This window comes from Ascaphus truei, unplaced genomic scaffold (genome assembly GCF_040206685.1).
Source record: "Ascaphus truei isolate aAscTru1 unplaced genomic scaffold, aAscTru1.hap1 HAP1_SCAFFOLD_622, whole genome shotgun sequence".
Classification (NCBI taxonomy): domain Eukaryota; kingdom Metazoa; phylum Chordata; class Amphibia; order Anura; family Ascaphidae; genus Ascaphus; species Ascaphus truei.
In genome coordinates, this window is record NW_027456955.1 from 120,434 (window position 1) to 192,183 (window position 71,750).

Genomic DNA, 71,750 nt, shown 5'->3' on the forward strand with positions numbered 1-71,750 from the left:
AGTAAATACACTAGGGCGAGTCACTAAGCAGTGAGTAAAGACACTGGGGCGAGTCACTAAGCAGTGAGTAAAGACACTGAGGCGAGTCACTAAGCAGTGAGTAAAGACACTGAGGCGAGTCACTAAGCAGTGAGTAAAGACACTGGGGCCGAGTCACTAAGCAGTGAGTAAAGACACTGGGGCCGAGTCACTAAGCAGTGAGTAAAGACACTGGGGCGAGTCACTAAGCAGTGAGTAAAGACACTGGGGCCGATTCACTGAGCAGTGAGTAAAGACACTGGGGAGAGTCACTAAGCAGTGAGTAAAGACACTGGGGAGAGTCACTAAGCAGTGAGTAAAGACACTAGGGCGAGTCACTAAGCAGTGAGTAAAGACACTGGGGCGAGTCACTAAACAGTGAGTAAAGACATTAGGGCGAGTCATTAAGCAGTGAGTAAAGACACTGGGGCTGATTCACTAAGCAGTGAGTAAAGACACTGGGGCGAGTCACTAAGCAGTGAGTAAAGACACTGGGGTGACACTAAGCAGTGAGTAAAGACATTAGGGCGAGTCACTAAGCAGTGAGTAAAGACACTGGGACCGAGTCACTAAGCAGTGAGTAAAGACACTGGGGCGAGTCACTAAGCAGTGAGTAAAGACACTGGGGTGAGTCACTAAGCAGTGAGTAAAGACACTGGGGCCGATTCACTAAGCAGTGAGTAAAGACACTGGGGTGAGTCACTAAGCAGTGAGTAAAGACATGGGGGCCGATTCACTAAGCAGTGATTAAAGACACTGGGGCCGAGTCACTAAGCAGTGAGTAAAGATACTGGGGCCAAGTCACTAAGCAGTGAGTAAAGACACTAGGGCGAGTCACTAAGCAGTGAGTAAAGACACTGGGGACGAGTCACTAAGCAGTGAGTAAAGACACTGGGGCGAGTCACTAAGCAGTGAGTAAAGACACTGAGGCGAGTCACTAAGCAGTGAGTAAAGACACTGAGGCGAGTCACTAAGCAGTGAGTAAAGACACTGGGGTCGAGTCACTAAGCAGTGAGTAAAGACACTGGGGTGAGTCACTAAGCAGTGAGTAAAGACACTGGGGCCCAGTCACTAAGCAGTGAGTAAAGACACTGGGGACGAGTCACTAAGCAGTGAGTAAAGACACTGGGGAGAGTCACTAAGCAGTGAGTAAAGACACTGGGTCGTGTCACTAAGCAGTGAGTAAAGACACTGGGGCGAGTCACTAAGCAGTGAGTAAAGACACAGAGGCGAGTCACTAAGCAGTGAGTAAAGACACTGAGGCGAGTCACTAAGCAGTGAGTAAAGACACTGGGGTCGAGTCACTAAGCAGTGAGTAAAGACACTGGGGTGAGTCACTAAGCAGTGAGTAAAGACACTGGGGCCCAGTCACTAAGCAGTGAGTAAAGACACTGGGGACGAGTCACTAAGCAGTGAGTAAAGACACTGGGGTGAGTCACTAAGCAGTGAGTAAAGACACTGGGGTGAGTCACTAAGCAGTGAGTAAAGACACTGGGGTGAGTCACTAAGCAGTGAGTAAAGACACTGGGGCCCAGTCACTAAGCAGTGAGTAAAGACACTGGGGACGAGTCACTAAGCAGTGAGTAAAGACACTGGGGAGAGTCACTAAGCAGTGCGTAAAGACACTGGGTCGTGTCACTAAGCAGTGAGTAAAGACACTGGGGCGAGTCACTAAGCAGTGAGTAAAGACACTGAGGCGAGTCACTAAGCAGTGAGTAAAGACACTGAGGCGAGTCACTAAGCAGTGAGTAAAGACACTGGGGTCGAGTCACTAAGCAGTGAGTAAAGACACTGGGGTGAGTCACTAAGCAGTGAGTAAAGACACTGGGGCCCAGTCACTAAGCAGTGAGTAAAGACACTGGGGACGAGTCACTAAGCAGTGAGTAAAGACACTGGGGTGAGTCACTAAGCAGTGAGTAAAGACACTGGGGTGAGTCACTAAGCAGTGAGTAAAGACACTGGGGCCGATTCACTAAGCAGTGAGTAAAGACACTGGGGTGAGTCACTAAGCAGTGAGTAAAGACACTGAGGCGAGTCACTAAGCAGTGAGTAAACACACGGGGCCGATTCACTAAGCAGTGAGTAAAGACACTGGGGGCGAGTCACTAAGCAATGAGTAAAGACACGGGGCCGATTCACTAAGCAGTGAGTAAAGACACTGGGGTGAGTCACTAAGCAGTGAGTAAAGATATGGGCCGATTCACAAAGCAGTGAGTAAAGACACTGAGGCGAGTCACTAAGCAGTGAGTAAAGACACTGGGGCCGAGTCACTAAGCAGTGCGTAAAGACACTGGGTCGAGTCACTAAGCAGTGAGTATAGACACTGGGGCGAGTTACTAAGCAGTGAGTAAAGACACTGGGGCCGATTCACTAAGCAGTGAGTAAAGACACTGGGGAGAGTCACTAAGCAGTGAGTAAAGACACTAGGGCGAGTCACTAAGCAGTGAGTAAAGACACTGGGGCTGATTCACTAAGCAGTGAGCAAAGACACTGGGGCGAGTCACTAAACAGTGAGTAAAGACATTAGGGCGAGTCACTAAGCAGTGAGTAAAGACACTGAGGCGAGTCACAAGCAGTGAGTAAATACACTGGGGCCAAGTCACTAAGCAGTGAGTAAAGATACGGGGCCGATTCACAAAGCAGTGAGTAAAGACACTGAGGCGAGTCACTAAGCAGTGAGTAAAGACACTGGGGCAGAGTCACTAAGCAGTGAGTAAAGATACGGTGGCCGATTCACTAAGCAGTGAGTAAAGACACTGGGGAGAGTCACTAAGCAGTGAGTAAAGACACTGGGGCTGAGTCACTAATCAGTGAGTAAAGACACTGGGGTGAGTCACTAACCAGTGAGTAAAGACACTGGGGAGAGTCACTAAGCAGTAAGTAAAGACACTGGGGCGAGTCACTAAGCAGTGAATAAAGACAATGGGGCTGATTCACTAAGCAGTGAGCACAGACACTGGGGCGAGTCACTAAACAGTGAGTAAATACATTAGGGCGAGTCACTAAGCAGTGAGTAAAGACACTGGGGCTGATTCACTAAGCAGTGAGTAAAGACACTGGGGCGAGTCACTAAGCAGTGAGTAAAGACACTGGGGCGAGTCACTAAGCAGTGAGTAAAGACTCTGGGGCGAGTCACTAAGCAGTGAATAAAGACACTGAGGCGAGTCACTAAGCAGTGAGTAAAGACACTGGGGCGAGTCACTAAGCAGTGAGTAAAGACACTGGGGCCGATTCACTAAGTGAGTACAGACACTGGGGCCGAGTCACTAAGCAGTGAGTAAAGACACTGGGGCCGAGTCACTAAGCAGTGAGTAAAGACACTGGGGCAAGTCACTAAGCAGTGAGTAAAGACACTGGGGCCGAGTCACTAAGCAGTAAGTAAAGACACTGGGGCAGAGTCACTAAGCAGTGAGTAAAGACACTGGGGCCGAGTCACTAAGCAGTGAGTAAAGACACTGGGGCCAAGTCACTAAGCAGTGAGTAAAGACACTAGGGCGAGTCACTAAGCAGTTAGTAAAGACACTGGGGCTGATTCACTAAGCAGTGAGTAAAGACACTGGGGTGAGTTACTAAGCAGTGAGTAAACACACTGGGGCGAGTTACTAAGCAGTGAGTAAAGACACTGGGGCCGAGTCACTAAGCAGTGAGTAAAGACACTGGGGCCGAGTCACTAAGCAGTGAGTAAAGACACTGGGGCCGAGTCACTAAGCAGTGAGTAAAGACACTGGATTGAGTCACTAAGCAGTGAGTAAAGACACTGGGGCGAGTTACTAAGCAGTGAGTAAAGACACTGGGGCCGAGTCACTAAGCAATGAGTAAAGACACTGGGGAGAGTCACTAAGCAGTGATTAAAGACACTGAGGCGAGTCACTAAGCAGTGAGTAAAGACACTGGGGCGAGTCACTAAGCAGTGAGTTAAGACACTGGGGCAGAGTCAATAAGCAGTGAGTAAAGACACTGGAGCCACGTCACTAAGCAGTGAGTAAAGACACTGGGGCCGAGTCACTAAGCAGTGAGTAAAAACACTGGGGAGAGTCACTAAGCAGTGAGTAAAAACACTGGGGAGAGTCACTAAGCAGTGCGCTTTTGCGCCGATTGGGAAATTTTTAATCCCACGATAAAAAATGAAGCCAGATGCGGGATTCACTAAGAAGTGAAGCGCGTTTGGGTAGGTGCGGGCAAAAACATGCCGATCGCGCATTGGTTTCAGCCTCGGGTACCCCCTACTTCATGAGATACAGGCCCCATTATGGGGTGCCAGTATCACCTGTGCTTTTAAAGCTTCCGCGTCACGTGACCGAGGGGATTTAAATCCTGCAGGGGGATACCGGCACCCCATAACAGGTGTAACTCGGGAAGCAGGAAATCAAAGCGGTTCAGCTCAGGAGACCCCCTGCTCCCGCACACTATTAATAAAGCAGCTTCATTACCTTACCTGCCGCTAAGGCAATGAAGGGGTTAAGGCCAAATAGCAGCTTTATTGGTGGCAATTACCCAAATAAACCTTGCAATATGTGCTACCCACCCATCCCCTGTGCCCCCAACAACACCTATATACACCCCTAACATACATTACATTTATTTTAAAAAAAAATGAAAGCATAGGAATGTTACCATAAACTGTTGAGGGCCTTCGGGTCGTCCCCGCGGGTGTCCGGGTCCCTTAAGTGGTTCCCCTGGGGGTCCCCGGTGGCCTGCGGTACCAATCCAGTAATGGGCAAAATTACTACTATCCGGATATGGATAATAGTGCATTTGTCCATTACAAATAAAACATTAAGATGCAGAAATAAAATAAATAAAACTTGCACTCACCTCTGCCAGGCTGCCACGATGAAGGCCGTCCTCATCCTCATCACCGTCCATGTCCTCCGTTGCCACAAACAATGCAGTACAATCAAAAACACAATCTAAGGTCCCCTAACCCCTTAATCACCTTAGCGGTTATTAACCGCTATAGTAATTAAGGGGTTAACCCACCCTCTCCCACTACCCACACAGGAGGCCTAACCACCCTCCCCAGGCAACTACCCCCATCCTTCACCCATTTAATGGTACAGTGGCTACATTATGCCCATATAATATGGGCATGATTTACCACTATAGCAAGAAATGGTGAAGGAATAAAAAAACAGACCCAAATAAAACAACATTACATTGCAAAATGAACCTATTACTAATGCCAATCAAACAATTTAATGGCACAGTGGGTACATCATGCCCATATAATATGGGCATGATTTAACACTATGCCAGTCAATGGTCAACCTAAAAAATAAACAATCACAAACAAGATCCAATGGATTCAAAACAATCTCAAACTAAAAACAAATAAAGAAGTAAACCAAACAAAATTACCACCAATCAATTAATCCAATCCAAAATAAAGACCAGAATAAACTATTAAAACGCCAAAACAAAACCATGAATAAATAAAATAAATATCTAAATAAACTGCATCATTCAAAATCAAAAGTCAAAAAATAATCCAACATTAAAAAGCAAACACCAATCAAAAGCCAGAAATGAACAATTTAAAACAGCAGCAAAAATTCCTGAACACTACATCAATATGCAATATAAATAGCATACAAATGTAAAAACAAAGAACCAATATACATTTAAAATATATAAAAGCAAGCATTTGCTAAAACAACCATTGCTTCTTACTGTATGTATGTATGTATGTATGTATGTATCTGTATCTTCTTCTTCTGTATCTTCATCTTCATCCTGAACGTCAAATATCACCGGGGACACCCACCGGCCTGTTTATTAATTGTGTGGTGAAAAAAAACGTAAAATACTCTATTTAATACAATTTGCTTCCTCGTCTCTTAGGTGATCTAGATTTGCTTTAATATAAAGACACAAAGCGCCCATGTACTGATCTCGCGGATATCTGCGTCAGGCAGCGCCCATGTTCTGATCTCGCGGATATCTGCGTCAGGCAGCGCCCATGTTCTGATCTCGCGGATATCTGCGTCAGGCAGCGCCCAGGTACTGATCTCGCGGATATCTGCGTCAGGCAGCGCCCATGCACTGATCTCGCGGATATCTGCGTCAGGCAGCGCCCATGTACTGATCTCACGGATATCTGCGTCAGGCAGCGCCCATGTACTGATCTCACGGATATCTGCGTCAGGCAGCGCCCATGTACTGATCTCACGGATATCTGCGTCAGGCAGCGCCCATGTACTGATCTCACGGATATCTGCGTCAGGCAGCGCCCATGTACTGATCTCACGGATATCTGCGTCAGGCAGCGCCCATGCACTGATCTCGCGGATATCTGCGTCAGGCAGCGCCCATGTACTGATCTCACGGATATCTGCGTCAGGCAGCGCCCATGCACTGATCTCGCGGATATCTGCGTCAGGCAGCGCCCATGCACTGATCTCGCGGATATCTGCGTCAGGCAGCGCCCATGTACTGATCTCACGGATATCTGCGTCAGGCAGCGCCCATGTACTGATCTCACGGATATCTGCGTCAGGCAGCGCCCATGCACTGATCTCACGGATATCTGCGTCAGGCAGCGCCCATGTACTGATCTCACGGATATCTGCGTCAGGCAGCGCCCATGCACTGATCTCGCTTGAGCCATTCTCATGGAGATCTGTGTCTGTCTGGGTCAGGGTGAGGGATTGATGGAGTGAGAGGGAGGAGTTAGGGGTGGGGTTATATTTGCATATTGGCGCAGGTCTGTGTATTAATGATTGTGCGGCGTGCGTTACATTTCTTGATGTTTTCTCCGTCAACTTAAAGGGGGCGCAATATCTTTAGTTTAGCTCCGCATGAGCCATATTGTACAACAGTACAAATACGCTTCATAAATATGCCGCATTTCCGACAGAAAGTGCGCCGCACACGGACCTTATGATACATTGAGCCGATAGCGGATTTGGAAACTGGAATTGAATTGTTAATAAATTGTTCCACGGATGTGTGAAAGTCTTTGGCCACGCTGGGATTCCATCACCCTCCGAGCTGGAGTCGGATATCTTCCAGGTGAGATCATAGGAAGACCAACTTGTAAAAACACGAGAGATCCTAACAAACCGCTGAGGCAGCAAAATCCACTTATTTCTGCACACTGAACGCATGTGTCACACACATGCTGCCGAAACATAACAAGGACTTCAACCAAAAACTCGCCCCCTGGATAACAGAATGGCGGCAGTGTGGTGAGAGTTCAGAGAATCAAGTTCACCGGAACTGTGTGATTATCTCCTAAACCCAACTACACACAGATTACCGAGGATCTGCACACAGATTACCGAGGATCTGCACACAGATTACCGAGGATCTACACACAGATTACCGAGGATCTGCACACAGATTACCGAGGATCTGCACAATGATTACCGAGGATCTGCACACTGATGTATGTGTATGCCGGTATTACCTCTCTGGGCGTGTATGTGTATACCGGTATTACCTCTCTGGCCGTGTATGTGTATATCGGTGTTACCTCTCTGGGCGTGTATGTGTATACCGGTATTACCTCTGGGCGTGTATGTGTATACCGGTATTACCTCTCTGGGCGTGTATGTGTATACCGGTATTACCTCTCTGGGCGTGTATGTGTATACCGGTATTACCTCTCTGGGCGTGTATGTGTATACCGTTATTACCTCTCTGGGCGTGTATGTGTATACCGGTATTACCTCTCTGGGCGTGTATGTGTATACCGTTATTACCTCTCTGGGCGTGTATGTGTATACCGGTATTACCTCTCTGGGCGTGTATGTGTATACTGGTATTACCTCTCTGGGCGTGTATGTGTATACCGGTATTACCTCTCTGGCCGTGTATGTGTATATCGGTATCACCTCTCTCGGCGTGTATGTGTATACCGTTATTACCTCTCTGGCCGTGTATGTGTATAACGGTGTTACCTCTCTGGGCGTGTATGTGTATACCGGTATTACCTCTCTGGGCGTGTATGTGTATACCGGTATTACCTCTCTGGGCGTGTATGTGTATATCGGTATTACCTCTCTGGGCGTGTATGTGTATACCGGTATTACCTCTCTGGGCGTGTATGTGTATACCGGTATTACCTCTCTGGGCGTGTATGTTGTGACAAACGGCTTACTCCGGGGCTCCGTCGTTTGTCCGGGACTGTTTAGAACACGGTCTTTTAGGGTAGGTTAAATGATGAGGCGTCACGTACTGTTCCTTTAAACAGGCTATGCCTGGTTTATTCAGTCCCAGGCACTGAGACTGCCACAGTGCATACAACAGAAAACAGATCAAAACAAAAGCTGCTCACCTGAGCGATAACTTAACTTAGATATCCCTGACTCAGGGTTGGAAGTGGCTTTTCCACTTCCAACATCAAAACACGGTACTTTTGCAGTCTTACACAAATGAACAGAAAGATTGAACCTGTTTGGGGAAGAGGCTTCTCCCCTCTGTAGTTCAGCAGCCTTCCAGCCTCCTGGCTCTTGTGGGGAGACCAGAGCAAACAGGAAATCAGTCTTTCATACCTGATTCCTAATTAGCATGACAGGTGACAGAAATCAGGCAGCAGACAAACTCTGGTCTGGATCTCTCATCCCTCAGTTCCAGCGCTTGCCAAACTGTGGGATGGAGTGTATGTATTATAAGGCTGCACTCCCAGGCCAAACAGGATAGAAACTGTCTAGTATCCTGGGAGCCCTATATACGGAATTTATTACCATCCCCTGGTTTCTGTCACATATCCTCCCCCCCAGCTCAGACCTCGAGGGATGAGCGACCATGGATATTAGGGAGTGCATCCTTGACAACCCGTCAGCATTGCCATGTTTGTGCCCTGACCTGTGTTCCACAGAAAATTTAAAGGGTTGTAGGCTTAGGAACCACCTGGTCACTCTAGCATTCTTTTCCCTGTTTTGACACATCCAGGTAAGGGGTGCATGATCTGTGACCAACCGGAATTTTCTCCCCAACAGGTAGTATTTGAGCGTCTCTACAGCCCACTTTATTGCGAGACACTCTTTCTCTACTATGGAGTAATTTTTCTCCTGGGGATTTAGTTTCCTACTTAAATAAAGGATGGGGTGCTCCTCACCTTGAGACTCCTGGGAGAGTACCGCCCCCAGCCCTACCTCAGATGCGTCGGTTTGGACTACGAACTCTTTGGAGAAGTCAGGTGTGACCAACACTGGTTGGGCACAGAGAGCTTCTTTCAGGCTTCTAAAGGCCTGTTCGGTTTCGGGGGACCACTTTACCATTAGCGGTCCTCTTGCTTTTGTGAGGTCAGTTAGTGGGGTTGCCTTAGTTGCAAAATTGGGAATAAACCTTCTATAGTACCCAATTAACCCCAAAAAGGTCCTTACTTGTTTTTTTGTAACTGGCCTTGGCCAATTTTGTATCGCCTCCACTTTGAGTGTTTGGGGTTTGAGTAAACCTCTGCCAATAGAATATCCCAGATACTTGGCCTCCTCCAGACCAATAGTGCATTTAGCGGGGTTAGCAGTTAGTCCAGCAGACCGGACTGCGTCAAGCACAGCTTGGACCTTTGGAAGGTGGGATTGCCAATCTTCACTATGGATTACCACATCATCCAGGTAGGCGGCAGCATACCGAGCATGTGGTTTTAAAATTTTATCCATCATTCTTTGGAATGTGGCGGGAGCTCCATGTAAGCCAAAAGGCAACACCTTATACTGAAAGAGGCCGTCTGGGGTTGAGAAGGCTGTCTTTTCTTTTGCCCTTTCTGTGAGGGGAACCTGCCAGTACCCTTTTGTTAGGTCTAGGGTTGTGAGATATCGGGCTTTGCCCAGTCTCTCTACAAGTTCATCTACCCTGGGCATAGGATAAGTATCAAATTTTGACACCGCGTTTAGTTTCCGGTAGTCATTACAAAACCTTGTTGTACCATCTGGCTTTGGGACTAAGACTATAGGGCTGTTCCACCCACTTTGGGATTCCTCAATTACACCTAGTTTTAGCATTTTTTTAACCTCTAAACTTATAGCCTTTCTTTTGGCCTCTGGGATTCGGTACGGTTTAAGGTTAACTCGGACCCCCGGTTCAGAGACTAGGTCATGTTCAATTACGCTAGTTCTACCTGGCCGTATAGAGAAGATTTCTTTGTTTCTTTTCACTAAATTCTGAACCTCTCGTTTCTGATGAACAGACAGGGTTTCAGCTATGCTAACCTCTGGGTCAGTTTCTTGATTCTCTGACGGACCTGGGGGTACTAGGGTTAACAAGACTTCTCTATCTTTCCAGGGCTTGAGTAGGTTTATATGGTAAATTTGCTCAGGTTTCCTCCTACCTGGCTGTCTTACCTTATAATTTACTTCTCCCACTCTTTCCAAGACCTCATATGGCCCATGCCATTTAGCAAGGAATTTACTCTCCACGGTGGGAACCAGAACTAGTACCCTATCACCTGGAGAAAAAATTCTGACCCTAGCACCCTTATTATATGTATTCCTCTGTGCTTCTTGAGCTTTCTCCATGTGTTCCCTCACTATGGGTAGGACTGCAGCAATGCGGTCCTGCATCTGGGCAACATGCTCTATTACACTTCTGTAAGGGGTAACCTCGTGTTCCCAAGTCTCTTTGGCTATATCCAGTAAGCCCCTTGGGTGTCGGCCATACAATAGTTCAAACGGGGAGAAGCCAGTGGATGATTGGGGAACTTCCCTAATGGCAAATAACAGGTACGGTAACAAACAATCCCAGTTTTTCCCATCTTTATCAACCGCCCGCCGTAACATGCTCTTTAAGGTTTTATTGAACCTTTCCACTAAACCATCTGTTTGTGGATGATAGACTGAGGTTCTGAGATGCTTGATTTTTAGGAGTTTACATAGCTCTTTCGTTACTTGGGACATAAATGGTGTTCCCTGGTCAGATAGAATCTCTTTAGGAATCCCGACCCGGGAAAACAGAACTACTAACTCTTTTGCTATGTTTTTAGCTGAGGTGCTACGTAGGGGAACTGCCTCCGGATATCGGGTGGCATAATCTAATATTACCAATATATGCTGATGTCCCCTAGCAGACTTTATTAGGGGTCCTACTAGATCCATAGCAATCCGGTCAAATGGTACCTCTATTATGGAAGGGGTACCAATGGGCTGCGGTACGCCTTGAACGGGGCGGTGATCTGACATTCTGGGCATGAGGAACAATAATTCGTAATTTCTGCCAGAACCCCAGGCCAATAGAAGCTTCGGAGAACCTTTTCTTTTGTCTTTTCCACCCCTAGGTGTCCCCCCAATGGATGACTATGTGCGAGGTGTAATACTACGTTACGGAATGTCCGTGGTACCAACAATTGTTTAGTTGTAACTGATTTCCTTTTATCAACCCGATATACTAGGTCGTTCTCTACCTCGAAGTAGGGGTAAGCAAGTGACCTATCTGGTTGGCCAGGAGTACTATTCTGGTCCCGTATATTTCCCCTTGCTACCGCTAATGTGGGGTCCTCCCACTGGGCCTTCTTAAAACTCCCAGGACTGACCTCTATGTCAGCGAGGGTCTTATCCGGTTCTGGGGTGGTAAGTGTCTGCTCAACATCTTGATTTGGGGTATTCCCTACCAAAGTAGTGATGGGGAAGGGAATTTTACAGCACTCCTCCTTTTCCCCCTTCTTATTTGGGCCTCGTCAACCTCCATTTCTGAAAAAGGGAAAGGATTGGTTTCTTCTAATACTTCATTATGGTCCGCTATTGAACTCTGGGCGCTATTCTGAGCGGGGGACCACATTTTTAGAAAATGGGGAAAGTCGGTCCCTATTAACACATCATGTGCCAGTTTGGGTACAATACCCACCTTGAAATCTAAAGAACCAAACTCTGTTTCAAAAAAAACATCAACAGTGGAATATTCATGATTATCCCCATGTATACAACAAATTGCCACTCTTTGTGAACTGTTTCCCTGTTTCTTCTTAATGGGCAAGAGGTATTCGGACACTAGTGTGACCATGCTCCCAGAGTCAAGAAGTGCCCGAACCCTCTTACCATTAACCTTTACAAATGCCCACAGATGGTTATTCAAGGGGTCCTCTGGGCTAGGGCCCATACATTGGGACAACAGCGAATAAGGTTCCACGCTGTTGCATTGCATGGGCTCATCATTTAGTGGGCAGATTTTTGCTGTGTGGCCCCTCTCATGACAATTTACACATTTAGGTACATAGTCTGTGTCCCACTTAGAGCCTTTTCCCGGCTCCCCATGTTGGCTATTGCCCTTAGTGTGCGAACCACTGTTGCTGGTGCTGCGTGAAGGTGGTCGCCGCTCTTCAGCGCCCCTTAACCCCGGTACCCTTTTACCGTCTCTGGAAGAGTCCTGGAACCTCGGGTAGTGGGGTTGCTCCACGACTGTGGGTTGCGGGTGCTCTTCTGCTGCATTGTACCTTTCTATGAGGGCCACAAGCTCATCCGCATTGTGGGGGTCACTCCGACTGACCCAACGGCGTAAGGCAGAGGGAAGTTTCCTCAAGAACTGGTCCATGACCAACCGTTCCACGATGTGGCTGGCTGAGTTGATCTCGGGTTGTAGCCACTTCCGGGCGAGGTGGATGAGGTCATACATCTGGCTTCGGGTGGCTTTATCCATCGTGAAGGACCATGCGTGAAACCTTTGGGCGCGAACAGCCGTGGTTACGCCGAGGCGGGCGAGGATCTCGAACTTCAATTTTGCATAGACGTTAGCTTCGGCTGGCTCTAGATCAAAGTAAGCCTTCTGGGGTTCGCCGCTTAGGAAGGGTGCGATTAGACCAGCCCACTCAGCTTCTGGCCATCCCTCTCTCTGTGCCGTGCGTTCAAACGTGAGAAGATAGGCTTCCACATCATCCGAGGGTCCCATCTTCTGAAGGTAGTGGTTTGCCCTGGTCATTTTCGGTACTGGGGCTGCCGCTGCCAGTGGAAGGTTACTGATAGTCCCCCTCAGGATCTCGAGTTCCTGCTGTAAGCCCTGAGCGAACCGCTGTTGCTCCTCTCTCAGCAAGCGGTTTGTCTCTTGCTGGTTTGCATTCGCGTTTTGCAGGGCTTCATTCGTCTGTTGCTGGTTTGCATTCGCCTGTTGCTGGTTGGCATTCGCCTGTTGCTGGTTGGCATTAATCTCTTGCTGGGCTATTAGCAGCTGTTGATGGGCTGCATTCGTCTGCTGCTGGTTTGCATTAGTTTCTTGCTGGGCTATTAACAGCTGTTGCTGGGTTTCATTCGCGTCTTTCTGGGCAGCGACATTGCGTACCAGCGCACCCACCACGTCTTCCATCTTGTTTGCAGAGGATGAAAAAACTTTTTTTTTTTTTTTTTTTTTTCAAAGTTCTTCAACCCGCAGACCCCCTAGTGTTCTGCCCGCATTCTCCACCATATGTGACAAACGGCTTACTCCGGGGCTCCGTCGTTTGTCCGGGACTGTTTAGAACACGGTCTTTTAGGGTAGGTTAAATGATGAGGCGTCACGTACTGTTCCTTTAAACAGGCTATGCCTGGTTTATTCAGTCCCAGGCACTGAGACTGCCACAGTGCATACAACAGAAAACAGATCAAAACAAAAGCTGCTCACCTGAGCGATAACTTAACTTAGATATCCCTGACTCAGGGTTGGAAGTGGCTTTTCCACTTCCAACATCAAAACACGGTACTTTTGCAGTCTTACACAAATGAACAGAAAGATTGAACCTGTTTGGGGAAGAGGCTTCTCCCCTCTGTAGTTCAGCAGCCTTCCAGCCTCCTGGCTCTTGTGGGGAGACCAGAGCAAACAGGAAATCAGTCTTTCATACCTGATTCCTAATTAGCATGACAGGTGACAGAAATCAGGCAGCAGACAAACTCTGGTCTGGATCTCTCATCCCTCAGTTCCAGCGCTTGCCAAACTGTGGGATGGAGTGTATGTATTATAAGGCTGCACTCCCAGGCCAAACAGGATAGAAACTGTCTAGTATCCTGGGAGCCCTATATACGGAATTTATTACCATCCCCTGGTTTCTGTCACAATGTGTATACCGGTATTACCTCTCTGGGCGTGTATGTGTATACCGGTATTACCTCTCTGGCCGTGTATGTGTATATACCGGTATTACCTCTCTGGGTGTGTATGTATATACCGGTATTACCTCTCTGGGCGTGTATGTATATACCGGTATTACCTCTCTGGGCGTGTATGTGTATACCGGTATTACCTCTCTGGGCGTGTATGTGTATACCGTTATTACCTCTCTGGGCGTGTATGTGTATACCGTTATTACCTCTCTGGGTGTGCGTGTGTATACCGGTATTACCTCTCTAGACGTGTATGTGTATACCGTTATTACCGCTCTGGCCGTGTATGTGTATGTGTATATATGTGTATATATGTGTATTACCTCTCTGGGTGCTAGTCGGATATTGAGGAGAAGGGCATTCCAGAGGTGTGGGGCAGTCAGTGAGAAAGGTATAAGGCGGGAGAGGGCTTTAGATACAAAAGGGTTAGAGAGAAGACATACTTGAGCAGAACGCAAGAGTCAAAATGGTGTATAGCGAGAAATTAGGGCTGAGATGTAAGGAGGAGCAGAAGAGTGTAAAGCTTTAAAAGTGAGGAGGAGAATTGAGTGTGAGGTGTGGGATTTGATCAGAAGCCAGGAGAGGGATTTCAGCAGGGGAGACGCTGAGACAGATTTAGGAAATAGTAGAGTGATTATGGCAGCAGCGTTTAGGATAGATTGTAGGGGAGACAGGTGAGAGGCAGGAAGGCCGGACAGCAGGAGGTTACAGTAATCGAGATGGGAGAGAATGAGGGTCGGAGTCAGAGTTTTTGCAGTCGAGCAACAGAGGAAAGGACGTATCTTTGTGATATTGCCGAGGAAAAAACAACAGTTTTTTGCTACCTTTTGAATTTGAGAAGAGAATGTGAGAGAGGAGTCGAGTGTGACCCCTAGGCAGCGTGCTTGCGCTACTGGACTGAACTTCCAACAGTAATGTGGAAGGAGATAGTAGGGCCAGGTTTGGGAGGAAGTATGAGGAGCTCTGTCTTTGCCATGTTAAGTTTAAGTCGGCAGAGGGCCATCCAGGATGATATAGCAGAGAGACATTCAGAAACTTTGGTCTGTACAGCAGGAGTAAGGTCAGGGGTTGAAAAGTAAATTTGTGTGTTGTCAGCATAGAGGTGATATTTGAACCCAAGAGATGTGATTAGGTCACCTAGAGAAAGTGTGTAAAGAGAAAAGAGAAGAGGTCCCAGGACTGCAGCACCCCCACAGAGAGATCGATAGAGGAAGAGGTGTTAGCAAAAGAGACACTGAAAGTACGATGGGAGAGGTAAGAGGGGATCACAAGAAAAAAGCTGCGTCCTAGAGGGTACAGCTGTGCGGAGGGGCGCGGAGGCTGAGGGAAAGCGGGTGCTTTCCCTGGCCTTAGTACGCGCGCCGTCCGAGGGCATGTCTTTGAGCGGGCCTGTGACGTCACAGAGCTGGTTCGCCCTCATTCTTCAAACCGCTCACGTGATCTCCCTATCGCGCGAGAAATCAGTTTTTATTGATTTCACGCGCATCGCGCACCCCCTCCCGCTTCCGCCCGCACGCGATATAGACGCGATCACTGCCTTTAGGCAGTCTGATCGCTCAGCGTGCAGACGCGTCCGCGCGGTCTGCCCCTGTATGGACACAGCCTAAGAGATGATCCAGGCACACAGACTTTGCAAAATAAGAAATTTAATTCAGCTTAAGAGACCAACGTTTCGAGAGCTAAGCACTCTTTATCAAGGTGAGGGCAATCCCAGATACTGGAGCACCAGCAGTTGAAATTGTGTGTAGAAGTGAGATGTGTGCCAGAAAAACTTCTTTGGATAAGAGGTAAGAGGGGATCCAGGATAGAGCTTTGTTACGAATGCCAAAAGTTTGGAGAATGTGAATGAGAAAAGGGTGGTCCACTGTATCAAATGCTGCAGAGAGGTCGAGTAATATGAGCAGAGTGTAATGACCTCTGTCTTTGGCAGCATGGAGGTCATTAGTTATTTTAGTAAGGGCTGTTTCAGTGGAGTGAGCAGTGCGGAAGCCAGATTGTAGAGGGTCTAGGAGAGAATAGGTGTTGAGAAAATGGAGCAATCAAGAGACTACAAGACGTCCAAGGAGTTTAGAGGCAAAAGGCAGGAGGGAGACAGGTCAATAGTTAGAAAGACAGGTAGGGTGAAGCTAGCTGTTTTTGAGTAATGGTATGACTGTTGCATGTTTTAAGGAAGAGGGAAAGGTACCAGAGTAGAGGGGGGAGTTAAAAATGTGTGTGAGTGTAGGGATTATAGTAGGAGCAAGAGGTTTTAGGAGATGGGAGGGAATGGGGTCAAGAGGGCAGGTGGTAGAGGGAGAAGAGGAGATCAGCAACAACACATCCTCCTCTGTGACAGCAGAAAAAGAGTTGAGGAAGGCAGGAGCATAGTTAGGAAGAGGTGTAGGATGGGAGTGGGATACAGAGGGGATGTGTTGACCTATGGATTCCACCTTTGCCTTGAAATAGTCGGCAAAGTCCTGAGGTGAGATGGACAAAGAAGAAGAGGCAGCTGGGGGTGGTCTGAGAAGGGAGTCAAAGACAGAGAAGAGTCGGCATGGGTTAGACTTGTGCGTGTTGATTAGTAAAGAAAAGTAGGTTTGTTTAGCTTGAGAGAGGGCAGAGGTGAAACAGGTTAGCATAAATTTGTAGTGAAGGAAGTCTGCGAGAGTGTGAGATTTCCTCCAGGGGCGTTCAGAGGAGCGAGTGCAGAAACGCAGCATGTGCGTGTGGGAATATAGCCAAGGTCTGGAGTTCAAAAGGCGGGAACGGCACAGAGAAAGCATGGCATGTAGATCAAGATAGGAGGATAGGGCAGAGTTGTAGTTCCTGACCAGGGTTGTCAGGGTCTTTAGCAGCTGAGAGAGGAGAGGGAGGCGTGTAAAGTGGACACAAAAGCTGGTAGGGCGCAGGTCTCTGCAGAGACGAGGGGTAGATGGAGGTGGGGAAGGGGAGAATGAGATGAGGTAATGGTCAGAGAGAGGAAATGGAGAAATCGGAGAGAAAAGTTTTTAGTGAAAACCAGGCCTAGGTAGTGGCCATCCTTGTGGGTGCTGGCAGCAGTCCACTGTTGAAGGCCAAAAGAAAAGGTTAGAGAGAGAAAGCGGGAAGCCCAAGGGAGAGAGGGGTCATCAATGTGGCAGTTGAAGTCCCCAAGGAGAAGAACAGGGGAGTCTGAGGAGAGAAAGAAAGAGCCTGGATACAAAGTGAGAGAGAAAGGCAGAAGGGGGATGAGTTGAGGTACTGAAGGTGGGTAATAGATGACCGCCACGTGGACAGGGAGAGGGGAGAAAATCTGGACAGTGTGAGCCTCAAAAGGAGGGAAAAGCAAGAGAGGGAGGAATAGGAAGGGCACGGTAGCGGCAGATAGGAGGGCAGGAGCCCAATGCCTCCACCCCTGCCTTCAGGACGCGGAGTGTGGGAGAAAGAAAGGCCACCATAAGAGAGGGCAGCTTCCAGAGCAGAGTCAGACTGAGTGAGTCAGGTCTCAGTTATAGCAAATGGGAGCAGATAGTGAGAGAGAAAGAAGTCATGTACAGAGAGGAACTTGTTAGAAAGGGAGCGAGCATTCCAAAGGGCACAGGAGAATGGGAGAGAGGAGGGATGGTGGCAGGGGATGGGTGTGAGGTTAGAGGGGTTGACACCTGAAAGAGTAGAAGTTGAATGTGGAAGGCGAGGACGAGAGCATACAGAAATAAGGCAGGGACCAAGATTGGGAGAGATATCCTCAGAAGCAAGCAGGAGAAGCATGGATAGAAGGAGAACGTGTGAGGATGATTTGTAGGGGTGTTTTAGTGCAGGGGATATAGCTGTGTAGTGTCAGAGGGCGCAGGTAGGAAAGGAGTTCATGGGGACTGAGAAGTGGTGAAGGAAGGAGAGATGGAGATATATGAATAGAGTTAGAGACATGATGTGGCTGGTAGAAAGAAGTGCGTATTTTGAGAAGAAGTGAGGTCAAAGCAAATAAAAACAGTAGTGGCAGCATGGCAGCAATAGTTTAGTGCTGAGATGTAGGATCTATACTGCAATCATACTCTGTGTAACATTACGTTTATACTTTAATCATACCCTGTAACATTACTCGGGAGCTATACTGTAATCACTCTGTGTAACATGACTTCTATACTGTAATCACTCTGTGTAACATTACTTCTATACTGTAATTATACTCTGTGTAACATTACTTCTATACTGTAATCACTCTGTGTAACATGACTTCTATACTGTAATTATACTCTGTGTAACATTACTCTGGATCTATACTGTAATCATAATCTATGTAACATTACTCAGAATCTATACTCTAACCATACTCTGTAACATTACTCAGGAGCTATACTCTAATTATACTCTGTGTAATATTACTTCTACAATCATATTAGGTAGGCAGAGCACAGTCCAATGACATCCAGGGCAGGATTGAGAAACATAAGAAAAAATCCCAGGGCTTCACGAACGCACTATCCAGGTGATACAGTGCCCTCTGCACGAAACGCGTAGGTGCCTTCGGGAAGCCCTTGTTTCGGCATTAGCTTGCTAATAAATCGATCTGTCTATTTCGGAGTTTGCCTGGGATTTTTTCTTATGTTTCTCAGTCCTGCCCTGGATGTCATTGGACTGTGCTCTGCCTACCTACTATGATTGTGGATTCCTTACCTGTGGACGCACGCCGTGGATACAGTGGACGTCCCTTCAAGGTATACAGGTAATAGTGCCCTGTCATTTACCCTGTGTATAACACACAATCTCCTTCATATCATACTGTCTGGGTTTATATTTGTGCACCATCAGTTGCGTTGTCAAGTGGACATCGCTAGGTGCATACCCATTTCAGTTACTTACAACACTCATTTGTGGGCGTCGCATGAGTATCTGGACATTTATTACTACAGTACATTCATATATGTATACAAACTATACTGGACTATCTGAGCACCACATCCTATTGCTTAATATTACTTCTATACTGTAATCATACTCATCATGTGTAATACTGTTTAACATTACTCAGGATCTATACTGTAAACATTCTATGCATTCTATTACTCTTTTACTGTAATCATACTCGGTGTAACATTACTTCTATATTGTAATCATACTCTGTGTAACATTACTCAGAATCTATACTGTAATCATACTCTGTGTAACATTACTCAGGATCTACAGACAGTGAATCCCTGCTCTTCTCCCTTTGGGATAGCAATAAATGGGGAATATATATATATATATATATATATATATATATATATATATATATATATATATATATATATATATATATATATATATATATATATATATATATATATATATATATATATATACTGAGTTAAGTTATGGTGAGTAAAAAAAGTGACAAAAACCCTCCACAGGAAAGCAAATATGCAAATACAACTGTATGCTCATCTGCATGTCTTAGGCAGGTCTGCAACCATGCAGCAAGCTTAAGCCTATAGGGAACCATGTTAAAAATGGTTTTTGAGGCAAAAAATGACATTGTGTGCTCATTTGCATGTCATTTCCCAGAATCCTTTGCTGCAGTGGAAGTGCTGTATGCTGGGTGATAATGGGGAAAAGCGGGGTTGCAGACCTGCCTAAGACATGCAGATGAGCATACAGTTGTATTTGCATATATATATAGACCATACGATACCGGTTGCAACACGACATCAAGGGACAGCACGCAGGTAAGTAAATCAAAAATGTTCTATATTTGATAGAAGACACAAAAACCGACGTTTCGGTCCCCCAGTGGGACCTTTCTCAAGGTGGTGCACCACCTTGAGAAAGGTCCCACTGGGGGACCGAAACGTCGGTTTTTGTGTCTTCTATCAAATATAGAACATTTTTGATTTACTCTCCTGCGTGCTGTCCCTTGATGTCGTGTTGCAACCGGTATCGTATGGTCTGTTATTGCTTTATGGGATAAGCACCAAAACTTATTTACTTGCATATGGTGTGCCGGCTGTGCATTGGATTCTGCATATATATATATATATATACACACACAGTTAGGTCCGGAAATAATTGGACACTGACACAATTTTCATAATTGGATCTGTACGCCACCAAAATGGATTTGAAATTAAACAACCGAGATGCAATAGAAGTGCAGACTTTCAGCTTTAATTCAAGGGGTTGAACAAAAATATCGTATGAAACGTTTAGGAATTGCAACCGTTTTCATACACAGTTCCCTGATTTCACGGACTCAAATGTAATTGGACAAATTAACACAATCATAAATAAAATGTTCATTTTTAATACTTTGTTGAGAATCCTTTGCAGGCAATGACTGCTTGAAGTCTGGAATGCATGGACATCACCAAACGCTGGGTTTCCTCCTTTGTGATGCTTTGCCAGGCCTTTACTGCAGCTGTCTTCAGTTGTTGTTTGTTCGTGGGTCTTTCTGCCTTAAGTTTTGTCTTCAGCAAGTGAAATGCATGCTCAATCGGGTTGAGATCAGGTGATTGACTCGACCATTGCAGAATATTCCACTTCTTTGCCTTAAAAAAACTCCTCGGTTGCTTTCGCAGTATGTTTTGGGTCATTGTCCATCTGTAAAGTGAAGCACCGTCCAATCAACTTCACTGAATTTGGCTGAATCTGAGCAGACAATATATCCCTATAGACTTCAGAATTCATCCGGCTGCTTCTGTCTTCTGTCACATCATCAATAAACACTAGTAACCCAGTGCCATTGTAAACCATGCATGCCCATGCCATCACACTGACTCCACCGTGTTTTACAGATGATGTGGTATGCTTCGGATCATGAGCCGTTCAAAGCCTTCTCCATACTTTTTTCTTCCCATCATTCTGGTACAGGTTGATCTTCGTTTCATCTGTCCAAAGAACGCTGTTCCAGAACTGGGCTGGCTTTTTTAGATATTGTTTGGCAAAGTCTAATCTGCCCTTTCTATTCTTGAGGCTTATGAATGGTTTTCACCTTGTGGTGAACCCTCTGTATTTGCTCTCGTGAAGTCTTCTCTTTATGGTAGACTTGGATAATGATATGCCTACCTCCTGGAGAGTGTTCTTCACTTGGCTGGATGTTGTGAAGGGGTTTTTCTTTACCATGGAAATGATCCTACAATCATCCACCACTGTTGTCTTCCGTGGACGTTCAGGCCTTTTTGTGTTGCAGAGCTCACTAGTGCGTTCTTTTTTTCTCAGAATGTACCAAACTGTTGATTTGGCTACTCCTAATGTTCCTGCTATCTGTCTGATGGATTTTCTTTTTTTTGCAGCCTAAGGATGCCCTGTTTCCCTTGCATTGAGAGCTCCTTTGCCCGTATGTTGTGGGTTCACAGCAACAGCTTCCAAATGTGAATGCCACACCTGGAATCAACTCCAGACCTTTAACCTGCTTAATTGATGATGAAATAACGAAGGAATAGCCCACACCTGTCCCTGAAACAGCTTTAGAGTCAATTGTCCAATTACTTTTGGTCCTTTGAAAAAGAGGGGGCTACATATTAAAGAGATGTAATTCCTAAACCCTTCCTCCAATTTGGATGTGAATACCCTCAAATTACAGCTGCTAGACGGCACTTTAAGCCCATATTCATTATTTAACTGTAACTTGAATTTATTTTGGTACACAGCCAAAATAACAAAACTTGTATCAGTGTCCAATTATTTCCAGACCTAACTGTGTATATATATGGTGTAAAAATCTATATGATAAAGGAGACTTTTGGTTTACATCCTTTGATCAAATAATGCCAAGCCTGCTAACCAGGTAAGTCTCTATAGCAGGTCCCTACGCTAAATGCATACTAATGTTATGTGAAATAAACACAGAAGTTGTTAATATATCCAAGCATATGCTTATATAACATAGTGCAGTTAAAAACTGGTATATACCAGTGAAGATACTCACATGTCTGCAAGTAAAGTGAATAGGGAAATACAGGGACCTTGCTGGGAGATTATATACCTAGAAGGAGGGGCTGGACTCCCACAAGCTGCCCAATAAGCAGTTGCAGGTGATTGGCTAAATATATTAATTACACCCTAATAGTGGTGTCCTCTAGGAGCGTGCTGCTAAGGATTAAAATCGGCCTAACAGAAAATGTAAAACAAATATATAATCACTGCGCTTCTCCATGTAAGGAGCATGCAGCTGGCGATGGGACATTTGTATGGCCAATCCCTTCGCCAGCTGCATGCTCCTTACATGGAGAAGCGCGGCGATTATATATTTGTTTTACACAGGATCTATACTGTAATCATAATCTGTGTAACATTACTTCTATACTGTAATCATACTCATCATGTGTAATACTGTTTAACATTACTCAGGATCTATACTGTAAACATAATATGAATTATATTACTCTTACTGTAATCATACTCTGTGTAACATTACTTCTACACTGTAATCATACTGTGTAACATTACTTTTATACTGTAATCATAATCTCTGTAACATTAATTCTATACTGTAATACTCTGTGTAACATTACTTCTATATTGTAATCATACTCTGTGTAACATTACTTTTATACTGTAATCATACTCTCTGTAACATTACTTCTATACTATAATACTCTGTGTAACATTACTTCTATACTGTAATCATACTCTGTGTAACATTACTTTTATACTGTAATCATACTCTGTGTAACATTACTTTTATACTGTAATCATACTCTGTGTAACATTACTTTTATACTGTAATCATACTCTGTCTAACATTACTTTTATACTGTAATCATACTCTGTGTAACATTACTTTTATACTGTAATCATACTCTGTGTAACATTACTTTTATACTGTAATCATACTCTGTGTAACATTACTTTTATATTGTAATCATATTCTGTGTATCTGTGTATAGCCATGCATAATAATGGTATATTGCTTTCCTCTCTGTTGGCAGTAAGTCCTAGTAAGTACAGGTATGCCAGCAGTAGTTATGGAGGTTTTCCCTCACACCATGGTGAGGTGCCTTATGTATGGAGGGGAGTGGCTGTATGCTCTGAGTCCCTGGATAGTGACATCAGGGATGCGCCTGCCTCCTGAAGTATATAAGGCACAACACAGTTAGTTACAGTGTGTTCTAGCAGCTGTGGAAAGCTGTTGGGAAGTTGTATTTTCCTGCATAAGGGATTGTAGGAACACTTTGTGACCCTAGTGACGTAACTAGAGGTCCAGGTTGACCAATCAGCCTGTCTGAGCCACTCTGTGTCCAAGGACCTGGCGCAGAGAGGATCTCCCTAGGAGAAGAGGGAATCCCACTTCAATTTAGGAGGGCGTACCTGGCGAAGGGACAGCACGGAGAGATGTGCGGCTAGAGCCGCAGCTGCATGGGGCAGTCTGCTACATCACCGTCTACAATAAAGATGACCTTGTTAACGATACCCCCACTGTGTGAGTGTGAAGTTACTCAGCAGTGGATGGCACCAACCAGAAGGAGTTCCTCACCAAGACCATCTCCCTGCGGAAGCATAGACCCTGATGAGGTGGAGGCGCTGCACATGATGTAAGTTGAACTCGCACCCACTACCTCAGATACCTGTCCTGCTGGAAATCCCCTACTAACATCAAGCGGGAGACTCAGGAGTTCTGTTGCCTACAGGTGCACCACCAAACACACACGTAATGGGGAGGTTGGTTATTAGAGTACTCGGGCCAATGTGAGATTGGGGGGGGGGGGAAACCCGTTACAATTGGAGGCTCTGCTGTGAGATATATCTGCCAACAGGACAGGCTTTTGCTAGGCACACGCTAGGAAACAGGGAAAGTGTATGCTGCCACTTTGTGCTGTGTTGGGATGGAACCGCAGGGATACCCTGGGAACCTGAGAGGAGTTAGTGGGTCTGGAAAGGGGCTATAGCTGTCCGAGTCACCTTGAGGTCGCGCTAGGGGTAGGACGCCAGAAGGGAGAGCCTGTTAACTAGGTCAGGAGTCCTGGAGAGGGTCTGCACTAGGCTGACCAAGAGAGGTAGACGCCCAAGTACTGCATGGAAGCCCCAGAGTACTCTAGCCATTCCAGATCACTTACCGAAGGGAGCACAGACTGGGGGGAAGGAGCTACAGTAGACACTGAGAGAGTGAGCCTAGCCTGAGGTAGTGCAAACACGAGTTAGACGTATGTTAGGTACACGAGGTGGTGCACAAGGCATGTTTATTGTACGGATGTGGTAGCTGCCCCGCAGAGCGGAGCTCCATGTACAATAATCCAGTATACCATGAGCAAGAAGTGACCGTCAGAATGGAGGATCTGCAAAGAGCAGAAGGTCCAGGATGCCGGGAAGAGGAAGGAGAACAAGCTACAGGAGAGACTCTTGTGTGTTTGTTGTGGAGTGGCGTGAGAGCCGTGGCTGCGCCGTGTTTGTCATGCCTATGTTCTCGGGATGATACCCCTGAGAATAGTGAGGACGACAGCCTTGCGAGATGGGAGGAACGAAATGGACTTTGTTACACACCAATTAACAAACAGCCAGACGCTACCTCGAATATAAAGAAGGACAGTGCTTACTAAAATGGCGGTTCCCGCGTTCCCGGGACACCGCATGGGCCAGCTACAGAAAATCTTGCAACTCTGCAGGCTGCAAATTATTGGCCAGGATTGGCGGCAACAAGGAAACTCCATCCAGTTGGGGAGTTTGGCGCGAAAGCTGGAGCCGCGCCCTCCTGGACTATGACTCACTCTGCCCCTGTGCTGGGTCAGCCTACAAAGCGGCGAGACATCCCCCTAGTTTCAACCAGGGGGAGTGGTCTACCGTTCCACCGGATGCCAATGGAGGAAGTGGGGGGAAGCATTGCTCAACCATCCCCTGCACTTCAGTTGCGAAGAGCCATTGATCAATACAGACCGCTAGGACGAGTGCTTCCGTTGGTGACCATGGCTGAGCAAGCGGAGAAAGTGGAACAGAGTCCTTTGATATCAACCCACCCCTACTCGGTCCCAGGAGGCTTCCTGATTATCCGCGTAGAGGGTGTGGAGACAGTGGTCTGTCTCTGCCTGCAGTGCAGACTGCCTGGCGGAGCTGTGGGCAGTGAGGCTCGATGCCCTCATTGTGGACTACAATACATGTGGCCTATGACCACCTTTGTACCGGTGCAAGCCGGGGGGATGAGAAATCCTACCCCGACATCGGCAGCGGATCTTCCGGGTGCACTGTGGAATGTGAGTGCAGGTCCCGCGGAGCCGGAGTCGAGCCGACTTCTCAAGACGGAGAAAACCGGCCATCGGAGAGGTGACCGGAAAGGAGCCCATAGACGGTCCCCTACTGGAATACCCCGCCCGAACTGTAAATTAGAGTCCTCGGACGAGGAGTGTGCCAGATTGGCCGAGACACAGGACTTGTTGGCGGAGTACCATACTACTGGTATTCCGTGGCAAGATGCTATCCCTCGTGGTGTGGAGACACGGAGTCGAGTGTCTCCAGTGCCGCGACAACCCGATCGCCGGAGTCCCACTGCCGTGGTGACTAGCGGGTCGGAAGGAGTTCGATCCACCCCGACGCTGCGGAGCAGTAGGCTAACTTCGTGCTCACCGCAGATCCCGGGGGTGGAGGCGAACGAAGAGCGGATCCAGGGTCAGACTGGACCGCGCAGCAGAAGGGCGTTGCCGGATATCCTCGTGGAGGAAGAGGTCTCGCTTGGGGACCCAACCCAAGATGGCGTCGCAGCACGTGCGGATCCCGAGGCAGTTCCGGACGACCTGAGTGGTGTCGAGTGGGAGGCGATAGCGCCTCTACGGTCGAGCAGTGGGAGTCGATCCCCTTCGGACAGCAGGCGGAGTGGGCGCGCGAACCGGAGAACGAGAGGATCCACTACCGAAGGCCAGAATGAACTTTGTGGCGAACGTGAGTCAGGTGTTGCGGAGGAGCAGGTCGTGACCCTGCCGGTACCTACCGTTCGGCCCCGTCCCCCAACCCCGTCCATTCCCAAAGTTAGTCCCAAGGCCCTAGTTCAAACCCCTGTCCCTGTCACCTGTTCCTTTGGGTCTACCTCTAGTCTGGGTATGTCAGGGGATTCCCGGGGTCCTATCACAGAACGGACTGGAAGCCTGGACTGGGGAACTTCAGATGATGGATCGGAGGGTGGAGGGAGGATTTCCCGATGAGGGTCGATAGTTAGTGAAAGCAATAGTGCGCTGAGCATTGCGGGAGGACATTGGTCTCAGCGTAAAGAAAGGGTTACGTGATCTGAGGGTACTTCGGGGGTATCCTCGGGCGGGCCTGATGATGAGGAGGAACCCCTAGAATCTAACTCTGCGGAGGTACGGGAAACTAGGTGGTGGGCACCATTATATGAGGGATATGTCGCCTGGATAGACCGCACCCGTTTCATTCTAGAAAGGGATGGGGTGGTTGACCATTGGTGGGCCCCTGGGGATTTTGACGATGAGGCCTATCTCAAGGAGCTACGAGTACGGTGGGACCGAATACAAGTAGGTCTTATTACCCCAAAGGGATTTGAAGGGTTAGATGATCCGGTGGAGTCAGATGAGCCCCTGTCATGGGTGTTGCCAGGAAGGGCTGGGCAAACTAAGTTGACCCGAGCTTGCCGAGCTGAACGGGCTATTGCGGCTAAATATAAACGGTCACACGGGCTGGAATACCCCTATGTCCCTGAACCTCTGATGAGGGAAATAGAGGACAATAGAGAAAGGTGGCTTCGTAATGATATTGAGTACTATATCGTTAATAAGGGAGGAGCCATTACGGGAGTCCAGGCTGAGCAGAGGGTCTCCCAACTCATGCGGGTCTGGAAAATAGGGCGCAGAGTGTATGTGCACAAGGTGGTGTATTGCAATGAGCGAGGATTGCCCCGAGAATTTAGTGTAACCGTCAATGATGCAGCGGGGCGGGAGGTGAAGAAACCAGACCCTCGACACTACTATTAGGTCCGTCTAGGAGTGGTCTGCCTTTTTCTTTGACGCTCTCTGCTGGTCAGTAGGCGTATATTCTGTCATTATTATGTGAAGTGATAATGTTTAAACGCTAAGTTTGTGTGTTCTTTTTCAGTGTTTCCTGGAGCAAGGTACACCAAATTTAGGCCCAGCCGGGACGGTGGGGATTCACCAGGGGGAGTATATAGCCATGCATAATAATGGTATATTGCTTTCCTCTCTGTTGGCAGTAAGTCCTGGTAAGTACAGGTATGCCAGCAGTAGTTATGAAGGTTTTCCCTCACACCATGGTGAGGTGCCCTATGTATGGAGGGGAGTGGCTGTATGCTCTGAGTCCCTGGATAGTGACATCAGGGATGCGCCTGCCTCCTGAAGTATATAAGGCACAACACAGTTAGTTACAGTGTGTTCTAGCAGCTGTGGAAAGCTGTTGGGAAGTTGTATTTTCCTGAATAAGGGATTGTAGGAACACTTTGTGACCCTAGTGACGTAACTAGAGGTCCAGGTTGACCAATCAGCCTGTCTGAGCCACTCTGTGTCCAGGGACCTGGCGCAGAGAGGATCTCCCTAGGAGAAGAGGGAATCCCACTTCAATTTAGGAGGGCGTACCTGGCGAAGGGACAGCACGGAGTGATGTGCGGCTAGAGCCGGCAGCTGCATGGGGCAGTCTGCTACATCACCGTCTACAATAAAGATGACCTTGTTAACGATACCCCCACTGTGTGAGTGTGAAGTTACTCAGCAGTGGATGGCACCAACCAGAAGGAGTTCCTCACCAGGACCATCTCCCTGCGGAAGCATAGACCCTGATGAGGTGGAGGCGCTGCACATGATGTAAGTTGAACTCGCACCCACTACCTCAGATACCTGTCCTGCTGGAAATCCCCTACTAATAGGGTGACCAGATTTTGAAAATGAAAAACCGGGACACATTTTTTTTTTTTTAAATATATATAACAGTTTATTTATTGTAGTACACTTATACTTTACTACCATTAGAGAGAGTGTGTGTGTGTGTGTGTACACCTCAATAATCGAACAAAAAAAAACCCAGATGTGAATGATTCTGAACCCATTAACCAGTGTCTGGATGCCCCCTCTTCACAATTTCTAAAAGCAGCAATCCCGCCTGGGATCTTACCTGATCCGCAGTCCCTCAAGGTACTATACTGGAAGGGAGGTGTTCCCTACCTGTCTTCCGATGTCTCCCGCGTGAAACTTGAGTCAGATCTGGAAGAAAGCAGAGTAGGTTACTTCAGTGTAGGTATACGGCAGTTAAGATAAGACAGAGGGTGAGGGAGACAGGGAGGGAGGGCGAGGGAGGGAGACAAGGATGGAGGGAGACAAGGATGGAGGGAGACAGGGAGGGAGGGAGACAGGGAGGGAGGGAGACAGGGAGGAAGGGAGACAGGGAGGGAGGGAGGGCGGGAGGGAGGGCGGGAGGGAGGGAGTGCGGGAGACAGAAAGGGAGACAGGGAGGGAGGGCGGGAGGGAGGGTGAGGGAGGGAGACAGGGAGGGAGGGAGACAGGGAGGGAGGGCGAGGGAGGGAGACAGGGAGGGAGACAGGAAGGGAGGGCGAGGGAGGGAGACAGACAGGAAGGGAGGGCGAGGGAGGGAGACAGACAGGAAGGGAGGGCGAGGGAGGGAGACAGACAGGGAGGGAGGGCGAGGAAGGGAGGGCGAGGGAGGGAGACAGACAGGAAGGGAGGGCGAGGGAGGGAGACAGACAGGAAGGGAGGGCGAGGAAGACAGACAGGGAGGGAGAGGGAGGGAGGGCGAGGGAGGGAGGGCGATTGAGGGAGACAGACAGGGAGGGAGGGAGGGCGAGGGAGGGCGAGGGAGGGAGACAGGGAGGGAGGGCGAGGGAGGGAGAGAGACAGGGAGGGAGAGACAGGGAGGGAGAGACAGGGAGGGTGAGACAGGGAGGGAGAGACAGGGAGGGAGAGACAGGGAGGGAGAGACAGGGAGGGTGAGACAGGAAGGGTGAGACAGGGAGGGTGAGACAGGGAGGGAGAGACAGGGAGGGAGGGTGAGACAGGGAGGGAGGGAGGGTGAGACAGGGAGGGAGGGAGGAAGGGAGGGAGGGTGAGACAGGGAGGGAGGGTGAGACAGGGAGGGAGGGTGGAGGGTGAGACAGGGAGGGAGGGAGGGTGAGACAGGGAGGGAGGGTGAGACAGGGAGGGAGGGAGGGAGGGAGGGTGAGACAGGGAGGGAGGGAGGGTGAGACAGGGAGGGAGGGAGGGTGAGACAGGGAGGGAGGGAGGAAGGGTGAGACAGGGAGGGAGGGAGGGAGGGTGAGACATGGAGGGAGGTAGGGTGAGACAGGGAGGGAGGGAGGGTGAGACAGGGAGGGAGGGAGGAAGGGTGAGACAGGGAGGGAGGGAGGGAGGGTGAGACATGGAGGGAGGTAGGGTGAGACAGGGAGGGAGGGAGGGTGAGACAGGGAGGGAGGGAGGGTGCGACAGGGAGGGAGGGAGGGTGAGACAGGGAGGGAGGGTGAGACAGGGAGGGAGGCAGGGGGTGAGACAGGGGGTGAGACAGGGAGGGAGGCAGGGGGTGAGACAGGGAGGGAGGCAGGGGGTGAGACAGGGAAGGATGGAGACAGGGGGTGAGACAGGGAAGGATGGAGACAGGGGGTGAGACAGGGAAGGATGGAGACAGGGGGTGAGACAGGGAAGGATGGAGACAGGGGGTGAGACAGGGAAGGAGGGAGGGTGAGACAGGGAAGGAGGGAGGGTGAGACAGGGAGGGAGGGAGGGTGAGACAGGGAGGGAGGGTGAGACAGGGAGGGAGGGAGGGTGAGACAGGGAGGGAGACAGGGAGGGAGACAGGGTGAGACAGGGAGGGAGGGAGACAGGGAGGGAGACAGGGAGGGAGACAGGGAGGGAGGTAGACAGGGGGTGAGACAGGGAGGGAGGGAGACAGGGTGAGACAGGGAGGGAGGGAGACAGGGTGAGACAGGGAGGGAGGGAGACAGGGTGACACAGGGAGGGAGACAGGGAGGGAGACAGGGTGAGACAGGGTGGGAGGGAAGGAGGGAGACAGGGTGGGAGGGAAGGAGGGAGACAGGGTGGGAGGGAAGGAGGGAGACAGGGTGGGAGACAGGGTGGGAGGGAAGGAGGGAGACAGGGTGGGAGGGAGACAGGGTGGGAGGGAAGGAGGGAGACAGGGTGGGAGGGAAGGAGGGAGACAGGGTGGGAGGGAAGGAGGGAGACAGGGTGGGAGGGAAGGAGGGAGACAGGGTGAGAGGGAAGGAGGGAGACAGGGTGGGGGAGAGAGAGGGAGGGAGAGAGAGGGAGGGAGAGAGACACACACCCACTGACACACACACACACACACACACACACTGATACACACACACACACACACACACTGATACACCCCCCCCCCCCACTGATACACACACCCCCCCACTGATACACCCCCCCCACTGATACACACACACACACACACACCCACACACACACCCCCACTGATACACACACACACACCCACTGATACACACACACACACCCACTGATACACACACACCCACTGATACACACACACACCCACTGATACACCCACTGATACACCCACCCACTGATACACACACACACACACTGATACACACACACCCACTGATACACACACACACCCACTGATACACCCACTGATACACACACACACACACCCACACCCACTGATACACACACACCCACTGATACACACACACATCCACTGATACACACACACACCCACTGATACACACTACACCCCCCCACTGATACACACACACACACTGATACACACACCCACTGATACACCCACCCACTGATACACACACACACAGATACACACACCCACACAGATACACACACACACACACACAGATACACACACACACACACACACACTGATACACATACACACATACACACTGATACACATACACACACACACACACACACACACTGATACACATACACACACACACACCCACTGATACACACACTGATACACACACACAGATACACCCCGCTTCCCCCTGCACCGCCCGCCAGCCCCTGCACCTCCCGCGACCGCGCAGCAACCACTGCCCGCCCCCGAGCCCATCTCCCACACCAAGGGGACGGGGGGAAGTGAGCGCCGGGGGGCAAAGCTGTGAGCGCCGATGGGCAATGGTGGGAGTGCCGATGGGCAAAGGTGGGAGCGCCGGAGGGGCAATGGTGGGAGCGCCGGGGGGGGCAATGGTGGGAGCGCCGGGGGGGCAATAGTGGGAGTGCCGGGGGGGCAATAGTGGGAGCGCCGGGGGGGCAATAGTGGGAGCGCCGGGGGGGGCAATGGTGGGAGCGCCGGGGGGGGGCAATGGTGGGAGCGCCGGGGGGTCAATGGTGGGAGCGCCGGGGGGGGCAATGCTGGGAGCGCCAGGGGGGGCAATGCTGGGAGCGCCGGGGGGGGGGCAATGCTGGGAGCGCCGGGGGGGGCAAAGGTACAAGGTGGTACAAAGGCAGGTGCACCCCCGCTACCACCTCCTATTACCCCCCCTGGCTGGGACCCGGGACAGAAGGGGGACACTCACCGCGCACAGAGGAGCCGGGTGCGGGAAGACACGTGTGCTCTGCACAAAGCGGAAGTCCCGCCCCGGGCTTCCTCTGACCTGCCTGCAACCAATCCCCTGCGGGCCGGCCGGCATTCTAAGTCCCGCCCCCGGCATTCTCCTTCATTCAGTCTCCCCGGCAACATTCACACACACTTAGAAAATACTTACCGGCCGCCGCATTCTCCTCACCGCCGCTGCCCTGCAATACCGGGACCAGGGACAAAAACAGGGACAAAAACCGGGACAGACTTAAACCGGGACAGGACACAAAAAAACGGGACTGTCCCGGTAAAACCGGTACGAATGGTCACCCTACCTACTAACATCAAGCGGGAGACTCAGGAGTTCTGTTGCCTACAGGTGCACCACCAAACACACACGTAATGGGGAGGTTGGTTATTAGAGTACCAGGGCCAATGTGAGATTGGGGGGGGGGGGGGGGGAAACCCGTTACATGTGTAACATTACTTTTATACTGTAATCATATTCTGTGTAACATTACTTTTATATTGTAATCATATTCTGTGTATCTGTGTAACATTACTTTTATATTGTAATCATATTCTGTGTATCTGTAACATTACTTTTATACTGTAATCATACTGTGTAACATTACTTTTATACTGTAATCATATTCTGTGTAACATTACTTCTATACTGTAATCGTACTCTGTAACATTACTCGGGGTGCCGAAGGCTTTAGGACCCTGCAGACCGGGGAAGGCCACGGACCGCACCGTGCCAGGATCACGTCATGTGACCCGGAAGGGGGGCGGAAGGTTACAAGGAGGCGGTGTAGGCACTTCCGGGTGTCACCTGGCAAAGATGGCGGCGCCCATGGAGCTGTACTGCTGGAAAGGGGACTGGGGGCTTCCGTCAGTGGACGTGGATTGCCTGACTGTGCTGGTAGGAAACCCAGAGGCTGAGCCCGGCTGTGACTGCGGGGAGACCCGGCACAGCCATTACTAACGGGGGAGAGAGAGGTGAGGGGAGTGGGGACAGAAGTGGGAGACAGGATGAGGGGGCAGAGTAGGGAGACAGGGTGAGGGGGCAGAGAGGGAGACAGGTTAGAGGGGGAGACAGGGTGAGGGGAGAGACAGGGTGAGGGGGGACGGGGTGAGGGGGAGCAGGGGAGGACAGGGTGAGGGGGGAGACAGGGTGAGGGAAGTGACGGGGTGAGGGAGGGGACAGGGTGGGGGGAGACGGTGAGGGGGAGACGGTGAGGGGGCAGAGGGGAGAGACAGGGCGAGGGGGCAGAGGGGGGACACTGGGTGAGGGGGACAGACAGGGGGGAAACAGACGGTGGGGGGAGACAGGGTTGGGGGCAGAGGGGAGAGACAGGGTGAGGGGGACACTGGGTGGGGGAGACAGACAGATGGGAGACAGACAGAGGGGGGGAGGTGAGGGAGACAGAGGGGGGAGACTGGGTGAGGGAGACAGAAGGAGGGGGAGACTGGGTGAGGGAGATTGGGTGAGGGAGACAGAGGGAGGGGGAGACTGGGTGAGGGAGACAGAGGGAGGGGGAGACTGGGTGAGGGAGACAGAGGGGGGAGAATGGGTGAGGGAGACAGAGGGGGGGAGACTGGGTGAAGGAGACAGAGGGGGGGAGACTGGGTGAAGGAGACAGAGGGAGGGGGAGACTGGGTGAGGGAGACAGAGGGATGGGGAGACTGGGTGAGGGAGACAGAGGGAGGGGGAGACTGGGTGAGGGAGACAGGGAGGAGGAGACTAGGTGGGTGAGGGGGGAGACTGGGTGAGGGGGGAGACTGGGTGAGGGGGGAGACTGGGTGAGGGGGCTGTGGGGGAGACCGGGTGAGGGGGCTGTGGGGGAGACAGGGTGAGGGGGCTGTGGGGGAGACAGGGTGAGGGGGCTGTGGGGGAGACAGGGTGAGGGGGCTGTGGGGGAGACAGGGTGAGGGAGCAGGGGGGTGACAGGGTGAGGGGGAGCAGGGAGGAGATGGTGAGAGGACAGGGTGGGGGGACAGAGGGGGGAGACAGGGTGAGGGGGCTGTGGGGGGACAGAGGTGGGAGACAGGGTGAGGGGGCAGTGGGAGGGGGCAGTGGGGGACAGAGGAGGGAGACGGGGAGACGGGGTGAGGGGTCAGAGGGGGGAGACAGGGTGAGGGGGCGGGGGGGAGACAGGGTGAGGGGGCGGGGGGGAGACAGGGTGAGGGGGCGGGGGGGAGACAGGGTGAGGGGGCGGGGGGGAGACAGGGTGAGGGGGCGGGTGGGAGACAGGGTGAGGGGGCGGGGGGAGACAGGGTGAGGGGGCGAGACAGGGTGAGGGGGCGGGTGGGAGACAGGGTGAGGGGGCGGGGGGGAGACAGGGTGAGGGGGCGGGGGGGACAGGGTAAGGTGGCGGGGGGGGGACAGGGTAAGGGGGCGGGGGGAGACAGGGTAAGGGTGGAGGGTGAAGGAGCAGGGGGGAGACAGGGTGAGGGGAGCAGGGGGGAAACAGGGTGAGGGGGGGCAGGGAGGAGATGGTGGGAGGCAGGGCAGGGAGGAGATGGTGGGAGGCAGGGGGAGACAGGAGGGAGACATGGTTTGGGGGGAGGGTGAGGGGAGCAGGGGGGAGACAGGGTGAGGGGGGACCGAGGAAGGAGACAGGGTGAGGGGGAGCAGGGGGGTTGAGGGGAGCAGGGGGAGGCGGGGGGAAGATGGGGCATGGGGGAGACAGGGTGATGGGGGCAGGGAATAGACAGGATGTGGGGAGAAGGGGCAGCAGAAGAGGAGAGGTGTTATAATATAATTTGTGTATTGGGTGCACACCCTCCATACTGTACACAGCAATACAAGCGTAAGGAGCTTACAATCTAATTGTAATGTGTGGGGCTCTGGTGGATGGGGACTTCCATGGGCTGGGAGGGGGAGAGCTGACATGTCCCCTAAACACGTGCACATCTCCGGCTCTCACCTTCCACATCCATAAACCCAAAGGGTTAAGGCTCCATTGGGTATTGTAGGAGGCTGTTCGGTGTCACACATCCAGAAGTGACCGTGCTCTTGTCTGATGGCACAGTCTGGCTCTGTGTTGTTGGATATTGACGGCTTGTTCTGATAACATTGTAATTAAAGCAGGATGTAACATATGGTGTGTTGTGTGTGTACGGTTAGGGGACACTTTGCTTCTGGCCACAGCAGGGTGAAGATCCTGAGAGGTGGAGACAGACTGTACAGCAAGATTGTTAGTTTTATTTGTAATATACATTTAAGTGTCTGGCAGGGTGCAGGTAATCATACTCTGGGTAACATTGCTCAGAGGTATACCTGCAGGCAATACTAATGAGATGTTCATTTCTCTTCCTTTTATCAATCAAAGCTTGAAGCCGGCGCTGCCCAAAACCCTGCCTGGTAATTGTGTCAATAGTATGAAATCCAATGAACAAGTTTCTTGTATCTGTCAGACGCCATTGCGTAAATGCAGTATTCTTGTACACAGAGCGATAGTCTATTAGTAGAGCAGGATGTGAAATGAGCAGTGGTAATTGCGGTGGTTCATGATGTGCTTGCCATGTTTGCACAGAGCCGGATCATGTTCTGCAGCCTCGGTGCTGGATTCTGACAGCTTGGGAACTAACCAGTAGTGTGTGTGTGTGAGCCCAGGAGAGCAGGCACACATGGCCCCAGAGCCTGCTCTTTGGAAGGATATGAAAGATTTCCTGCCTGTCTGTGTTTGCAGAAAGGGTTTATGTGGCAACAGGTCCTGCTCCTGTCAGTGGGTGGGCAATACTTTTATACGGGCAGAAAATCCGAAGCCAAAACTTGCATCGCTTGGAAAGAAGTTATCAAAGACCTCATTGTGCAGGAAGCTGTCTGCCTTCCACACACCAGGAGCAGCTTCAACTCACTCAGTTTCATACGAAGTCATTCGACTTCAACTGGTTAAGGAAAACGGTAAATAATGGAAACATTTCTTTTTTTTTAAATGGCAAAATGAAATTGCAGTCAGGGCTGACGATGTATTTTCATCTGTTTTGCTGCTTGCAATCACACAACCTGGTCTGCCTGGAGAGACGTTAGAACCTTTGGACTGAGATCATTGTTTAAAAGCCGAGTTCCGCTCGGGATCTTTCCGTTCTCATCTCTTGATCTCATTTCCAGAGATGGACAATGCATTACTTTTTGAAGTGAAACTTCTTTAGCGGCACCTAGAACATGAGCAAAATTCAGCGGCAGTGAATGGAGTTGATGGGAACGGAAGTCAGTGGTGACGGAAGTGACGTAACTGCTGGCGGAAAGGCCATCAGCAACATTCACTGCCACTGAATTTTGCCAGCTTCCACCATCAGGAGGAGGACACACACACACCCGTGACTGAGCCTCCGATCATGCCCTCCAAATTGTGGAGAAGGCGGCTGTAATATTCTGCGTGCTATAGACTCACCGCACGTGTTCTGAGCGCCCTATTTTCAGATGGAAATCATACACAAGGTATACATTAGATAAGGCGTTTCGCAGGCCACAGAACCACAGGAACTCTCTCCTTGTCATTCAGAGCAGGAAACCCCATCCAAAGCCACACGATTTAATTGCAGAGGCTGCTGAGTTGGCAGCCAAAAGCTCCTCTTATTCTGCGTCGTCGTTTGCAAGAATCTATATTCCATCCGTTCCATCCATGACATCATTAGCCACAGAAAAGAAACTCAACGGGATCCATTGAGTGGAAGCCAAAGCCAATCCAGCCTGTCTCTGCTGTTGGTGTATCAGTCTCTGTGTGCTGATCCAGCCTGTCTCTGCTGTATGGTGTGTCAGTCTCTGTGTGCTGATCCAGCCTGTCTCTGCTGTATGGTGTATCAGTCTCTGTGTGCTGATCCAGCCTGTCTCTGCTGTATGGTGTGTCAGTCTCTGTGTGCTGATCCAGCCTGTCTCTGCTGTGTGGTGTGTCAGTCTCTGTGTGCTGATCCAGCCTGTCTCTGCTGTATGGTGTATCAGTCTCTGTGTGCTGATCCAGCCTGTCTCTGCTGTATGGTGTGTCAGTCTCTGTGTGCTGATCCAGCCTGTCTCTGCTGTATGGTGTGTCAGTCTCTGTGTGCTGATCCAGCCTGTCTCTGCTGTATGGTGTGTCAGTCTCTGTGTGCTGATCCGGTCTGTCTCTGCTGTGTCAGTCTCTCGGTGTTCTGATAATTCTAATCTTTTCTCACCACCATGACCATAATAAAATGAAAGGTTTCCTATCTGCGTGTCACTAAATGTTGCCTTCTCCTTTTCAGACCTACGCAAAGTTCTCTGGAGCGCCTCTGAAGGTGCATAAGATCTCAAACCCGTGGAGCAGCCCTTCAGGTAAGATCAGATACTGTGAGGTTATAGAAACATTATTGCTGCAGCTAGGGTGTGCAACCGGAGTACAGGAGCAGAAGTGGGACGCTCCATCTCGTGTGCATCTGCATGTCAAAAGGTTAGTGTTCATTTCATTGAGTTAAAGGGGGCTGAGTGTTATTTTGTTATTGCATCTGTCAGCAACATGCTTATATGTCCGCGTTTCATAAAGACACACGGCTCCATCACTTCTTGCAGGTCGTCTCCCCGCTCTAAAGACGCAGGATGAAGGGGTCCTGTTCCAGACGAGCAGAATTATTACCTATCTCAGGAAACAGGTGAGCGCGCTGATCAGAATCATGTATGATGGGATACAGACCTCAACCCCGAGTGCAGAAGGAACCAGCAAACCAGAGCCAGGAACACACGCCCAGCGCGTGCATACACACAGCCCAGCGCACGCACACAGCCCATCGCACGCACACAACCCAGCGCACGCACACAACCCAGCGCGCATACACGCAGCCCAGCGCACGCACACAACCCAGCGCGCATACACAGCCCAGCGCACGCACACAACCCAGCGCGCATACACACAGCCCAGCGCACGCACACAACCCAGCGCGCACACAAATACAGCCCAGGGCGTGCCCACAGCCCAGTGTGTGCCCCCAGCACACACAGCCCAGCGCACGCACACAGCCCAGCGCACGCACACAGCCCAGCGCACGCACACAGCCCAGCGCACGCACACAACCCAGCGCGCATACACACAGCCCAGCGCACGCACACAACCCAGCGCGCACACAAATACAGCCCAGGGCGTGCCCACAGCCCAGTGTGTGCCCCCAGCACGCACACAGCCCAGCGCACGCACACAGCCCAGCGCACGCACACAACCCAGCGCACGCACACAACCCAGCGCGCATACAAGCAGCCCAGCGCACACACACAACCCAGCGCGCATACACAGCCCAGCGCACGCACACAACCCAGCGCGCATACACACAGCCTAGCGCACGCACACAACCCAGCGCGCATACACACAGCCCAGCGCACGCACACAAATACAGCCCAGCGCGTGCCCACAGCCCAGTGTGTGCCCCCAGCGCGTGCCCACAGCCCAGCGCTTGCCCACAGCCCAGCGCGTGCCCACAGCCCAGCACGTGTGCCCCCAGCACACACAGCCCAGCGCGTGCCCACAGCCCAGCACGTGTGCCCCCAGCACGTGTGCCCCCAGCACACACAGCCAACATGGAAGACCACTCTGTGATGAGATATGGTGTTTTGAAGTAATGCATTGGGTAAGTTGCAAGACTACACCTCCCAGCATCCAATGCTTCCACATAAGGGAGACTGCAATAAGTGGCATTGCCGTACTGAAGCAGGTTTATAGACCTGCATTAGTACACTAATGCAGAGGACAAAGCTTTCTCAGGAGGGTTGGTATAGACACGCTGTATTATCAGGCATGTCCAGAAGTAGGCATTTTCCGCCAAGGCATAAAAGTTTCTTTAGTAATGACTCGAGCATTTGAGATCTATACAAAAACTGCTTTAATTCTGTGACCCGTTCTGTGACCCAGCGATGACGCGTCTCGCTTTCCAGTTACCTCGGTCCATGTTACCCAGCGACGACGCGTCTCGCTTTCCATTTACCTCGGTCCGAGTTACCCAGCGACGACGCGTCTCGCTTTCCATTTACCTCGGTCCGAGTTACCCAGCGACGACGCGTCTCGCGTTTCATTTACCTTGGTCCGAGTTACCCAGCGACGACGCGTCTCGCGTTTCATTTACCTCAGTCCGAGTTACTCAGCAACGTGGCATCTCGCATTCCATTTACCTCAGTCCGAGTTACTCAGCAACGTGGCATCTCGCATTCCATTTACCTCAGTCCGAGTTACTCAGCAACGTGGCATCTCGCATTCCATTTACCTCGGTCCGAGTTACCCAGCGACGACGCGTCTCGCGTTTCATTTACCTCGGTCCGAGTTACCCAGCGATGACGCGCCTCGTGTTTCATTTACCTCGGTTACTCAGACAGCCAGGTGTGAAATCTCACCCTTTTTATATTTAGTCTGTACGCAAGCACTTGGAAAGAGGAAGCCTTGTTCCAGGCCCGTGTCCTAAAGGGCAGTAACTATCAATGCAGCTGCCCAGGTTCTCGGAACTGAAGCGGGTTTTCCTAACCTGTGCGTACAAAGCTCCATGGAAAAGCAAAGCACGCCAGTCCAGACAAAGAACACACACAATCTTTGTATCCTGAGGTGTAGAGCAAAGCTGCACATTCTATTGCAAGGGAAAATAACCCCCGCAGTGCCACAGAAATACTTGGTAAAACCATTTCTGTGGTTTCAAATGACGTTAATAAGAAAGGCCCCAGTTCCATGTTTCCAGGGCTTTGGTGTAAGAATAAAGACGCGCACACTTGTGCTTTATGCTGCAGCGTACTTATTGCTTAGAGAGGAGGGAACAACTAGAAGTACTCCAGACTGACCACAAAGCCCCACGTTGTTTGGGGGGGGAAAGATACCATTGGAAACCGGAAGTGTAATCGAGTTATGTGAAGATTCAGCGTTTAGCGTCATTTCTAGCTGTATGCTTTATAACGACTCTGTAAACCTCTCTCTTCATTCACTTATCCTGCAGAAATACAATGCAGACTACGACCTCTCAGCCAGACAGGGAGCTGATACTCTGGCGTTCATCTCTCTGCTGGAGGAGAAGCTGCTACCGGCGCTGGTAAGTGCAAGAAACAAGGCCACGCTTGGCACTACCAAAGGAGGCTTTCGCAGCAAGGGAAGCTAAGCTCCTGTACCAACTCATTCCACCCCCACTGATAGTGTGTACGGCGGCTGCTGCTGCTGCATTCCGCACCCGCGAGCAAGACAAAAACACATGACCAACTACCTACATCACGGGCGGGCAACGCCTGTCCTCAAGGGCCACCAACAGGTCAGGTTTTCAGGATATCCCTGCTTCAGCACACGTGGCTCACAGTCACTGGTTGAGCCACCTGTGCTGAAGCAGGGATATCTGGAAAACCTGACCTGTTGGTGGCCCTTGAGGATAGGAGTTGCCTGCCCCTGACATAAATCCACAAAGAATAGATACAAAGTAGCTGCTGAATACAGAAATGAATTCTGATTTGAAACCACACAGAACTGTCGGTGCACGGTGGAAGTACTTTTAGTGAGCGCTGTATTGTTACCATGTCCCTGCGCGTTATCGCGAAGGGCGCGCGCTCTCCCTGCGCGTTATCGCAACGGCCACGCATTCTCCCTGCTTGCAGATTCACACCTTCTGGGTGGACGCCAAGAACTACGTTGAGCACACGCGGAAATGGTACGCCGAATCCATCCCTTTCCCCCTGAACTTCTTCCTCCCCAACCAAATGCACAAGAGATACCTGGAGCGGCTACACCTGATCCGGGGGGAGAGCTGGCGGGAGGATGATGAAGAGCTGGAGAAACAGGTGGGAGAAGCAGCGGCCGGAGCTGCTCGGTGATACAGTGGGAGGGAAGACGCAATATTCACATTTCCGGGAGTATGTATGGGAGAATGGCAGGAATGTGCTGGCGGTTTCCGTACACTTCCACGGTGCTATTAGAGAAAACAGCACATCAATAAATATATTTTATTTATAAAATGTTTTATCAGGAAATAATACATTGAGTTACTTCTAATTTTCAAGTATGTCCTGGGCACAGAGTTATGATAACAATAAATGGTTACATTAAATTAACAGGCGTTATACATTTAATTTGCAGAAATTTCATGGACAGTTAGAGATAATGAATGATTATGGGCATAACCGTTAGACAATGTTAAAATTGTGTTAGGAGAGGTAGGATAGGCCTGCAATGTGCTGTGTTAGGAGAGGTAGGATAGGTCTGCAATGTGCTGTGTTATTAGAGGTAGGATAGGCCTGCAATGTGCTGTGTTAGAAGAGGTAGGATAGGCCTGCAATGTGCTGTGTTAGGAGAGGTAGGATAGGCCTGCAGTGTGCTGTGTTAGGAGAGGTAGGATATGCCTGCAATATGCTGTGTTAGGATAGGTAGGATAGGCCTGCAATGTGCTGTGTTAGGAGAGGTAGGATAGGCCTGCAATGTGCTGTGTTAGGTGAGGTAGGATAGGCCTGCAATGTGCTGTTAGGATAGGTAGGATAGGCCTGCAATGTGCTGTGTTAGGAGAGGTAGGATAGGCCTGCAATGTGCTGTTTTAGGAGAAGTAAGACAGGCCTGCAGTGTGCTGTTTTAGGAGAGGTAGGATAGGTCTGCAATGTGCTGTTAGGAGAGGTAGGACAGGCTGCAATGTGCTGTGTTAGGAGACTTTACCCAACCCAGGAACTGAGCACCAAACAACTGACACCCATCGGCTGTCTGCCTTTGGGGCGACGTAGATGTAGGCTTAATGGTTCTGCATGAATCAGCGCAGCTTTGCAATTCCTTTGTGAAGGGTAATAAACACCGCGGAGGGCGAGGCTGACAACGCAGAGCAGCAAGAAAGCCCCGATGTTAACCCTTAGCATGCTGTTTCTGCGCAGAGGGGAGCAGCTCTTGGGGAACGCTTTCAGATGTCCGCCTTTGGGGCGACACCGACTGAAGGGGTTCTCATTAGAGGCTCAGTCAACATTTCTTTATACTGCAGAGGGTTCAGATTGTCAGGAGCCCACACTTGCAGCATTACTTAATAATAATATTAGTACTTTATACTCCTACACGAGGAAGATTATGCAGCTGGTCCCCGTAGTACTGTCTGTATTAAAGTCTGCCATCCCATGTATGTATCTGCAGCTGTACTCGGATGCTGAGGAATGTATGACCCTTCTATCTCAGAGGCTGGGAACAGAGAAATTCTTCTTTGGAGACTCGTAAGTACCTGGAAATTAAACACACTTCTCATTGAGATTCCTCAGTGAGGGACAGCGGGAGATTGTACACACACACGAGATTCCTGCAGTGGGACAGCAGGAGATTGTACATACACACACACACACACACAAGATTCCTGCAGTGTGGGACAGCAGGAGATTGTACACACACGGGATTCCTGCAGTGTGGGGCAGCAGGAGATTGTACACACACACGAGATTCCTGCAGTGTGGGACAGCAGGAGATTGTACACACACGAGATTCCTGCAGTGTGGGGCAGCAGGAGATTGTACACACACACGAGATTCCTGCAGTGTGGGGCAGCAGGAGATTGTACACACACACACGAGATTCCTGCAGTGAGGCGATGAACAGGCAACACGGCCCAATCCTACAAGGAGCTTCTAGTATGGGAGATTTAATCGGGAACAAATACTGTCCCCGTTCCACATCCTCTAACAGTGTGACCGTTTAGTTCAGAACGTGTTTCGTAGTTTTGCTTTGTGTATACAGACAATCGGTCCTACATTTGCAAAGTATTAGCGATCAGTTAGAAATCCGTTTTTATATAACCACAATGCAAATCATTTTAAATATAAAATCAGTCTCCAGATTAAGAGATGAAAGAGAAGGTCTGTTTGTGTTTGTAGGTTATTTAAAGCGGCACAAATATATATATATATATATATATATATATATCTATATATCTATATATATATCTATCAAAAAATAAATAGATGATTACCGTTCTGTGGCTAACGAAATGCTTTTATTTATGCGAGCTTTCGAGATACACTGATCTCTTCTTCCGGCGATGTTACAATGAATGAAGCACTCTTGGAATGTTATCTGTGCTGGTCCTTCCCCCGGTGTGGATGTGGAGATATATATATATATATATATATATATATCACCTGAGAAAAAATATGCATGAAAATGTTTTCATTTCTGCATGGAGGTGCCTCTGACCACATAACCAACACTCCGTTACTGTTCTTGGTCACTCCTGCAACTGGAAACATTTTGTTTATTTTATACACATTTCTAAATTACGAAAATACAGGATTAGTGCAATGTAGCCTGTCGGTGTTTGTGGGAATGAAAGGTATGTCGCACGTCACAATACAGGAGCAGTGTTTGGTGTAAGTGTGTGTCTGGGCTGTCTGACTTTGCCGTTCTCTTGCAGCCCAGCTTCCCTCGATGCCCACATCTTCAGCAATTTAGTGCTTCTCATGAAGGCCAAGATACCCAGCAACAGATTACAGCAGCACTTGAAGTCCTTGAGTAATCTGTGCCATTACTGCACCTCAATCCTTAGCATCTACTTTGACTGGGATGGAGGTAAGAACTCCGCCTCTCTGACCTGGCTGGTCAGTACGGTCACTGCCGGCTTAATAACACCCTCTGTGATTGCACAGCCGTGTTCAGCTAACATCGTCTGTCTCTATATCATGAATTGGAGTTAATAGTTGGAGCTACCGATCTCGTGATCAGGATCTAACTTACAGGAATGGGACAAGGGACAGGAGATTTTCGTGAACAGTTTCAGTAATCCCTCAACGCTCCAGCCCCACTCATTAATATTTGAGCTGCAATAAAGTGAATACGTTACCACCCTAATTATAATATTTACAATACGTTTTTGAAGTTGTGTTTATAGCTTTGTAAATCTGTGTCTGACCTCACAACACACAAGCACAGTAAATCGCGCGCCTCTACCCTCCTGCAAAGCGCGCGCCTCTCCCTATAGATAATTTTGGTGCAACTACCTTTGCTCATCTCACTTTCTCTTTGTGTTCCCAGATGGGATCCCTCGCTCCTCCCCAAAGGCGCCAATCAGCGACCCTCCAGAGTCTGACGAAGACCCCCACAAGCGCCGCAACCAGATCCTCTCGGTGGTGGTGGGGCTTGTGGCCATGGTGGGGTACGCCGTCCTCAGCGGAATAGTCTCCATCCAGCGCGTGGCGTCGGACAACGCTCTGCAGGGGCGCATTATGATGAACGATAACGAGGAAGAGGAGGAATGAAATGGAGGGACTTTGTTTTTTATAACGTCAGCTCACTTCAGGACACTTTGCATTCCTTCCCAATAACCCCGGCAGGTGGGGTGTCCTCACCCTGTTATGGGGCTAAAACATTAAAACCCACCTCGTTTCTGTGCTGCCAAATTCTCTGCCCCTCTTTCTGTGCTTGGTGAGGGGACACTACGGAGATAAGTGGCTCAGAGAGCAACACATGCTGCCTCCTTGAGTGGTTCCTGATGTATTCTACACAATGGTGCAAAATAAGTGCAAGTTTGTCCTTCCCGCGTCACAATGATAAGCAAGGACAGAATATGTGTTGATCGGCATTTGCTCATAATTCCCTAATGTTTGTTCGCTCTAAAGATTATTATGCATCAAAATGGCTGAGCAGCCGTTATCACACCGGCTTTTATAATTTCTTTAGAGAAAGCCGCAAAAAATAAACGCTGTGTAATTTAAAATTGCCAACATACCTGTGTATACACATGGAACCCTTCTTTACTTTCCCTCAGACTATAGAACCTGTCACTGAGGTGGGGGCTGGGTCCTGTAACTTGGGGTGTAATGCTTATAGTGGCGGGGTACACAGAGTGGGAAGCAGGAGTAATTAGACACATCAAAGCTGTAAGGAATTATAACAAACTATATATTACTTTATAATTTTGAACAGGGATACATACACAGGGCTACCACATAACCGCACAGATATATATATATATATATATATTACAGTCACTGCATATTAGTTCACATATCCTGTTGATCAGACAGGGTATTTGTACAATAACCTTTCGTTGGAGCTCTGGAGTCAAACAGATGCAGCTGCTGCTTCTTACAGTTCATGTGAAAATATAGCCTGTGTCCCAATGCAGGGGGATCGCCTTCTTTCCTCTGGCTGTTATTTCTCCTCTTAGCTGTTGCAGGACTCCCTGAGGTGTCGCTGTACAGGCAGTCCTCGGTTATCCGACACAATGCGTTACTCAAAATGGCGTTGGATAGCGAAACGTTGTAAAGCAAAACACGTTTTCCCATAGGAACACTGTTTAAATGAAAGGTTCCGTTCCTGAAGGCATTTTTAACACTAAAATACAACAAATATTTTACACATGCAATAAGATATGCTGCACACACATAAATTATATAGTGTATATACTGTATTATATATAATATAACATAATATATAATATTATATAGTATAATATTATATATATATATATATATATTATAAACAAACAACTTTGCAAAGCGTCGTAAGAGCGTTGGATAAGCCGTTTTGGCGTAAAAATGAACATAGATATGCATTGCATAGCGTTGGATAAGTTATTTGTTGTAAAACGAGGACTGTCTGTACTTTGTACTGGCCAGCAAAATCCCCAGTCTCCTCACTCCATGGATCGGTCAGGCCCTTGCAGAGTGTTCTACAGCAGCCTCACCATATCAAAACAAACTGCCACCCGTCCCCTCAGCAATCCCTTTCCAACTGTCATTCCACTGGCTAAGCACAGTCACATGGTCCAGTGTCATGTAATTCTTAAAGGGGTCATGTCCTGTGCTGATACCAGACACGGGGTTACACACAGCTGAGATAAACAGTTTTATGACATTGATGTACTTTATATAATGTTTGGGTTTCACAGCTTCAAAAACAGTCACAAGTTGCACTACACTAAATATAACATGGAACGGACAGCTGTATCCTGTTACCCGCTCAGTGCCAGGTAACCGCCCCACAACGTGCGTACACACATCCCCGACTTAACCACACACCCCCACGTGACCGCCCCCTAAACTCCTCCCACCCCCCGTGACCAAACGCACCCCTACGTTACCACAAACTGAAACTCACCAAAACGGCTCCCAAATCTCAGGCTAATTGAAGGCCACAACATCCTCAGTTCTGGCATCCTATTGGCTGGACATTTAAATCCCCTTTAAAAACCAGGAAGTGATATTAGTGACTGCCCGGGTACTGTTTTTCAGGGAGTCCCTAGAGCCTGTCTGTCACGGTAGCTTATGACAAGATATAATGAACACCAAATATCTGGGTTGAACTGAACGAGGCTTAGATATAATAAAATATAATTTATTCCTTAAATAAGGTGAACACAGCAATATAGTACAATTAACAGGCAAGAAGATAACACTTACTCAGGGTTGGGGACTGGAGAAGTACCAGCTAGCAATTCTCCATCAATCCAGTGACATTCAAGGTGGAATCAGAAGCACAACTCCAGCAATCCAGTGACATTCCAGGTGGAATCAGAAGCACAACTCCAGCAATCCAGTGACATTCAAGATGGCATCAGAAGCACAACTCCAGCACAACTAAAAACTGTAGGGTTGGCACAGTTTATATACCTGTGCAACCCTATTCTTAATTATCTGTATCCAATCCCTAACGTGGAGACACAGACTAACCCATGCCCTCCAGCTAATTAGCTCATGTGTACTGGGACTCTATGGGTAGCCCCATAATTAAATCAGGGGCAACGATCCGTTTTACTAAATGAAGAATCTGCATTGTCTGTAGGTGTAGACATAACACGTACAAACCACTCCAGTTTAATGATTCTCCGCCCTCAGGTAACAATTAGACTGGCAGAGTTTGTTGATTAATACTTAATCTCTAGACATTGGGTAACAATCAAGGCAGTTACTTTTTGATCACCGTGCTTAGGCTACTCAGCTGGCTGTCCTTCATGACCCATTAGCCTAGCAGATGGCGTCTGCAAAGGAATCTCTGCAGGATTTTATCCCTGCCTTGGGAAACAACATTAAAGGTGAAACATGGGAACAGGGGAACATACATTTTCAAGGTATAACAAGGTGCAAACCTCATCCCTGGACCGCAGTCCAGTTAACCCCTTGTCTCTCTGGTGAGGTCAGGGGATGGTCATATGGGGTGCAACCCCTTTAATACCGGGCCACCCCCTTCTCCCTCTACACCTCCCCTTCTTAATGGGTGACCTGTGGCCCACTGGCCCTAACGGGGAGTGGGGCACTGCTGGCACCATTAATGAACTCAGACTCAGAGGGATAGTCCTGACGTGAAAGTCCATCAGCATTGCTGTTTTCACTACCCTTTTTGTGCTGAATAGTAAACTCAAACTCTTGCAAGGCCAAGCTCCACCTTAGCAACTTGGCATTCTCCCCTGATGCCCTCTGCAGCCAACTCAGGGGGTTGTGGTCTGTGAGGACCGTGAAAGCCCTTCCATACACATAGGGCTGGAGTTTTTTGAGTGCCCACACAATGGCCAAGCACTCTTTCTCAATGGTGGCATAGGCCACCTCTCTGGGAAGTAGTTTTCGGCTGAGGTACACCACAGGCTGCTCTCTACCGTCGTCCCCCACTTGGCTCAACACAGCCCCAATGCCATAGTCCGAGGCATCAGTCTGTATGAGGAAATGTTTCATATAGTCTGGGGCAGCCAGTATGGGGGCCCCAGCAAGAGCAGTTTTCAGTGCCTGGAAAGCAGTTTCACAGGCAGGATTCCAGGTGATAAGCACAGGCAGTTGCTTCTTAGTCAAATCAGTCAGGGGTTTGGCCACGGCGCTGTACTGTGGGACAAACTTCCTATAGTATCCTGCGGTGGCCAAAAATGCCATGACCTGTTTCTTGGTTTTTGGAACAGGCCACTGAACTATGGCTTCTACCTTGGCTGGCTCTGGTTTGAGGTGCCCTCCACCCACCCTGTGCCCTAAGTACAGGACCTCTGCCATCCCTACCATACACTTAGTGGGTTTCAAGGTAAGCCCAGCCTCCCTGATCCTATCTAGCACCGCAGCTACATGTCCTAAATGGGAGTCCCAGGAATTACTAAAGACAGCAATGTCATCTAAGTAAGCCCTGGCATAGCTCTGCATCCCTTCCAGTAACCTATTGACCAGGCGTTGGAAGGTAGCCGGGGCATTCTTCATCCCAAATGGCATCACTAAAAACTCATAGAGGCCACTTGGAGTGATGAATGCTGACTTTTCCCTAGCCTCCAGGGTCAGTGGGATTTGCCAATAGCCTTTGCTCAAATCCATGGTGGTCAGATACTTTGCCCCCGCGAGTTCATCCAGTAACTCATCCATGCGGGGCATGGGGTAGGCATCTGACACCATCCCAGCATTTAGCAAGCGGTAGTCCACACAAAACCGGGTGGTCTGGTCCTTCTTAGGGACTAGAACTACCGGACTTGCCCAAAGACTCTGGGATGGAGTAATTACCCCTAGGGTCAGCATCTCCTCTATCTCCCTCTCCATACTGGTCTTGACCTCTGCTGACACTCTATAAGCGTGCTTATGCAGAGGCTGCAGGTCCCCTGTGAGCACTGGGTGTTTTGTGAGATGTGTGGTCCCTGGTATGTCAGTGAAGAGGGCCCCATACTTAGCTAGCATGTCCCTGGCTTCTCCCTTCTGCCTAGCACTCAACTGTGCCCCTATCTCCACCTGCTCCACAGTGTTTCCCTGCCTGCTAGAAATCATAAGGGGTCCTACAAGATCCATCGCTACTTTCTGGAAGGGTTCCCCTATTATCGGTAGGGGTTTCAGGGGTGCCTTCACACGGTCGCCCGCCTTACCCACTCGCTGGCAGGCATCACAAGAGCGGCAGAAATTGCCCACATCTCGAGATGCCCCCGGCCAGTAGTAACGCTATAATAACCGTGCTCGCGTTCTGTTTACCCCCTGATGTCCCGCTAACGGAATAGAGTTAGCTACCCGTAACAGTTGCTGTCGGTACCCCTGGGGCACTACTAGCTGTCGCTTACCGGTCAATCCCTGCTCTATCCCTGGGTTCCCTTCTTCTCTATACAGGAGTCCCTTATACCATAGGCAGTGCTCAGTGCCTTCCCCTGCCTGAGATTCGGACGCCCGAAGTCTCACGTCGGCCAGGGTAGGGTCTGACTTCACTGACTCCCTTAACTGGGCTCCTAATTCTGGCCACCCCCCAGTCATGTTATTGTCAGGGGAATGGGGAAGGGTGAGAGGGAACAGTAAGTCAGTCTGTGGTTGCAACTGATCCTGGCTTACCGCCCCGGGCTCCTCTGCGCCCTCCGCTAACGTTGGTCCCAAAGGCTGGGGGACTGGCGCCGCCACCATTGCCGCTGTCTGCCTCCGGGTAACCGCCGCCACTGCAGCGGGCTTGGGCACTCGGTCATAGGTGCAGGTCATCGGTCCCAGATCGTTGCCAAGAAGAACATCTGCATCCAAACCGGGTAAAACCCCCACCTCCCGCACACCCTGGCCCTCCCCCCAATCCAAAAAGATTCTGGCCACTTGCAGGAAACGTGGCTCTCCGTCAGCCACAGTGATCTGTATCCCAGGGCCTGGGATCAATTCCTCTGGCCGGACCATATCAGGTTGGACCAGGGTCACTGCAGCTCCTGAATCCAGCAAGCCGACTGCTTGCCGGTCACCGACTGTGACCGGGGTGAGATGTCTGCTCCGGCCGTCCGTCTGCTGCAGGTCCGCGCTGAGATGTCCTCCGCTCCTGGCTGTGGGTACCGATGAAACCGGGACAGGTGCTGCATGGGACGTCTCACTGGGCGTTGGTTCCATGACCGGTCCGGTGTCTTTGGTGGAAGCTACCCGCACGTGGGCTACCGGCTTCGCAGCTGGGGTGCGTTGCCCCTGATGGGGTCCGCCGGAACGCAGGGGTTCCGGGCAATCTGGTCTGATGTGACCATGGCGGTTGCAGTTGTAGCACCGGCGCTTGTGCCGGAGCTCCCCCGCCTTTGGTGGACTGCTGCCCGCAGGCGGCCTCTGAGTCCATTGGGGGGTATTGGCAGACTTTCTGGCCGGTGCCGCCGCCACCTTGGCTACTGTTTTGGCGGTCATCAGGGCTCGGCTGGCCACAGTCATCTGCAAGCCTCGCCGCCTCCTGGTAAGTCTTGGGCTTCTTGTCGTACACCCAAGCCCTCACCGCCGGCGGGCACTGCTCCATGAGCTGCTCCTGAAAGATGAGGTCCAGCAGGCGTTGGTAAGTCCGTGCCTCATAGCCCTCCACCCAGCGTATCCCGTATACATAGGACTCCTGGGGCTGCCTCTCCTCCTGACGGAATTTACCCCGGTAGGCTTCAGGGGTAAAACCGTACTGAAACAATAACAGTTCTTTCAGGTGTTCGTAGTCATCAGCATACTCATCTGGAAGCGCCATCATTGTCTGCTTAGCCAAGCCGGACAGTAAGGGGTCCAAACGTGCAACCCTATGCTGGGGAAGCACTTTGTACCACCGGCACTGCGTTTCAAAGTTCTTTAAGAAACTGTCAATCTGGTCAGTGCCTTCCACGAACTTGGTGAGACTGTGCTGGTCCAGCTTGAGTTCATCTGTGTTGGGTTGGACAGGGGGGCAATAAGCGGGTCTGTTCACTGCCATAGTGATAAACTGCAGCCGCTCCTCCGGTGTCCCTCTGTCTCCCCATGCAGTAATTAGTGCCAACATTTCAGGGGTGAATGGACTGGTAGCCGCAGCAACCAGTACCCCTCCTGTTGCACTGCTCCCGGGAGGTGCACTCGTTCCATCCCCGAGATTCCGCCGCCCCGGCACTGGGTTCCTTCCCTGATCTCCGGGTGGCTGTAAAAGGCCAAACTGAGCCGTATCCTGAGGCTCTGCAAGCCGGGCTTCATAGTCACCGATTGCGTCAACCATGTCTGCGACCTCCTGGTTCTCATAGGGCAGTCCATATTCACGGCACTTGTCCTTCAGCTGAGCTCGGGTCCACATGTTGGATGAGCCTTCAGCCTCGCTCATGGTTGAGTCGCAGCAGTGAGGTGGTGTTACAACTTGTGTTAACTGTTGCACTACCGTGTGTTCAATATCTTTAGTCCCAGGAACTTGCAATTACCATCAAGTTCCTACTATGTTACAGTATTCCGCAGTATACTGTAACACAGGTCCAGTTCAATCCCGCCGCTTGCCACCAGTTAATTATAGAGCTTGTCACGGTAGCTTATGACAAGATATAATGAACACCAAATATCTGGGTTGAACTGAACGAGGCTTAGATATAATAAAATATAATTTATTCCTTAAATAAGGTGAACACAGCAATATAGTACAATTAACAGGCAAGAAGATAACACTTACTCAGGGTTGGGGACTGGAGAAGTATCAGCTAGCAATTCTCCATCAATCCAGTGACATTCCAGGTGGAATCAGAAGCACAACTCCAGCAATCCAGTGACATTCAAGATGGTATCAGAAGCACAACTCCAGCACAACTAAAAACTGTAGGGTTGGCACAGTTTATATACCTGTGCAACCCTATTCTTAATTATCTGTATCCAATCCCTAACGTGGAGACACAGACTAACCCATGCCCTCCAGCTAATTAGCTCATGTGTACTGGGACTCTATGGATAGCCCCATAATTAAATCAGGGGCAACGATCCGTTTTACTAAATGAAGTATCTGCATTGTCTGTAGGTGTAGACATAACACGTACAAACCACTCCAGTTTAATGATTCTCCGCCCTCAGGTAACAATTAGACTGGCAGAGTTTGTTGATTAATACTTAATCTCTAAACATTGGGTAACAATCAAGGCAGTTACTTTTTGATCACCGTGCTTAGGCTACTCAGCCGGCTGTCCTTCATGACCCATTAGCCTAGCATATGGCGTCTGCAAAGGAATCTCTGCAGGATTTTATCCCTGCCTTGGGAAACAACATTAAAGGTGAAACATGGGAACAGGGGAACATACATTTTCAAGGTATAACAATGTGCAAACCTCATCCCTGGACCGCAGTCCAGTTAACCCCTTGTCTCTCTGGTGAGGTCAGGGGATGGCCATATGGGGTGCAACCCCTTTAATACCGGGCCACCCCCTTCTCCCTCTACACTGTCCTGTGAGAAAAGGGGGGGGTAGTTATGGGGATTTCTGCTTTAAATAAAACATTTCCGCTTTGTCGAGTTGTCACAACTATATACCCTTCAGTCTTCAGAGAAACGGTTCCACACAATTGGAGATACTAACGCCTAATAAAAGTGCTGCTGGGGTGGGATGGTGCACACTCCTTGCTAAACATGAGAAAATACAGAGTATTCGCTTTTACTGGGAGCTGGGTGCTCTCCAAAAGGAATGACTCAATATAGCTACCAAAACCTGTAATATTGATTAATACCAATAGGATGAAGAAGAATTAGCAGGAAATGACAGAGATTGACATTAGTTCTGCGTCCCGATCTTCTTGCTGGGATTCTAGTCAAGATTCTCTGAATACAAATGTGCGTTAGGGTTATTTTAACCACCCCCGGTTTCCCCAACAACCCCTCCTGGCACTCGCACTGCTTTGACCAGATTCACAAGTGCACTGTGGCCTTGGAGATGCACAGGCAGCACACGGCCAAGTCTGTAAAACTAGAAATGGTTGTGGTTACTGATTTCAGATTTCAAAAAAAAAAAAAGTTGGCAAATACAAGCAGGGATTGCCAAACCGCAACAAAAACAAAATCCGTGTATAAGGCTCAAAAAGGATTCTTAAAGATATTTTTTTAATGGGTGTGTGCGCGCCAAGCACGCGCATTTTAAGTGAAACTTGATCTTTTGTCACAGAAATTGTATTTGTGATGGTGATGTTTTTAATGAAAAATCAAAACAACTGCAGTGACAAAACGCAAAGAAGTGTGACTTAGAACGTGCGTGTTCGGCACACGCACCCTGTTTGAACTATTTGCACTTTTATATTTATACTAACGGTGAATTCGTTGTGTGTGTGACTGTGTGTCCCTATGCTGCTGCTGTGGAGCCTCTGCGCATGCGTGCCGAGCTGCCAACACTGACATTCTCCAACGGCCTCTTCTGCAAGTAGTGACGTCGCTTCCGTCACCATGAAGGCGATTTACTGCAAAGCAAAAATGTTGTTTGGTAGGTGCCAGCAAAGACGTTACACTTCAAAAAACTTCATATTAAAATGCAGTACGAAAACAATGTGTGAAGCTTAGTGTTGCAACTCAGCAGCAATTTTTAAAAAGCCCGTGAAATATACACCTCTGGGAGAGAATAAGGCATAGAAATTATTGCCAAGAACGTTTAATAGACAGAATATTGCTTATCCAATTCTTTGGATAAATCAGATTATTGTCACAGAAAATCTGTTGTGAAAAGCTGTGTGTGGCTGGAATACTCTTCCCCATGCGTGTAACTAGCATGTTTAGCCTAGGCCCTAGGACACGCCCCATCTCACCCACATGTGTAATTAGCATGTTTAGAATGAGATACTCCTCCGTCACACGTGTAATTACAATGTTTAGGGTGGGATACTTGTCTCCGTCTTCCCTCCCCCACACGTAATTAGCATGTTTAGGCTGAGATACATTTCCCTGTCTCCTCGAACATGTAATTAGCATGTTTAGGCTGGGATATTCCACTCCGACGCATGTAATTAGAAGGCGTGTTGTCATGGTGCCAGCATCCCCATTATAGGAAGGGACCTCATGAAATGCACCTTCACCTCTCACCCAGAAACCCGCACCTTTAAATCTGTGCCCCAGAGATCTACGCCCTCCCCTCACAGATCTACATCCTCAGGGATCTGCGCCCTCCCCCCACCCCCAGAGACCTGCACCCTCCCCTCCCCCCTCAGAGATCTGCACCCTCCCCTCCCCCCCTCAGAGATCAGCACCCTCCCCCCGCCCCTCAGAGACCTGAACCCTCCCCCCGCCCCTCAGAGACCTGCACCCATTCCCCGCCCCTCAGAGACCTGAACCCTCCCCCCGCCCCTCAGAGACCTGCACCCTCCCCCACCCCTCAGAGACCTGCACCCTCACCTCCGCCCCTCAGAGATCTGCACCCTCCCCTCCGCCCCTCAGAGATCTGCACCCTCCCCCCCGCCCCTCAAGAGATCTGCACCCTCCCCCCCGCCCCTCAGAGATCTGCACCCTCCCCCCCGCCCCTCAGAGATCTGCACCCCTCCCCCCGCCCCTCAGAGATCTGCACCCTTCCCTCGCCCCTCAGAGATCTGCACCCTTCCCTCGCCCCTCAGAGATCTGCACCCTCCCCCCCGCCCCTCAGAGATCTGCACCCTCCCCCCGCCCGAGATCTGCACCCTCCCCCCGCCCGAGATCTGCACCCTCCCCCCGCCCCTCAGAGACCTGCGCCCTCCCCTCAGAGATCTGCACCCTCCCCCCGTCCCTCAGAGATCTGCACCCTCCCTTCCGCCCCTCAGAGATCTGCACCCTCCCCCCGCCCCTCAGAGATCTGCACCCTCCCCCCGCCCCTCAGAGATCTGCACCCTCCCCCCACCCCTCAGAGATCTGCCTTTCTTGCAATTAAATGCATTTTACAGCATTTATGATAAGTTTTCAATCAAAAATAAAAATTCCTGCGAAATTAAATAGTTCAGAGTTTGTGGATTCCTAGTATTTCTTCGTGAAGGACGGACATGTTATTTAGAGGCATGTGGGGAATGAGCTGTGCACGTTCTACCCCGTGATCAATCAGACTGTACAGATTCTTGGCAGGATTGGGGATGGTAGCAGGTAATCAAATACATTCCTTTTGCAAAGTGAACGGACAGGTAGCTGCTGTCTGAGACCGATCCCGCCTCACAAGGACCTCACTAATGTGGAATATCCAATAAAATGCTTCAGCCGCATCTTCGGGTTGCTTTTCCTCCAAAGAATGTAAGCGTGCAAACGCTTCCAAATGGTGAGTAACTCGTCAGCTTTCCTAAGCACAGAGAGCAGCCTCCCCGAGGGGGGACATGGAAACGCCATGTGCAAGGGCTGCTCCTGCCTCCCGGCCAGAAATGCATGGTCACGTCACTCTGTAACAACGCTCAGGACCGGCCAAGGAGCGGGGGAGGAGAAGCAGCTTTATACTCACACACCCCCCCCCCCCCTGAGCAGAGCCACTAAATACTACTGCAATACTATAACCCAAGGTGAAATGATAGATTGCAATGGTTGCACTGGTCTCTCGCGCTATTAAGAGGACTTCTCCAAACGCTACATTTGCGCCACTGTGTGACTCCTGGCCATGCTACTTGGTAACATTCAGTCACCATAACACGGTGACCCAATACTAATGGGAAAATACCAATGCAATGAACATGAAATACTTCTAATAAGACACAGTTCAGCCCGTCAGTGCTGTGCAGAACATACGGCTCTTTGTAAGCCGTTTATTGGTGCCATAGAATTGGGATTACTGTATACGCCAGCGAGGAGTACACCCCCACCCTGAAGTGTCTGTGCTTGGAAACTGGACGGAAATCAGCTCAGCCTGCCATGTTTGTATCTAGCACAACACAGAGAAAACAGAGATTGGAAACAGCATTTATTCCTTTGGCTTTGCATGACGAGAGCAGTTCCTGACAAAACAGATCCACACAAAGCCTGAATCCCGCAGGCCGTTAACGGTCTGCTAATCATCCCTGTGCGAGAGCGCCCCCAAGTGGCCATGTTCTACACATACAATAAGGTTATGAATAAAGAAGGGACACAAGTGCTCCATGATACAGGCTGCAGTAAAGACATGTACAGGCATACCCCGCATTAACGTACACAATGGGACCGGAGCATGTATGTAAAATGAAAATGTACTTAAAGTGAAGCACTACCTTTTTCCCACTTATTGATGCATGTACTGTACTACAATCGTCATATACGTGCATAACTGATGTAAATAAGGCATTGGTACCAGGCTCTATAGTCTCCCCGCTTGCGCACACCTTCAGTACAGGTAGGGAGCCGGTATTGCTGTTCAGGACGTGCTGACTGGCGCATGCGTGAGCTGCCGTTTGCCTATTGAGCAAGATGTACTTACTCGTGAGTGTACTTAAAGTGAGTGTCCTTAAACCGGGGTATGCCTGTACAGAATAAAACACGTCTAGCACATATTGCAGCTCCATCCGCGCTATGCACTGTATAAATAGCTGGTAGAATGGTCCCTACTCAATCTGACAACATATTACCTTCCAATCACATTGGGGTGCACCACGTAACCGTCTCACTATACGGAGGAGGACATTGGGAGTATAGAGAGGTCTCCGTTTTTAGCATCCCCACAATAACAGAAGCAAGATATTGACCTCATGCATTAAACAGCATGTGTAAATAAGCCAGGATTAATGGCAGACATCATGAACACATGCCGGGTCTGACGCGATTTTACCCGGCCTGTACTTTTTACCCATATTTTGCCTGTTTATCCCCCAGGTGCAATCTCAGTTACATAGCAGAACGCGGGACACGCACCGACAAACACGGGACAAGCGCACCGACAAACACGGGACAAGCGCGCCACAAAGCAGATACTTGTCCTGGGCTTAGTGATGAAGTACAAATAGTTAGTAACTCGTCGGGTAAATGGTAACAGAACGGCACGTCAATTCCCGCACATCAAACTCCCCCTTTAAAACCAGTCATCATTAGTAAAGCGCAGGAACAATAGAGATGAAATAATGCGTCTGAGGGCCACAGTGATCTGCAAACACAGGCAGCCAACATTGTACAATTACAGCAAGCTACAAAGTATTAGTGTGCCACGTTTCCAGCATCCACTGCTGAGTGAGGCAGGATGTTATCTGTGATACAAGTATAAATGAAGAGTTCTTATTCCAAATATAAAGAGATACTTCATTCACGGTGCCGTGTCGGCATGTCTCCCATGTCGCGCTGCCGTGTCTGCGTGTCTCCCATGTCACTTTGACGTGTTTGCGTGTCTCCTCTTCAGGGGAACGGAGGAGATTTCACGTCACTATGCCGTGTCCCCGTCATGTTCGTTTCCAGATGTAAGTCTGAATAGAGTTTGCAGGGGACACGGTGACGATTTCTCCAACGCGCGGGTCAGAAAGTACAAACGTCACATCCACCGAATCTCTGCGGGAGTAGGAGAGGGAAACACAGGAGAGCCCAGAGAGAAGGAAGTCACAAAGTGTAACGCTAAAGCAAAAACAGGACTGGGCCGGACAGAATATTTAAATATTTACAAACCTAGAAATCATTTATTGTGCATTCTCAGATTTCGAAAATATGATTTTTGTTTTACTTATCGATAATTATGGTTGTGTTTCCAAGTAATTGAAAAAACATCCACTTTTTTTTTTTTATATTCGGAGGATTTGAGAGTTAGAAATATGCACGTGGACGGAGAAGGTGAACGCTCGGCAGCAACAGAGCACTACTGCAAGCCGGGTTCACAACACCCCAATGCTATAAAGCCGATTCATCTTGAATTTGTTTTCTATGGAAATGCAGTGTACAATTGTTTTGCTATTAATCTGGTTCACAGTTCTGGCGCCAGTCCTGGTCTCGTGGAAATGGGGTTTGAAGGGACTCAACATGAAGGTTTTTCACAGATTAAATGACAGTTTACAGAACTTTCAATCCCTGGCAGGTGCCTGCAAGTGCTAGCAATCTGTAATAATGTCTCTAACAGAATAAGATACAATAGATTTGTTAAAAAAAAAAAAAGGTTGGACATCTCTTTAGAAAGGAAAGGTATAGAGATATACCTAACAAGTAAACATGGGAAGGATGTTGATCCAGGGAGTAATCTGATTGCTAATTATTGGAGTCAGGAAGGAATTTATTTGTCCCCTTATGAGATATATCATCCGATGAAGTCACTGGGGTTTTTTGTTTGCCTTCTTCTGGATCAATAAGACAGTACGGATATAGGATCAACTATCTGTCGTCTAAATTTAGCATAGGATGAACTTGATGGAATCACGTCTTTTTTCCACCTCATCTACTATGTGACGTTTCCAGACATCACTTTAAAAAAAATACTTTCATGCTAAGGCTTCTCCCTCCAACAGCGTGTGATACACATACACACCCCGACTTCCGCTTCACACACACACACACACACACACACACACACTGCTCCGACTTCCGCTTCACACACACACACACACACACTGCCCCGACTTCCGCTTCACACACACACACACACACACACACACACACACACACTCCCCAGACTTCCGCTTCACACACACACACACACACACACACACACACTCCCCAGACTTCCGCTTCACACACACACACACACACACACACACTGCCCCGACTTCCGCTTCACACACACACACACACACACACACACACTGCCCAGACTTCCGCTTCACACACACACACACACACACACACACTGCCCCGACTTCCGCTTCACACACACACACACACACACACACACACACACACAAACACACACACACACACACACACTGCCCCGACTTCCGCTTCACACACACACACACACACACACGAAACCAGCTTACCTATTTAAGATGACCACAACGGCCGAGCCATCTGGGCACAGGAAAGCAACACTCTCCAGTTGATTTTCGTGACTGGCATCCAGCCCAACCCGCTGGGATCCCTCTGGAATAAACTTGCTGTAGGGACCATAAAACAAATGTGCACATGTATAAGTCACTGAAGAATGATAAGCAGCAACAACAACAATGGTGCGCCTTAAAAAGGAACAGAACAATAATAATAATAATAATAATAATAATAATAATAAACAACAACAACATATTCTCATGCCTGGGAAGACATCTGGTTCAGAGGATAATGAATGTACCAACACGTTTAATTGAGTTAGCAGTTAGTTACGTTAGATTATTTTTTACATAATACATTGTCGGCAATCTGATTGAGAGCACCACATAGACAGAAGGATGTGTAACCAAGTTGTGTTAAGGAAGGAAATTAGAGAAAAATGTAAATGCTCCAACGGGAGGACACAGCCCTGTTAGACCCTCAAACCAGCTAATATAAGGTTACAGACTAGTCCCAGGAAAGGGAGATAACAAAAATACCCCAAATACAGACTAAATCTGAACCCAAACCGATAAATGGATACCATTTTAGGAATTACAACAGACGGCGCTACGCAATCCCACCCGCGCACTTGCTTTACGACAAACGTGAAATGTAGATTATATTACAATATAAGTGAACGAACAATGTTATCTACTGTACCTGAAAAGTAAATGTATGCAAGGTGTATGTGCCACTAAAGATATTTGTGAGAAAAAAAGGGAACTGGACAGCCATTTGAAGGCAATGCAAGAGGAGGGTCTCATATTATGAAGGCTGATACCTTTTATTGATCCAACATGCAAACTTGTACACTTTGCCAACATAATCCCTCAAATCCACAGTAGTCTGTTCCTTAGATGGAAACATATCATTGAAGGGATTTGATAGCTCACGGAAAACCTCGATGTAGAAACTTTACGATGGTATAACAAATGCTATCATATCATGGGAAATACTGAAAGTAAAATGATAATAATCTGAAATAAAGGTCTATACACGTAGAAATGCTCCGGTTACATGCACCGTTTCAGTATTTTGCAGAGTAGTATCCCTGCAGACTAGAAATTAGTACATATTATCTGGTGTCCACTTGAAGTTTACAGAATCTGTGCCACTCCAATAACAAGGTGGATTCTACCAGACGAGAGACCCAATCTGGTGCTTCAGGGGTTAACGGTTAGAAATTATGTTTAAAATACAAGAAATTGGGTTTATGACACGTTAAGATCCTTCCCAGGTCTGTGCGAATCTACAAAGAGGGCTTAATTAGGGGGGCTATCACAGATGGACCACTAAAAGTGAAATGTGTGTAGTTTAGAAGGGTAAAGACGATAGCCAGATCCTCGGCTGTCAGCCTCAAAGAAAACTGTCACATTCATTGAATGATCACTTGTGCATCTCAGAGAGAGGTGACAAACAGGCCACCACTTAGTTGGAAAGCTTTCTTAAAAATAAGGATATAATGTGATGACTGCTACTCTGAATAGTAACCAATGGAAATCTATCACCGTTGCGATCACACAAATCGAAATATACCAGACACTGCATGAGTAAGGCTTGGGTCCCACTGCATCCGGCAGCGCCTGACCGCGTGCGCGCAACTCGCCAGCTCCCTACTTCCTCCCTAGTCGGCTCCAGTCCCTCCTCGCTGCCAGGCTCACTTCGCACTATGACGTATCAGCTAGCAGGGGCTACAATGGGATTGTGATCCCAAGCAGCGACGCGTCACGTGGTGTGGCAGGGAGCCAATGAGGAGGGGAGATTGCCGGCAGGGGGATGGATCCTTCCTAAATCATGCTGAGCCCTCAATGCTGGACACACACAGATCAGAAAATGTGCATCATGGCCGCCCCCCCCCCCCCATGGAACCCCGCCCACCCGACCCATTTTGGCCACACCCCCGCACCTAAAAACGTCTCCCTACAGATTGCGGTGAAGTGCTGTGCATGCGCCGCCAGGACGCAAGGCGGATGCGCCAGCGTGTGCAGCGGGGCCTTAGCCTAAGAGGTGCCAAAGACAGATAACTGTTTCTCCTGCGAAAATAGATGGTAGGCTGACAAATTATATATGCAGGCGTGTATGTGACGTACAGACACAATGGTGAAGATGGTGTCTGTCTAAGTACTGTATTAGAGAAATTACATTATGAGGCCTTTTATATATTCAGTCAAGACTTTTTAAACTTCAAAAGAGGTTTGTTTTTTCTAAGTCATAACAATGTCAGGAGAGTCGGTTTACGACAAAGTGGGTCGTTTGTGTTTCAATGGGAAAGAAATAATACAAAACTCTCACCAAGGTAATAGGAAAATCAGAATTCAACAGGGGTGTGTTTTGGGATCAGAACACGTGAATTATCTTGTACTGCAGGAACCTCTCTGGGAAAGACCTATGGCATGCAGTATGGTCACATTCTGTACAGGGCTTTCTGTTTGTTTTATCCTTTCATTTTAAGAAACCGTTCTGCATTTATTGTAACTGTGTGTTCTTGTAATAATCTTTTTATGTAATCTAAAGCAGGGGTGCGCACAGATTCTCTGCAGGGGGCACGGGGTTTACAGAGGCCCCGTCATGGCAACGTGATGTCATGACGCCAGAACGTTAGAGCCAAGGTCAGGAGGGGGGGCGCGAGTAGAGGGAGACAGCCGGCAGGGGGGCGCAGGGAAAAAAAGATTACACTCCCCTGATCTAAAGCACTGTATTTTTGTATATTAAATGCAAACATTTAATAAATGGTGCTTTGGGCTCTGAATGAACTGTTGCATGCTCTGTAGAGAGTAATTTACATTTTCGGACAGGTTTAGCTGCAACAGATTTTTGTGTGATTAGTGCATAGTTTTTTCTATAATAAACAGGGACCCGAGACCCTGGCAGATATATATATATATATATATATATATATATATATATATAATTACATATTTTATTTGCATATTTCTTGGGTGGTAGCAGCGGATAGATATGATTGCAATTAAGGGGTTAACATTAACTCATTGAAAATACCTTGCACAGTAGAAAGGTGGGTTGATTAGAATAGCCGTGTGTATTAACCCTTGTTGCATATCTAAGTCACGTGATCACTTGTGTGCTGTTCGTGACCGATGGTATATGGGGACGGGTTGAGGGGAGATGTTGTTCATTAGAGTGACCTTTGTGAAGGTTAAAAAGCGAGCCAGCGTGCGAGCTGTGTATTAACGCTTGTCCTGTATGTAGGTCACGTGCTCACAGGTGTGCTGTACATGACAGTCCCACTCATCTAATGTGTGTGCAGGTGCAAAGTGTAAACCAATAGCACTAAAATGCTGAATAATAAACCTTGCCATAGGTATAGTATTATTAGAAGCGTTGTGCAAACATGAGGTAGAAGACGCCTTCAGAGCACACAAAGTGACCGGACTTGAATATACCCCAGAAACACCTCACCTGAAATGTGCCATGTGGTAAAACATGGGCTGTTTATAGAACAGATCCTTGCTGGTATCCACAATAATGGGACTATCCACATTATTATCCACCCAAGTGGGACCTCCACCCACATCCAGAGCCAGATTCCAGTCTGTCCATCCCGTAACAGAATAATGTAGGTCCTAAATGGAAGAAAAATGCTTTTTAACATCCAATACAATCTTCACCCAACTGAATTAAGCAGCATTCTCTGCTGTATTTTGCTATGTTAACTGCAGAGGTACAAACATTGTTTTCTAATTAGCCATTTGTAATATTTCTTTATATTTAGGATTCCTTATCCGATTAAAATATCAGTTTAGGAACACTGATTCGGAAGACAAAAATGCAGCTTAATATACAGGGAGACCTTTTGCTTTAATGATGGAAGGGTTTGGTCATTACATGTTATTTTATTTAGGACTACATATAGTCACAGGCACAGTCGATGAGGTTGAAAAAAGACAGATGTCCATCCTATGCTAAATTTAGACGACAGATACTTATCCTATATCCGTACTTACAGTATATTGATCCATAGGAAGGCAAACAAAAAAACCCCAGTGACACATTATCCAATGATATCTCCTAAGGGGAAAAATAAATCCCTTCCTGACTCCAAATATTGGCAATCGGATTACTCCCTGGATCAACATCCTTCCCATGTTTACTTATTAAGTATATCCCTGTATACCAGGAGTGCGCACTCGGGGGCGCGGCGGTTACAGAGGCCCCGCACTCTTCCCCAAGGCATTTAAATTAAATGCCGAGGGACCGCGCAAGGCTTCTGTAACTCACTTACCTTGATTCAGATGGCTTCGGGCGAAGCGGTCTCACATGACGCCGCGGAGTCACGTGACATCACATGACCCGCGACGGCATTTGACAGCGCGTTGCCATAGCAACATGACGTTAAATGACACTGCACGGTCACGTCCGTCATTTGACGCTTGATACGGGGGGAGGGGGGGACTCTAGCAGTGCAGGAGAGCAGGTGGGGGGAGGTTGCGCAGGGCAAAAAGTTTGCGCACCCCTGCTAATACATTTCCTTTCTAAAAAGATGTCCAACCTTTTTTTTTGAACATATCTATTGTATCTTCCATCACAGTCTCCATGGGTAATAAATCCCACACTGTAACTGCCCTTACTGTACAGAACCCTTTCCTTTGTTGCTGGTGAAATCTCCTTTCCTCCAACATTAAGGGATGACCCCGAGTCCTTTGTACTGCCCTTGGGATGAATAGTTCTTTTGAAAGCTCCCTGTACTTTCCCTGAATATATTTGTATATAGTTATCATATCCCCTCTTAGACGCCTCTTTTCTAATGTAAATAAATCTAACTTAGCTAGCCTCTCCTCATAAGTTAGATTGTTCATCCCCTTTATTAATTTGGTGGCTCTTCTCTGCACTCTATCTAGTTCCATAATGTCTTTTCTAAGGAGTGGTGCCCAAAATTGTACTCCATATTCAAGGTGTGGTCTTACTAATGCTTTATAAAAGGGGCATAATTATGTTTACTTCCCTTCCAGCCATTGCCCATTTAATGCAAGATAAGATCTTGTTTGCCTTTGCAGCTACTGTCTGACTTTGGGCACTATTGCGAAACCTGATATCTACAAGCACTCCTAAATCCTTCTCAAATCAAGGATTCTTCCAATTTATCCCCAATTAATTTGTAAATCGCCTGTTTATTCTAGCTTCCCAAATACATAACCTTACATTTATCTGTATTAAATCTCATCTGCCATTTACCTGCCCACGTTTCCAGTCTCTCCAAGTCCTTCTGGACTTGGTCTGTAAAAAGCTAGGCTCTCTAATCCCACCCTGGATGTTCTATTATCTAATATGACCAAACAAGAAAAAAGGGAGTTTAAAGAAATTACTAAATTACTTCTATACCACACACATTTGGGCAAAGAGTTCAGAAATGCATACAATTCATTTGTATGTTTTTCTACTAGTTTAAAGAAACCTGTATAACAGAACAACACAGACACAGCAAATCCGGGCCCAAAACTGTCTCCCAAGCATTAAATCGCTGTGAGCCTGATCGCTGGGCAGAGACCGGAGGAAATCACATGAAATAGCAAAATGTTTTCTTAACCTCGTCAAACAAACTCCAGCCTTCCAGCTGCTCACCTCTATAATCCTGTGACTGTACTGGTTACCCCGATCCCAGCACCCCAAGCGTACCCCCTTCTCCCAGGGTAAGAACCCAGTGCAGGCTTCACTGGCAAAGAGGAAGTACTCTGGGAACAGTTGGTGTGTGCGTCCGAGTGTCACATCGGCTGGAATGATGGCATCCATGTACCAGTGCACAGCGATGCCGTGTATGTAGCGGGCAGCACTCAGGTCGCTTAGTATCTGGGCAGAAGACATTTTTTATTGTGAAAGCACCATTTTTTTTATGATTGAAATTCAAACAAATTCAGGGAAGCTATGTTACAAGTGGGGTAATTATCAATATAAAGTAACGGTAGGTCACGCTAGGGAGGGTTAAAAGGGAACAGAGGAAGCACTGACACGAAGGGCAGAGGAATACCAACGGGAAAGGAAACAAGGAGAAAAGGCGGAAGGGTTTCAGGTTTTACAGGAACAATACGGGCAAAGTGGCCCTTATTTAGTGCTCATTTCTAGCATGATTCAAATATAGCAACGCCAGTGATTTTATGGGAACGCTAAAGGCCATAGAATCGGGGGGTGGGGGGGCAGGGAGCTGCTTTTATATGCAGTATCCTGAGAATAAATGTGAACACCAAGATAAACGTGTGGGATGTGTCAGTATTTAGGCCCGTGATACTTATTTGCCTGCACTGGAGACCCTCTCTGCTCACCACTTTGGCCCAGTAGGGAAGCAGAAGGCGGCTATCGTCCAGTATCATGACCTTGACTTCTTTGTGCGAGCTGTTGGCGAAAGCAGGACCAAGGTCAGAGGCGATAAAGTCTCTCATGTGCTCGGGTGTGAACCCCAAGCTCTGGAAAGGGTAGTCTGTGAGCATCCCAGCGGTGGGCTCATTCTCCACTGTGACCGCCCAGAAGGTCAAGTTGTACTTCTCATACTCATCCAAAAACCTAAAATAATGACAGGAAAGATAACCCATAGAATTAGAGCATACAAACCTCCTTCATGTTCCCATATTCTTCACAAACATGGAAGCAGTGCTGGAGTTTATAGGTTGTATTCTATACTAAACACCCAGCCCACCAGCCACTCACTCACCTGATAAAGTAGTTGGCCCAAGTCTTGTGATACTGATCCCCTGGCTTTCCTTTCAAGGTCCCTTTCCCCGTCACTGCCCCGTTTGTCTTTAGCCAAGTGGGCGACGTCCAGGGACTGGCAAAGAGAGAGATGGGCCTCTTGGATAGGGCCTTCGCTTTCTGGATTACAGGGATCTGAGATAGGACATTAAACAGCAGCCACATAAAAATCCTATTGCTTTCTCACAACACACATTGAAAAACACCATGCTCCTACACAGCCCGACCCGTCACTGGGCAGCCCGACCCGTCACTGGGCAGCCCGACCCGTCACTGGGCAGCCCGACCCGTCACTGGGCAGCCCGACCCGTCACTGGGCAGCCCGACCCGTCACTGGGCAGCCACTTCAACCTCACCTTTAGCTTTGTATCCTCAAGCTGCAGGCTGAAAGTCTCCAATTTAAAGTCTTCTGGTGTGTCAGCATAAGTGTATACACGCAGCGAGAAATCGCAACTCGCCATAGGGACACGGAGAATGTTGTACCCAATACCTGCGCAGAGACGGGAAATAGAGGAACAGGTTTATAGAGAAAAATAGTTCTCATGAATAGGCGTTACCTTACCCGTCCTCTAACACATCCACCCGTTCAAATGTTTAGAGTACTGCAGGGAAAGTACCACTCCGCTGCCACACCAAGAAGGGCCGACATTAGTAAATGTTTATACAGATTTCTGACAGTTGATGTAGCAATTTTGAACTGAAGCCATTTTTAGGACTTGACACACACAGAGATAAGTTGACTTGTTCCAGGTCCCGCGGGGGACCAGGTGACGCGGTGCCTGTCAGTTCAGAGGTCCATATTGTAAGCGCACAGCTAGGAATCCGGCATGTCCATGCTTACACAAACTCCATGAATAGAAGGGATACTATGGTTTGTCTCACCTTCCTCGGAGAAGTAGGAGTTAAGGAGGTTTTCCTGACTACCAGCGGACAGCGACATGATATTCAATGTTGCAGCGTCCGTGACAGCCCCGCCAAAACCTTTGATGTTTTGATACTTCTTTCCATCGTTCAATGTCAGAACAAGATCTGAACAAAGGCAGGAAGAAAGTTCAGGGAGAGAGGACACCGACATACAGGGATATGCCAGGAGCCGAGGATACTTTGGGTAAGAAACACGCTGAACACAGAAACATACGTGTGTGTTGGAAAGAATGTAATATTCACAATTAACAGAACTGTTTCACTCTTCACTGAACCCGCTAACCCAGGGGCAGCCAACTCCAGTCCTCAAGGGCCACCAACAGGTCAGGTTTTCAAGATTTCTTTGCTTCAGCATATTAAGCGCCACATTTATCATCTTCTACCACATTACAGGAATACCTTCACACACACACACACACACACACACACTTATCTGCCTTCCCCTCTACTACATAATATATATTATTATTGATAGAAGTGGATGTTACTTTGGGGTATCATCATGTTTTAAGGGATATTATGGAGTGCTGGAGAAATTTCTATTGTGCAAGCACATATCACGTACCAAGCAGCTGCCCTGCCAGCCGTGTTAAGCGATACGTGAACCGTGTTGCGTGAAAGCCAAACCCTCCACCCACGGGGACACACCCCCAGCCCCGCGGGCTAACAAGGAGAGAACATACACGGAGAGGCTCCTGGATATTCTCGTTAAGCATTTCTCATGCAGGATGGAGTATACTTACCTGAAGGAGATGGTTTCTCTTTCTCCATGGGCCCAGAAGTCCCCTCCAGACGCTTGCCTAATCGGCTACTCTCAAACCGGCTGAAGTTGCCCAGGGCAGGAAGAACCACAGAATCCAAACTGTCGCAATAGGTGGCATTACACAGACAGACCACGGAGCTGTGCCCAAAGTTTACTGGGACACAGGGCCGACCAGCTGCCCAAAGAGAGAGTGATAAGAGACACAAAATCACACCGCAGCACAGCCTGAACTAAAGAGCTTTGTCCCCCTTCCTGATGGGGCACAGTACCACTACTTTTATATATCCCCCCCACCCCCCCCCAGGGTTTTCTGCAAGTTACAGTGTACATAGTGTTGCGAATGACAGCCCTTTATTTGTAGGTTTAAGGGGAAATTAATGCATTATTGGCTGGCAGGAGAACCGGAGCAGTAACCACGTACCACAGTCAGCACTCATAGGTCACGGAGCAAACCAAGAAAACATCCCGACAAGCGGACACAAATAATTCCTCACCAGAGACCACCGGCACGAAAACCAACAGGCCGAAAACGCAGAGCGATCTGTCCCACATGGCTCGGGTAACGTGGCACAGCAACTCGCCACCTGGAAACGCACAAGAAATAATATGCAACATGTTAATTGTCACGCCAACTGGTGTATGGGGCAGCCGGCGTGCATGGCGAGGCTGACGTGGCCAGCGTGCATGGTGGGGGCCAGCACACCGAGTGCGGGTGCAAGGGGGTGGGGGAGGCTGGAAGTGGTTTTATACATTTTTATATAATGCATAATGTATGCACATTCTGTCCTTCCCTGTGCAGCACACTCCCTCCCTCCTTCTCCCGGTGCGGCACACTCCCTCCCTCCTTCTCCCAGTGCGGCACACTCCCTCCCTCCTTCTCCCGGTGCGGCACACTCCCTCCCTCCTTCTCCTGGTGCGGCACACTCCCTCTCTCTCCAGGTGCGGCACACTCCCTCTCTCTCCCGGTGTGGCACACTCCCTCCCTCCTTCTCCCGATGTGGCACACTCCCTCCCTCCTTCTCCCGATGTGGCACACTCCCTCCCTCCTTCTCCCGATGTGGCACACTCCCTCCCTCCTTCTCCCGGTGTGGCACACTCACTCCCTCCCTCCTTCTCCCGGTGTGGCACACTCACTCCCTCCCTCCTTCTCCCGGTGAGGCACACTCCCTCCCTCCTTCTCCCGGTGCAGCACACTCCCTCTCTCTCCCGGTGCGGCACACTCCCTCCCTCTCCTGGTGTGGCACACTCCCTCCCTCCCTCTCCTGGTGTGGCACACTCCCTCCCTCTCCTGGTGTGGCACACTCCCTCCCCCGGTGTGGCTCACTCCATCCCTCTCCTGGTGTGGCACACTCCCTCCCTCTCCCGGTGTGGCTCACTCCATCCCTCTCCCGGTGTGGCACACTCCATCCCTCTCCCGGTGTGGCACACTCCCTCTCTCTGTGTGACACACTTACTCACTCTCCCTCCCTATGTGGCACACTTACTCACTCTCCCTCCCTGTGTGGCACACTTACTCACTCTCCCTCCCTATGTGACACACTTACTCACTCTCCCTCCCTATGTGGCACACTTACTCACTCTCCCTCCCTGTGTGGCACACTTACTCACTCTCCCTCCCTGTGTGGCACACTTACTCACTCTCCCTCCCTGTGTGGCACACTTACTCACTCTCCCTCCCTGTGTGGCACACTTACTCACTCTCCCTCCCTGTATGGCACACGTACACACTCTCCCTCCCTGTGTGGCACACTTACTCACTCTCCCTCCCTGTGTGGCACACTTACACACTCTCCCTCCCTGTGTGGCACATTTACACACTCTCCCTCCCTGTGTGGCACACTTACACACTCCCTCCCTGTGTGGCACACTTACACACTCCCTCCCCGTGACACTGCCTCCCCTGCACACCCGCAGGTCACACACCAGCTCTTCTCAGTAACTGCAGCCTTACTTCCGCGTCACGTGACCCCCTCCGCCTGGTACAAGTCACATGTCTCCAGTCACCTGCAGGAGGCGCCAACTCCCCTGAATGCGCTGAGGCTGACACGGCACGCATTGTCATTCCACCAATGACGTGCTCAGGGGCGGGCCGTCCGCAGGACACGGGCATTCTATTGGCTAATTGTTTTAGCGGCAAAGTCTTGCAGTGGGAGCAACTGTGGAGATGGTCCCGCCGCCATTTTGTCTGTTGACACCCCCAGCATTAACAGGAAGTCCCCCAGGGACTGCTACATTTCAGTTAGTGTGTGAGGAGTCTGCCGTCTTGTGAGAGAAAGTGAGTAACTCCCACATAATAACACTGACTCCCAGTGAGTGAGCCATCCAATCAAATCTCAATAGCATGTCTGCCTTTTATCACAAGGTAGGTAAGGGAAACTCCCTAATTGGGTGCACCTAATACTTTTTTGAGTGATGCTGTGAAGCAATCAATAGCATGATATGAGCAGGGTTCCAGTCCCCTTAGATATAATAAGCAGTCTTAAACATCTCAGGTGTCCCAACACTTATGAATAAAGAAAATGTGTGGTAGCGAGCTCCAACATATCAGGGAAAAAGCCTTCTAACCTGCCCGGTGAGCTTCTACTCCGTCCGGCGGTCCCTCTCTGGCGGGTTTCCAAATCCTCCCGTGGCTCCACGTATCCTCCACACTTCAGAACATCCTGTGTATAAAGTGTATACTTACACTACCGGCTCAGCCTCCGGTGTGCTGCTTGTTGGGGGTGGACCCTGCTCGTGGCGTGCATCCGTCCCAGTCGCAAGCGTGCAATCCGTGGCGTGCATCCGTCCCAGTCGCAAGCGTGCAATCCGTGGCGTGCATCCGTCCCAGTCGTAAGCGTGCAATCCGTGGCGTGCATCCGTCCCAGGCGTAAGCGTGCAATCCGTGGCGTGCATCCGTCCCAGTCGTAAGCGTGCAATCCGTGGCGTGCATCCGTCCCAGTTGTAAGCGTGCAATCCGTGGCGTGCATCCGTCCCAGTCGTAAGATCATAGGTAAGGCAGTGGGAAATGAGCACTTTTATCACACAATGCTTTCCTGAGTGAGACTCAGATCAGCTTCTCATTAACACGTGAGCGATGCTCGCTTCTCTATCACGTGTGAGCGGCGCTCGCTTCTCTTTATCACGTGTGAGCGGCGCTCGCTTCTCTTTATCACGTGTGAGCGGCGCTCGCTTCTCTTTATCACGTGTGAGCGGCGCTCGCTTCCCATTATCACATGTGAGCGATGCTCGCTTCTCTGTATCACGTGTGAGCGGCGCTCACTTCTCATTATCACATGTGAGCGATACTCGCTTCTCTTTTTCACGTGTGAGCGACGCTCGCTTCTCATTATCACGTGTGAGTGACACTCGCTTCTCATTATCATATGTGAGCGACGCTCGCTTCTCATCACGTGTGAGGGACGCTCGCTTCTCATTATCACATGTGTTACCGACGCTCGCTTCTCATCACGTGTGAGCGACGCTCGCTTCTCATTATTCACGTGTGAGCGACGCTCGCTTCTCATTATAACTTGTGAGCGACGCTCGCTTCTCATTATAACTTGTGAGCGATGCTCGCTTCTCATTATCACCTGTGAGCAACGCTCGCTTCTCATTATCACATTTGAGCGACGCTCGCTTCTCATGAGCTGTGAGTGACGCTCGCTTCTCATGAGCTGTGAGTGACGCTCGCTTCTCATTATCACGTGAGAGACGCTCGCTTCTCATTATCACGTGTGACGCTCGCTTCTCATCACGTGTGAGCAACGCTCGCTTCTCATCACGTGTGAGCAACGCTCGCTTCTCATCACGTATGAGCAACGCTCGCTTCTCATCACGTGTGAGCAACGCTCGCTTCTCATCACGTGTGAGCAACGCTCGCTTCTCATCACGTGTGAGCGGCGCTCACTTCTCATTATCACGTGTGAGCGTCGCTCGCTTCTCATTATCACGTGTGAGCGACGCTCGCTTCTCATTATCACGTGTGAGCGGCGCTCGCTTCTCTTTATCACGTGTGAGCGACGCTTGCTTCTCATCACCTGTGAGCGACTATAGTGTGTATGGCCGTGTGCGCGCGTGCCTGTGCGGCACGCTTTTTGTGTGTATGCTGTGAGCGAGTGAGGTACTGTGTGTGTGTGTGTATGTGTGTGTTAAATAAGTTTTGAAATAAATAAATACTTTGGTAAATTGTTTATTAACATTGTACATACATACCACACACACACACACACACACACACACACACACACACACACACACACACACACACACACACACACACACACATTTCAGCTGTGGTAGCGGCGCAAATTCTTTATTTTCTTCATCTTCCCCCTGTCGGCCGGTTCCACGCTCCCTGCGCGCGCGGAACCATTATAGAAAGGCTGACTAACCTCAGCCAACTCACTGTCGTGCGCTCGCACAGCGTAGCAAGCGCACGCAGTATAGAACAGTACTAAGGCAGTCAGCTGGGTGGCAAATTATAGCTGTGTGTACCCCTGTGCCACCGCTGCGTCACAGGGGGTGCTCCATGGGAACTAGCAAGCTGGGGCTTCCTTGTCTTTGTAGCTCTGAAGGGACTTAAAGCTGTCTGGCACAGGAGAGTCGCACAGGGGGGCTTGTGGGCTGGGGCAGAATAACTGGAGGCTGCAGAGTCCACGGAGGGGAGGAACGGGACCTGGCGCTGACCCAAAGCTGCGGACAGCTGACATACGGTGGAGCAACCACTGAGCCAGCCATCACTGATATGCAGTCATGGATCCAGGCTGCTTCACCATGTCATGCCTGCTCCCATAGGCTACGGCCCCAGTCACCGTGTGCTCGCACACGTCGGAGCGCCTGGCGGCGCGTGCACCAGTTTCAGCTGCGACCTGTGGTCCGTGGTTGCGCTTCAGGAGAAGAGCAGGAGATCGCGATGGGGGGGGGGGGGGAGGGATGGCGGGGGTTCGCCATGGCGTCCCGCGGCTAGTTCGCCCTCGTTGGATGAACCGCCGCCATGACGTAGCCAGCGCTCGGCCGCCACGCCAAAAGACAAAAATCTCTTGTCAAAGGCGGTCGTGCATTGTGCTTTCTGCAGGCACGTGGCGACAGTGACTGGGGCCTGCCCCATAGAGGGCCATATCTTGTTCATGCCACGCACGCCATAGCGCGCGCAGCTGTGAGCAGTGGGGACGAGGCATTGCTGACAAGTGCTCCTCCCACACATAGAAAAAATAAATAAGTGCGCACTAAAATATATACTTAATACAAAGTGTTAATTGTGATGTCAATTTAAATCAAAAAAACACACCCCATCATGTGGAAAAGGTAAATAAATATATACCAATGTAGATGAGCGTCTGCTGCTGTGTAAAGGGTAGCCCAAGACCCTAGAATCTAGTAACAAAAAAACAAACAAAGCGCACAACACTCATCGTGAAAAATGTAATAAACTATGTTTATATATAAGGTGTTTCAAGGTTATGCGTACATCAAGGTAGATTAATCAAGCATAGAGCCACAGGGTGGCAGTTACCAGCG

The 71,750-nt window shown here is 49.3% G+C and overlaps 2 protein-coding genes across 5 annotated transcripts; one reads left to right on the top strand and one right to left on the bottom strand.

Moving 5' to 3' along the window:
- Window positions 1-7,217: 7,217 nt before the first annotated feature.
- MTX1 (metaxin 1) lies at window positions 7,218-43,746 on the top strand. Of its 3 annotated transcripts, none has more exons than XM_075584504.1 (8): window positions 7,218-7,405; window positions 36,660-36,729; window positions 36,964-37,043; window positions 39,354-39,446; window positions 39,997-40,179; window positions 41,501-41,577; window positions 42,765-42,919; window positions 43,382-43,746. In XM_075584504.1, the coding sequence occupies exons 1-8, from the start codon at window positions 7,379-7,381 to the stop codon at window positions 43,603-43,605; spliced, it is 909 nt and encodes a 302-aa protein (XP_075440619.1). In that variant the 5' UTR covers window positions 7,218-7,378; the 3' UTR covers window positions 43,606-43,746. The 3 variants fall into 3 exon arrangements, with proteins under 3 accessions (XP_075440619.1, XP_075440618.1, XP_075440620.1); XM_075584503.1 differs by lacking the exon at window positions 7,218-7,405 and adding an exon at window positions 32,204-32,355; XM_075584505.1 differs by lacking the exon at window positions 7,218-7,405 and adding an exon at window positions 35,703-35,880.
- Window positions 43,747-54,853: 11,107 nt separating this feature from the next.
- Window positions 54,854-68,379, bottom strand: GBA1 (glucosylceramidase beta 1). Of its 2 annotated transcripts, none has more exons than XM_075584490.1 (11): window positions 68,178-68,379; window positions 66,749-66,838; window positions 66,235-66,429; window positions 65,450-65,596; window positions 64,924-65,057; window positions 64,530-64,702; window positions 64,144-64,381; window positions 63,449-63,673; window positions 61,289-61,452; window positions 57,820-57,936; window positions 54,854-56,410 (listed from the first exon to the last, which is right to left on the bottom strand). In XM_075584490.1, exons 1-11 carry the CDS (start codon window positions 68,362-68,364, stop codon window positions 56,305-56,307), a joined length of 1,776 nt encoding a protein of 591 aa, XP_075440605.1. In that variant the 5' UTR covers window positions 68,365-68,379; the 3' UTR covers window positions 54,854-56,304. The 2 variants fall into 2 exon arrangements, with proteins under 2 accessions (XP_075440605.1, XP_075440606.1); XM_075584491.1 differs by having other exon boundaries at window positions 68,127-68,262.
- Between the last annotated feature and the right edge of the window lie 3,371 nt (window positions 68,380-71,750).

What these genes read in the sequence shown, in the direction of transcription:
- GBA1 (XM_075584490.1), bottom strand. Translation starts at nt 68,364, where the DNA reads ATGCCCGTGTCCTGCGGACGGCCCGCCCCTGAGCACGTCATTGGTGGA. An exon ending in TTTCGTGCCGGTGGTCTCTG is followed by an intron (nt 66,430 to 66,748) that starts GTGAGGAATTAT and finishes CTCTTTGGGCAG; the next exon opens with CTGGTCGGCCCTGTGTCCCA. An exon ending in TTCCCTACTGGGCCAAAGTG is followed by an intron (nt 63,674 to 64,143) that starts GTGAGCAGAGAG and finishes TCTTCTGCCCAG; the next exon opens with ATACTAAGCGACCTGAGTGC.
- MTX1 (XM_075584503.1), top strand. Translation starts at nt 32,275, where the DNA reads ATGGCGGCGCCCATGGAGCTGTACTGCTGGAAAGGGGACTGGGGGCTT. An exon ending in AGAAGCTGCTACCGGCGCTG is followed by an intron (nt 39,447 to 39,996) that starts GTAAGTGCAAGA and finishes CCCTGCTTGCAG; the next exon opens with ATTCACACCTTCTGGGTGGA. An exon ending in ATGAAGAGCTGGAGAAACAG is followed by an intron (nt 40,180 to 41,500) that starts GTGGGAGAAGCA and finishes ATGTATCTGCAG; the next exon opens with CTGTACTCGGATGCTGAGGA.